The following is a 54,026-nucleotide window of genomic DNA, read 5'->3' as shown; positions in this document are numbered from 1 at the left end:
CAACCATTGTAATTGCATTTTGCACATATGTATGTATGTCCTCTGTAAATATATTAAAGGAACACTGAAGGTTGTTTAAGGTTGTCCATTTGACCTTATTTCATGACCCTGTGAATTATTATTAATTTTTAAAAATTATGTGACTATATGAATCAGTAATACAGTATATATTAGTAAATATAGTAATAGATGTACATACAAGTGGAACAAACTCGGTAACAGTACAGGAGGTACAGAGTTTCATCTACTAGTCACCTTTTCTATGTAGCCTAGCCTTCATTTGAAAAAAAGCGTTGCTAGGAAGTTCTCACTGAATGTTAATTTGAAACTGCTAAACAGGATTGTGGTAATTCCACTCTGGCACTGAGTGCAGGTTTCCTGCATTCACATGCAGGTTGTTTATCAGTTCAGAAAGCCTTTTCTAGACAGGACATTATAAGCACAGTACTCTTAGTCAGTGCCAACAAAGAAACTCCCCATGGTTAATTCTATTTTCTGCCTTTCTGGTTTTGAGTTTCTAGATGGAACAAGTTCCAGATTGACACCTATTAGTGTCTTAACAGGGGCAATGTGAGCACCAGAACTTCAGCTGCAAACAAATGCATACAAGGATCTGTGTTACTGAATGTCTCTTTGTCAAGATACAGTGATAGTTTGATGACATCAAACATCCCCAGTGAAACAGCAGTTCCTTAGTATTTTACAAGAAGTTTACTGGACAGATGTGAAGTTAGCACAGGAAATTTTCCCTAAGACAAAAACTAATTGAGGTTAGTCTTTACAGTGGTTACAATAGAAATTTAAAAACTGTTTGGATTAGGGTGACTGTATGCACTTAAGGAATTTTTTTTGATTCATACATTATTTACCTTATGTATTTGGGAGATGGTGTTGATGAAGTCTTTCACTTGGATAAACTTTGTGGAGAACTTAAGAGTGACCATATAAAGAAATGTATGTCTCTGTTCTGGGGCGAGCAGAGAACTGGCAAATGCAGATTGTCTTCATGGCTTCTTTCAACTTTCTCCAGAACATTTGACCATAATAATTTACTTTATTAAATGGAAATAGCCAAAGCACAGAAACATAATGCTGTTTATTGCTCTGTCATCTCTGTCTCTGAGAGGTGATGATGAATTTTGTAGCTGGTTAAAGAAAATGGTTTGTTTTCTGGAGTGCTATGCAGTAGTGTTGAAAGTGATCACAGAACATAAATGTTTGGAGACCTAATCCCAGCCTCACTGAATTTGTTGGAAGCTATTTGGAAGAATTTACAAAGCTGAGTTTTCTCACACAGGCTTTCATAAATAAGGTAAATTATCCCAATTCATTTTTTTCCTCATTTTCCTGTCTTGTTGTCTATAGTGCACATATACTTTCTTTTAAAAAAAAAAATATATATATACTGGAGTACTCTGCAGTATTTTACTTTATAACATTAGTATTTTCAAGTATAGTTTGCCATATATTATTAGCCAGCTTTTCATATCATGATGCCTCCAGGAACATATAAATGTATTCTTGGTTGTTGTCATAATACTGTGTTTTGAAGAAAACGATTTAGGCTTCACATTTTGGCCCAAGAAGCTGAGTCCGTACTGTTTCTGTTTTATGGCATGCTGTCAGCATGGATAGCTGCCAGAGCCTGTTAAAGCAACTTTTCAGTACCTTCTTTCCAGGCACATAAAAACCACTGCCCACCCTGGCAAAATAGTTTCCTCTGTCAAAGCCACCAAGACTCAATCTGTAGCCTTCAATATAAGAGTACTGTCCTAGCAAATTAGAACAGCAGCTTATAGGAGACAATAAAGAAAAAGAGATTCTAAACAGTATATGATACTCTGTATGTGCTGTTTCCACTCTAATATTGCTTTATGAAAAGCTGTACAAAGTCTCTTAAGATTGAAACTGCAAAATTACTTTTTGTGTCCAGCTATACATTCATAGCTTTCTATTTCTTCCTTTTTATCTAATATCCCATAGAGCTCTTAACTGTGATCACAGAGAGAAACTGGAAGCATATTCTAAGTGGTAAGAAACTATTTCTTATAGATTATTCTTTTTGTAATAATATGTGCACCAGTATTACAGTTAAGATGACATCACATCTGATTTACTGAACAGTATACTGAAGTACTCTACTGTTCCATCGCCTCATGGTACAGCTATACCTCCATTCATCCCTAAGTTTTTAACTATTTCACCTTTTGTACTGAGAAGTCATCTTCCTTTTTTGTTGAGAAGTCACTTTCTTTATCATGTAATGAAGTATTTAGTAATTTTTTTTTTCCTACACTAAGGGTGACTGGAAAAAAGCCTTCTTTTCTGTTTGGAATATGCTGTTTCTGTGGGGAAGGAATGGCTTTTTCATAAGTACCTGTTGTGATAGAATATTACTCCTTGTCAGCGTCTGTCAAGTGTATTATTACATCAGTCTAAAAGTAATTTTAAATGGATACTGATAGTGATGGTTCCAGTGTTGATACCCAAAAGGATTTGAAATTAGCTGTCATCATGTAGATGTCCCTTTGAAAATTTTCTAGGTTTTTTTTTATATAACCAGATTATGAGATTTTGAAAATCACCTGCTCCAAATATGTAGTAGATTTTTCATGTCTGTTTTTAATACAATTGTAGTCAGTTAATGAAAAACACATTCAGAATATATGTGAAGACTTTATCCTCTTTTACTCTTCCCTGCACTCTACCCTAAGAGAGAGGAGGTGAGGAATGTATAAGAAATAGTTCCATGGAGACCTAAGACTGAATTTCTCACCTCCTTTCCTGAAGCAGTACACACTCCTTTGTTTAAGGACTATACTGAAAATTCAGATCTCTCACGGTTAAATTGTCATTTCATGCTTTAGAAACCCCAAAAGTAGGGTCACTCTGATTATGTTCCTAAGCCCATTTTAACACAGTTCCTCTCTTTAAAACATTTAAAAATGCTTTTCATGTCAAAATCATCAAATGTAACCCACATACAAGGTGAAATGCTGCTTGTGGAAGTCAGTAAAGTTCACCCAAAGGACTTAACTTAGATGCCTCTTAATGGATGAAAGCATGAAGAGAGACAAAGGTTTTCATCTGTCTCTTTTTTACTTCATGTTTTCCTGTATTTGTAAGTATACCCAGGGTACTTAATGTTTTTGCAATTATACCTAACAGTTGGAGGTGTACTTGACTGAAGTGACCCAAATCTTATATAAGTAATTCTGACAATTATCTTGCACTTTGAAAATAAGGCCTGAACTATAATTATTTAGGGGAGGGATATTGCAAGAAATGCTCTGTTAGAATAAGGCAGATCTTTGGCATGGTTTTGATGTCCATGCTGAGCACTATGTCTTCTAAGATACTAGTGTAGGTACGCCTATTAATATGTATGAAGGATATAAATGTTTAACGGAAGACAGACAAGGTAAGTACACTTTTTGCAGTAATCAAGCATTTGCTTTCAGCGAGTCCTTTACCTAGCAGGAGTCCACTTCAGCAGTACAGTAAAAGTGTTATTTAGGTGCCTCTATAGTTTTGAGGATGCCCCTGACTCTACAAAGACTCCAAAGGGATCAGCTGATATGCTGCATCTATAAAAACAATTTAAGTAGCTCTAAGTAAGTCTTCGTGCCAATTATGTTAATAAAGCTGCAAAGGGACTGCAGATTTAGAAGTCCTCTAAAGTCCAGTGCTGGCCTAGCAATTCAGAAGCTCCTTAACAAGACATTAAATCAGGCTCTTTAATATCTCTAATTGGTGCTTTTGAGTATACAAGAATACATGAACCACGCTGTGTTCTAAAAGCAGTAGAACATCTCACTAACCAGTAATACCTAGTGAAAATAGACTTCTGAGACTGGACATCTCCTGTACTAAATAATGATGTTGAGAATTTTCATTTCGCTGCTGCTTCTCAGTACAGTGTTGCTGTGGAACAGTGCTTGGCTGCAGCTGTGCTGGAAATAGATCAGTTCTGCCCTCCATGACTGTGAGGTCCCAATTCTAGGCATTGCTAAATATCCCACCCATGAGCTAAGGGGCGAAAGCTAGGAGTAGCCAGAGGAAGTTATCCTGCTGAGAGAAGGGGAGTTTTGGGACCCTGATTCCTCCCAGGAGCTATCAAGACTCTTCTCACAGAATGTGACTTTTACAAACTAATGACCCATTATTTAAACTTGGGTACTAAAGCTTAGAAATCCTAGAGGTTAAATTAAAGATATTTGAACTTAGAATAACAATTTTCTCTCACAAAAGTACAGCTCTAATGGACATTAGTTCTTTTAAAACCATGAAGACCTGCTCCTTGGCTGCAGTAAATAAACTCATAGGTTTCACCAAAATGCATGAGGCTTTTTGGCAGCTACGGAGTTACTATTCATTTAGCATTTAATTTAAAGAAAATCTGTAAGGTTGCTACTTTCTAGCTAAAGCTTTTATCCCAGTCTCACTTTCAGCTGCTACATGAGTGTGGATTCTGTAGTGGTAATGTATGTATACATTAGGGTGACTCAGGCATACACCATCTCCCATCTCTTTTGCCTTCTATGGAAAAGGGGGTAAGACAGACACTCATCTCAGTGAGTTCCAGCCTTATCTTGTCTCTGATTACTCCTGCTCTAAGCTTTTGCCTGAAGTTCTGAAGAGCTTCTCTGCTTTTTTTTTCAGATAATCTACATTCTTTTACAATTTTATATTACCTGTGGCTATTAGTTTTATAGAACAGGTTTACAGAGTGTCATCCTTATGATTTCTAGAAGAACTCCAAGACAGTATGATGGGAGACCTGGCTTGTGTTTTAAAGAAATAATTATGCAATATCTTGTAATTTTTCCTTAACATTCATCCTCACTACTGGAAAAAGAAAAAAGGCCACCCACTGAGAGAAGAGAGTGCAAATCTAATGAGTCCACTAGAGGAAGTCTCTAAACAGAATCCAGATCATGGAATATCCAAGGAGATTTGCCCCATATGGCATGTCATTTATGTATGTTGACTTTACATATTATTCCCTCTGGGAATAAAAAATTTCCTGTAGTCCTGCTTTTTTCTATTTCATCAAAGCCTTTAATTCAGTCATCTCTAGCTGGCCAAAGGGAGCATACTTTTTCTGTGACTCATTTGGTGGTCTTATTTTGTTTAGGGGAAGCCAAAAGGTCTGTATTTTGTAAGGATATTTCCACAGACATTAATTTCTTGGTGTAAATGAGTTTTTATTATCATAACTGATAACTGTCACTCCTCTAAATTGTAGGATACAAGTCTGAATTCATCAGAATATGCAGAAGAATTAAAATTGGCACAGAAATGTACTTCAGGTACAAATGTTGCAACCATATTAGCTTTTCACTTGAATTATTAACTTGCATACAATCACACCTATGTATGTGCACATAAACAAACACCCACCATTTCATCCTCAAGATCACTCCTCTTGCCTAACTAATACAGTCAAAACTGATCTTATACCTAATAAGAAATTTTGGGGAATGGGAGAGATTTAAAAGTTTAGTCTGTGCAGAGCTTTAAGTATTTTAGACAAATGCCATTGATATTCTTCGGGCTTGCATTTTCTGAGATTGTTTTTTTTGTGGTCCTAGCAGGAATTTTGTTGATGTTATTTTTAGTTGTGTTATCTACTCAAAAAAAGCAAAGTCATTTAGATCTATTTATTAATCTCTTGGGTTTTTAAAAATAATTTATCGTGGTTACAACCAGATGGGGGAGGAGAAGGAATAAGAGAGAGACATCTTGCCAAAATAACTTTAAAATATTCACAATGGTGTGTAGGCTAATGCTTTTTAACAAAGTTATCAAATACAGTGGTATCTGAGTGCCTTGCATGAACGCTAATTTTTCTTCTGAGAACATTCATTTTAAGGGGTCTTTTCTATATTTCTGCATTTCATGAGAATACTTTGGAGGAGTGAAACATGATGCATAAAGAGGAGGCTTCACTTGTGGAAGAAATAGTATGTATAACTTTTCTCGTGTGTGAATATGTTATAGTTGTTTCTGTGTAGGTATAGAAGAGTCATATGGGGATATCCCACTTACCCACAATTCCATTGATTTGGGCAATGGGTTGTAGTGCAGCAAATGTTTTTAGAACTCTGCACAATAATTTCTTGAACGTTTTAACATCAACATGTCTTTCCTGTAAATTACTCCAAACACCTGTCTCTGTCAGATATTTCAGAAATTATTTTGAAAACTTTGATTATCCTTCCCTTTGACACTGACAAACACTTTAGTTTAATTTTCACATGAAGAATTTCACAAACTGTTTAATAACAATCATACGTATAAATTCATATTAAAAAAATTTCACAAAATACTTTTTTGTAAACTGCTTTTTTATTATGCATTGCCAACAGTTAAATAATATGTTGCTGTTTCATGCAAGCTGGAATAGTGTTAAGAGAGCAAATGTTAGTCCATAAATGTTAAGGGAAAAAGTGCTAAGTCTGAATAAGTTTGTACAGGTTGAAATATGAAACTGGAGAGCTGCTTCAGTTAAAATGACTTTAAATTAGTTACTGAAACAACCACTCGTTTTAATTTCACGGTGTTCCCAAATCTTGTTCCAGCTCTGCCTAGGATGTTTCTTTTTCTCATATGTTAAAATTGACACACTTCTTTTTCTGTCATACAGTATAATGCCTTAGTAGCAGCTCTATGAATACAGTAAAACAGTACTATTGACCAACCAGTTGTGGTTAGTATTCAGTAATGGGTCCATTTAAAACCAAGTACTGCATAATATTAAGAAAAAAAACCAAACAACCAACAACCCCAAAAAAACCCAACCAAACCCCAAATCTTCTAGTATGACCTAACACAACAAATGTACATAATACGTCACGGAGCAATAGCTCAGTTACAATAATAACAATACATAAGAAAAAAACTATGGAAATATATTTTCTTGTTTTGTGCACACCAGGTGCTTCACATCTTAATTTGTTACAAATGATAAACAGTAAAATTGAATTATTATATTTCTGCAGGACAGTCATATAGTGAAATATTATACGCAATGTTCAGGAACATAGAGAGACAAATTGTTTTAATTACAGACTGAAAAAAATCTATTTTATGCATCTTTATTGCCTTAAATAAAAACTAAGTAAATAAAGTCCAAGTAATTGACAGTATATAATACAAATTTTCATATGTAATCTGTAGATATTAAATTTGTTGAGAAGGACTAAAATAACTGGCCTGAAGAAATATCCATTTATGACATACTTTATAATGAGTGACAGATGTAGTTGATCACTTAGCTGTTTTATTCATTTTCATTATAGAATTTATTTCTTTTAATTTGTTCTTCTACAGTGAGCTGTTTGTACTTTACTTTCTTGCCTTGGAATGAAGGAGCAGCTGTATATCTTGAGCTCAGTAAATCTAGGTTTGTGTTTATGTCATTCTTTGACACTTTGATTATTTCACTTTCTTGACATGCATTAATATAATTCAGTTCTGTATCATAATTCCCGTGTTCTTTTGAATATGGGCTGCAGGAATTTTTAGTTATGTCTACTGAGTCTATTAGACCACAGACTAAAACCAGGTTGTCTTTTCTAAGAAAAGGTGTTTTCAGAGTGTCAGATAAAATAGTATTCAAGTTTTTGTCATATTTTGTTTCTTCTTCAATGCATACCAACTCAGTATCAACAGGGAATGTTGCATTAGTTGCCTCCTTTAAAACTAATGTGCTATTAGTACAGGACTTCTGACAAGTGGCATCTTTATTAAATTGAGCAAGACTATTGGAGGTAACAGCACTTTCATCTTCTGAGTTCTGTTCATCCTGTGAAACAGTTACAGTATCGCTAGAATAGCTCTCATGAGATCCATACATCTCAAATACTTCTTCATTTCCAGACCGATTTTCCAACTTTGCAAAGGCATGCTGTGATACAGTGCAAATTGCATGGCTTAATGCTGTCATTGGGTTAGACATAGCTGAGAGAGTTGTTTCCTGACTACAAATGTTTAGATGTGAAAAAGTGGCATAATTGTTATTGTTATTATTATTCAAGCTGAATTTTTTGTGATTCTTTTGTACTGTTACATCATCAATGTTGGTAACCTGTACAACTTCTGAATCATCATTTTCATTAATTTTTTTCTCTCGCTTCTTCCCAACACTATGCACAATCACATTATCACCTTCATTAATATCCTTTCCACTTTCCTCCCTATTATGCGATCCTCCTGTTTTATTCAGCTTATCTTGCACATTCCCAGATTCCTCATCTTTTCCCTTATTACCTGTTTCATTTTTCTTTGCTTTACAGATATTTGCATCTTCTTTTTCAGACAGAGAGCTAAAGGATGAGTGTTGATTTTGTTGTGCATTTGCAGTGTTGTTTTTATTTTGTTCTCTCATACCATGTTTTTCCTGAGGATCGTTTTTATTGCACAGAGGTTTATTTGTATGTGAACTAGAACCTTCTTGAGCAATACCTTCTGGGGGCCACTTTGGCTTATTTATGTTAGCCACTTCTTCAATAGAAAATGTTTTCTTAAGTGTTGCATCATGTGTTGAAGGAGGCCATGTCATCTTTAATTTACCTCTTTCTGTGGATTTTTTCAAATTATTATCCAAAATATCAGGATGAGTACCTTCAGTACCTGAGTACAAGTCTTGATCAATTTCTGTAATTGGTTTAGGATCAACAGGTATACTATTAATGGGATTTGTTTCTTCAGCATGAATATTGCCAGCTGAGCTATGTTGATCTTTAGAATTCCATAATTCTTTATGCTGCTTGTGTCCAAAACCTTCATCGTAATTTCCTTTTGATTTGAAAAGCTGCTTAAAATGGGGTTTACAATATATTTTTCCATGGAGAGATGCATAATTTCCCAATCTGCCAAATGGAAGAAAATTTGTTTTATACTTTTACATATCATAAATCTACTGTGAATTTTACACTTGGTATTTCAGGTACTCTTACATGGCAGTATATATAAAGAAAGGAAGAGCAAAAAGAGAGCAAATTCAATATATTGGCAAATTTTGACCACACACACACACATACAAATAGTATCTAAAACCTTTAATTGCAAATTCCAATACAATTTCAAAGTCAAAAGGAAGGAGAAGAGCCATGATATGTGATTTAAGGAAGGGCTTATTCAGTTGTTGCACAGCATAAGCTTCAAATAGGAATGTTCCACAGCACTTTGGGGTTGTTGGGACCTTTTTCTTCATAGTATTAAAGACTGAATCCTCTATTTTTTCTACAAAATAGGTGGAGAAAATACTGTGCCAATTTTCTTTAGCCTTTGTGAGAATTATAGAAATTTGTGTTTAATTATATTTGGATTCTGCTCTTAAATGAAGTAAATGAAATGTGTGTAACTAACCTCAAAGGTGTTAAAATCAGAACTGTTGGCCTTTGCAGTCTGATAGAGCAATAAATACTGCATTTCATATAAAGGTTACAAGAGTGGTTTCCTAATGCAGAGAACATGATCACTAATTTTATGGATGAAGAAAAGTGAGAGGAAATTTGGTTTGTGTTCAGATGTCTTTAATTCCACCTAAGTTTCTGTGTCTGCTGCTTCTGGTTCATGAGCTCACCTGAAGGTCTGGAACAGTCAGTAGGAAGTAACATGCAGAAGAATTTGGAAAGTACTGGGGTGAAGCAGTTCTTAAGAGAATTTAAAGGACTTGTTCCACATCACAGCACAGATATCAGTATCAGAGAGGAAAAGGGGAACCCAGGGTACCTCCCTGTCAACCCAACATCCTACAGGCTGAATAATTTCACCGTCTGTATTTATATTCAAATGCAGAATTCTGTGAGTGAACATGCAATTACTTCTTACCTTAATTGACTGCCACAGTGATGACATCGGAAACATGATTTATGAAAATTCTGCTTGTCGGCAACTAGGCATTCCATTGGGTAAACTCTCTGTTGACAGAGTCTGCACGTTTCATGTTCCTGAATCTGCAGTTTCTAGAACCACATATTAAAAAGTTACAAGTTAATTTAAGCCACATATTATGATTTATTTTTAACTGTATCAGTCCATATGTTTTGTTAAAACTGTAGTTTTCTTTTCCATTAACTGGTATGTCAGCTGTCAATTTTAGGGCTTCATTTTTGTTCAACTAACAGTAATACTTTGAAAGTGAAAAACTATTCACCTTTCCCTTTTCAGAAATCTATAAATTTGAAAGGACTGTTCATTTCGCTACACCAGGTACAATATTTTCCATTTACCTGTAATAACTATTTATTTTGTGAAATGAGATAGGATAATAAAAGGTTTCTAGTATAAGCGGAATTGAGTGTAACATATGTATAATCTTTCAATCTGCAGTGTGATTTAAAGATCAATAAATAGCGGTAGATGTTTGAAATTCTGATGAAGTTTTGCTTCATCAATAATACCAAAAGCACATCAGGGATTTCCACTTCTGTGGTGACCTGCAGAATGTACGCTTGATATGGTCCAGATATGCTATGGACACAATTATTTGTGATTTTTAAAATTTTCATTTTCAGACCTGATATTTCAGTTAATTTTTAAGACTTACATTAGCTAACTATATCAAGTCCTTTATTTTATGAAGTATAATTAGTTATAAAGGGAACTAGTTCTCTGTAAAGTATGAATAGAAGGTTTAGTTCATACCAGTAAGGGGCAGAAAGAGACAATGGACAATCTGTTGGGCTTGGAATAATGCGTGCTGCTCTTCTGTCTTGATTTCGGAATTGAACTATGGCTATGAAAACCATACTAGCAGACAAACACAAATAGGGTTGACCAAATAAATGCTTGTATAAATATATCTCCATTGACAATAGTAATGCCCCTTGACATCAGCAGAAGATTTGGCCCCTTTCAGCATTCTGTCTGTTTCTGGTTTGCCTGCTGGTATTGGTTTTTTAGGAATCACAGATCAAGACAGAAAGTGATTAGATTTTATAACTACAGCATTAGTTGTCATATATCTCTAGTGCCTACAATGAGAGCTGTGAAAAATGCTGAAAATTGAATATCTTCAAAATCATGTAGAACTTGCAAAAAGTATAAACCATCAGTGAAAAAAAACCAACAAAAACAAAGAACTGTTGGTCATGAAATAGAAAGCCTCAAATGTAGCCTCAACTTAGTTTCCAAACGGCCTGACAAAGTGAGGCTGGGCAGGTGTGGAGTGCCTCCCTCCTCACTAGGCATGGACTGCTCAGCTGGTGGTGTGACCCAAACATAAGGACTTAGCTTAGTATTCTTTGGTACACAAGTATTCTGAATGTAAAGAGGAAGGAGAGGAAAGGCACAAGCTTTGTGATACAGAAAGAGATAAAATAATTGGGAGGGGAAAACATGGTGACATGTCTCCTGGAAAACTGTCTCGCTGGGTGGTTATACTCCATTTAGCTGGACAGTTGATAGTGTTGTGCCTCAGAAAGCAAGAGTCAAGAGAAAGGAAAAACAAAGAGGGACTTTAAGGGAAGTTTATCCCAAAGCAACTTCCAGGACTGAATAGACGAGCCAACATTCATCTTCATGAAAATGAATCATGTATTGGGTGTCAGTGGCAAGGTTTTGGTAGTCGGGGGACTGCAGGGGCAGCTTCTGTGGGGGGACTGCAGGGGAAGAAGCCCTGTGCTGGACACAGCCAGTGCCAGCCAGCTCGAGCAGCCCCTCAGCCACACTGGTGCCTCCGGGAAAGCGTATGCAGGAAGGGGCAAAATGCTGCACATGCAGCAAGACTGAGGGAAAAAAGTGTGAGAAACAACTCTGCAAACACCAAGGTCAGAGAAGGAGGAGGAGGCGCTGCAGCAGATTCCCCCGCAGCCTGTTGAGGAGAGCAGGGGAGCAGGCATTTCCCTGCAGCCCGTGGAGAGCCCACGCTGGAGCAGGGGAGAAGTACGAGGGGGAAGGAGCGTCAGAGAGGAACCGGTGTGGACTGACCCCAGCCCCACTTTCCTTAGCCCTTCTGTGCTGCTGGGGCTGGGGAGAGGAGGTAGAAGAGTCAGGAGTGAAGGAGTAGAGTGTGGCAAAAAGGGGGCAGGAGGGGAGGTCTTTTAGTGTTTGTCTGTGTTTCTCACCATCTAAATCTATTTTAATTGGCAATAAATTAAACTAGTTTTCCCCAAGTCAAGTCTATTTTGCCTGTGAAAGTAATCGGTAAGTGATCTCCCTGTTTTTATTTTGTCGCATGAGCTTTTTCATCCTATTTTCTCTCCCTGTCTTGTTGAGGAGGGGGAATGAGTGAGAGTGGGAGTCTGGCAGGTCAATCCACCACATGTGAACAGTCCTACAAAATCAGTGGGGAAAAGACTGGTCTAGTGGTTGAGATCAGTATTTATCAGATAGAAGAGATCCCAAATGAAATCCAGAGGCTTGACAATATAGAGAATTCAGTATTCTACTGGTACCGGGTATTTCTACACACTTTTAACATGCTTAAGTATACTGAGTTTGTCTAGGTTTCTGTTAGTTTTCTTCATAGCAGCTCATGGTGCTATGTTTTGGATTTGTGGCAAAAGTGTTGATAACATACCAGTGGTCTAGCTATTTCTAACAGTGCTTGCAGTGTCAAGGCCTTTTCTTCCTCCCACTCTGACCCCCCTCCTCACCCCAAGCAAGCAGGTTGGTGATGCACAAGGTTGAGAGAGGACACAACCAAGACATCTGACCTCAACTGACCAGAGGGATATTCCATACCATAGGACATTGTGTTCAGCAACAGAAGTTGAGAGAAAGGAGGAGGAAGAGGGGACTTTCAGAGCTATGGCATTTGTCTTTCTAAGTAACTGTTGTGCATGTTAAAGCCTTGCTTTCCAGGAAGTGGCTAAACATCTGCCTGCCGATGGGAAGCAGTGAATCAGTTCCTTACTTTGCTTTGCTGCCCCCCCAGCTTTGCTTCACCTATTAAACTGTTTCTACCTCTGCCCACAGGTTGTCTTGCTTTTTGCTCTTCTGATTCTTTCACCCATCCCCCTGTGGGGAAGTGAGCAAGTGAACAAGCAACTGGGTGTGGACTTAGTTGCCAGCCAAGGCCAACCATTAATTATTTTGCTGGACCACCACCAGACTGTGACTCATGTTACAGGATCACAGGCTACTCATGTTTAATTCTGCTCCTAGCATGAACGGAGGTAGCATCCTTCTCAGTGCACAGGTTGGTGAACTCAAAGCAGAGTTTTCTGTTTAGGAGTTAGGGAGGTACAGAAGCATTTAGCTTTGTTCTGCCATTTTCAGTGTTCAAGCATCAGCATTCTGGTTTTTTGTGGCCTAAAGCTATGGTAACATCTCATTTTTCTATAGGATCCCATCCATATTCAGTGCCCAAAATAGATGCACAAAAGAACGTTGATGTTCATCATGCAATAGCATATGGGATATTTTCTAAGTTTCAGATGCATAACTTTGCAATCTAAACACTATTTTAATATACTTTTTAAGTAACATATGCACCATGAGGAAGAAGTCATGTTTTATTTTCAATGTTTACTTCATATTCATATCTAAATATTCATATATATGTTCACATACTTCATATATTTTAAAAGTTTACTTCAATCTGAAATAAGTAACAGGCTCAGCTTTTTGAGGGACACTCCTTAGTAATGTGAAACCTGGACTCTGACATCAGGTAAATAGGTTTGCTGCCTCAATTCACACTAGGGCTGTATCAGCTGGTAAAATCACCTAGCCGGAAGTACCAGAAAATTTTTTTAAATTGCATATTAATTTGTAAACTGTTTCAGTAATTTTACTCAAACAGGAAACCCACCAAAACATAGTTCACTTTGTCTTAAGTCACATCTTGTGCTTTAGTAAACTAAAACCAGATGTGCACAGAACGTGACCATTTTTTTTTCTCTACATTTATTTTATACCAGCAACATTTTACCTCAGTTAAGAGGATATTGCATTGATTTTAAGCATGAGATGTCAGGTGAATTCTGTGCATATTTTCTATCATGTTAATATTTCTCAAACACAACAGTAATGCTATTTTAATTTTAATGTCTATTTTTAGTATCTTTTTAATTTTTATTTTGCTCTATATTTTTCTTCAGAATAGCTCTTGTCGCATTAATCCTCATAATGGTGGAAGAGATAGTAGCTAGAGGCTTTCACAACAGTTCATGTGTCTTCAGCTTCTCAGCCTTCTGGTCTTCATAGACATCTATTTGAATTCCTATCTGTGTTTTTATACTACTTGTATATTATTGCCATCAAATTTGGAACTGGAAAGTATGCTTTGCTGTGGTGTTACAGGGCCTGCTGCATCTTGTGTGGGACCTTGATCTTGCTTTGATTTCTGTGATTGTGTTTCAGCTGAACTTAATTCTTCTGAATCCTCTGTGTGCCAAGGCTGTGTTTCAACTGTTTTGTCTTGCGCACAGCACTGCTCATGCTTTCCTCCACTGAGAGTCCATGTACAATTTTCCACCAGGTTTCAAATGTTCAGTGTACTACTCTGAAATGCCTCTTTTCAGTGTCTTCTCTGTGGACAGCTTCATTCTCCAGTCCTTGACCAAAGTTGTCTCTGGTAGCAGACAGGGGTTGAGGTTCAAAATATTTTATGCTTCTCTTCACATTTCCTTTAAGCTCTTTCAGTGCAGAGTTCAGCTGCAACAAATTAAGGACATCCACTGGGCTGATCTGCACAAGTTTATCCAGGTTCTGTGCTTCCATCATTGCCTCAGAGTCTTTACAGCACCACTAGAAACTTCTTGGATGTGAGTTTCATCTGATCTTCATTCCTCATTGTGATAATTTTTATTCATAGAGCCCAGTGTCTGCATTTCAAACATCCATGTGACAACATGAACATCTCATCTAACTAATGCAGGAGCCTTGACCACAGTTCCTGCAGAGCCTGGACTGTGTGCACACAGTGCATCAGGAGGCTGGTTCTGAAACATACAGGCTGTGCATTTAACATTTCCACCTGAAATGGTTTCCTGGTCTGCAATGCTTCTAGCTTTGTCTGGGTCTGGAGGGTCGTCTTTAATTGGAATGAAAGGCTGGTTCTCAAAGACCTATACTATAGAGAGGACCTCTCTTCTCTGGTTTTCACGCCACTCTAAGCATTGTTTTACTGGTCCTGTGAGCATTGAAATGATGAAGGTAAAGCCATATCTAGCCTGCTGCACATCTGACATCATATTCCATGTTTCACATTCACCAGATAAAATATTAGAAGTTTCATTCAGGTATTGTTTCTCTAAGCAATATCTTAATTGTGGGTGGAGATGTTTGTATATACATCTTAGTTCACATAAATTGCTTTGCTTTGAGTACAGATCTGTGGAGACTCTGGGTTTTGCTGGAGAGCTGGACGATTTAGTGGGCTAGGAAATTGCTGTCATTTCCAATGGAGCTTTTGCATAAGTAGGGGAAAACTTTTCTGTGCTTCCATATTCATGGGATCTGGAGAAAATCATTGCAGAAGTAGCCATTCTGTCCTGTTTTTTCTTTGGTGTAGAAGTTTCCTGTAGTCTGCTTGCTGAAGAGTAGCAGCAGAAGATGAACTAACTGTTGAAGGCAATATAATTCCCTGGTATGTATTTTTCATCTTTAGGGAATAAAAGTAATTGTGGGTTTTTTGTTGGTTTTTTTTTTTTTTTTTTTTATAGTACCATATAAAACAATTTTTCTGTTCTTCACAAAAGCTAGTTTTGCAAGGATCCAAGCAATAGGATTATAATAAGATCTGGAAAGACAAAATCCATCAGCTCTTGCTCAGAATGCATAAAACCAATCTTTTGAACTAAGAGCTGTTTGCACCATAGAATGTATGTGAAAAGAAATGTGGAATTCACACAAAATGCAAAATGATGTTTGAGCAGTCTTGGAGTTTTTGCTGAAACAAATGAAAACTTTGCATTATAAGCATAATGTAAAGTTACGCTGTGGCTTATGCTCATTTTAATTTCTTCTGAAAGTGTCAATTACTGTGCTTCTGAGAATGTGTGTTGACAGAAATTATACATACTTACAGATTCAAACCAAGGAAAGAGGAGACTATTCAGCTTCAGAGGACAGGAATGCAGTTTTTATAGTTTGTCACATAGTCTAAGTACTTGTTGAGCCTTCTAACATACTTCATATTATGTTGCATGCACTTGATTCCTAAAATCCATATATTCCCTCGACTTTCATAGGTTACATTTTGAATCACAATTAGTCAAAATAAAAATTCAGACTGCATGATGGACCAGTGTCAACTTCACCACTTCTAATTTGCATAAAGATCCCTCTTACTAAAAGCACAAACCTTTACTTCTTTTGCAGGTGTTGCAGTCACTCTGTCAGAGTGAACAGCCTTCTCTTGAGCTGTCCTTTCAATCTGCTCTTTTAAAATCTGTGTTACAGTCTTTGGGAGCTCTTCATTCTGAGCTGCATTGATTGCTGCAATGGGAAGAAGAATAAAAAAGATAATTTTTCCTCCACTCTGCATATCATGAAATTGACTTTCTCAGTGAATTATAAAACATTGTCACATTATAAAAATTGTATTTAGCCTTGCAGAAGTCTAAACAGATACTTGATCTTGATCAGAAATTCATAGAGAGAATGACTGAATAGTTGTTGAGGGATATGTTATCAACTACTGTTTTGCCATACCTGAGTGGTGTGGCAGGGCTAAGGGTTGGCTGGGGTCTGTATGAGGATATAATGTGTGAATTCTAATACCACCACCACCAGCAGCAATGTCTTAACACTGTGGTTGTATTCTGTGGGGGTGTTCAGTTCAGCTGTAAAGTGAACCTTTATGATCCGTGATTTTGTATATACATGGGCAACTGTTTGCCTGTGTTTTCAGACAATTCTTCAAGTCTCCAGTTCTTTCAAGCAACTGAGCGCATATGTAAAACCACCTCCTTGTGCAAAAGCCATCTCTCTGTACCAAATTCTAAACTTGTTTCTTAAATCCCATTGAAGTCAATGAACGTGCTTTTCTGAGAGTTCGTGGCAATGTGCATTTTCATGTTTGTATGCTGAGTGGTATATTTGTGTAAGTAAAGACATTTGCCATTGCTCATTTGTGAGCCTTTATTCTCATGCCACTTCTTACCTGTTTCATCAGTGTGCTGAGTGAATGTGGAAGACACTTTTATCTCATGAGTAACTTGCTCACGATGGGAAACCTGTGCACAAAACCTTCACTTTACTACAGCATTTAGTGCGATATGTAAGAATTTTCCATACTTCTGAAAACATTTAAAATGCTACATCAAAGAAAAATATAATGGAAACCTAATTAATTACCATGTTAAAACAACAATAAATTAAAACCACTTAATAAAACACCTTTAAAAAATTATTATGCACTGCCTAATGAGGGAAGCTATCAGCAGAACATCAGATCTTGCTGTACCAAGTGGTAGAAGAGGAAGAAACGAAGCAGATATGTATCAGCATCAGTATAATTGTCCAATGACATGATTATTAATTGATCTAGTTACCTCTTGTGTTTGAGAGGCTTCCATCTCACTTTCTTTGGAGGTCATTTCATTGCACTTAGCTTCCCTGGTGCTGCTTGATACCGTGTGCCGCCGGCTACTTGACATTTCCTAAAGACAATTAAAAATAATCAGGCATTAACAGCTAATAATAAATTGGATTTATCTTTTTTTCTTTTTTTGCCTATGAAGGGCTTCCACATATAAATTCTAATGTAAGTGCTGTAACTGGAATAGTCATTTTACAGAAGAGTACCATTGTTATTATGACTGATATTTGTTGCCATAGAAATTGAAACAGGCTTTTTTATAACACAGAAGATGTCAAGTTGTTTGTAACAGACCACAGCCAGACTTTGACCAGCAGATACGGAAAGCTGCATGAATATGTACAATGTATAATTAGACTGGAAGCATGGACAGAGTTAACTAGGAAGACTGGTTCTGGCTTTATATGCTGTGCCATCAACTTGTTACCAATCAGTGGGCATGAGGCTAATGCAACTTTTTAAAAGGAAGTATAATAATATGTGTATATAAGAGATGCTGACTTCCTGCATGTGCTTTATACAGCTCTTCTGATGCAAAAATCATACTGAATTGCAGTTGTGAAAAATATGACCCATAGGCTAACCAGAAGATTCTCAAAAATATACAGGCTAGCATTGTACCTTCGGGTCTGACAACTGCAGTGTAATAAACTGAGCATATCATTTAGAGTTTAAACCACTGTCCGAGATGTCTGTGTAAACTAATTTCTGAGGTTATCTATGTTTAGTTTGACTCCAGATTCTGGCAGTGATTTGTTTTCTTATTTAAAGCCTGTCACAGAACTGGTGTTACATCACATTCCCTGTGTCCATGGTGTACTTTGAGATTTAGTGATTAGAAGAAAAAAATCCAAATGATTGATATTATTAAGACAGGAGTTCTGCGCTTCCTCTCTCATGCACACTAGCATGCACACAGAGACATCTAACAAATAACTTCACTCATGTCAAATTAAATTTTCTTCTTCCTTTGCAAGAAGGGAGCTTGCCTATTAGTTTCTACTGATAATAAGCTTTCAGATGAAAGGAACTTCTGGTCCCTCCAGTAAGAGCTTCCCAAGCACTCAATGTAATGTGAATGTGAATGGAGGCAGCACTGTGTTTCTGAGATTGCTGCTATAGCTCTGGTGCAACAGAGAGCTGTAAACTTACTGTGTCTCAAATCCTGGCACCTTCCTGAAATCCAGCTAATTGTGGGGTAAGAAATTAGCTTTCTCCCTTAGTCATCCCATGACAAAGCATATCTTTATGGGATTTATTCCACCTTTAAACTAAGGAATGCTTACACTGCTTGCATCGCCACTAGCATTCCTGCTGAATCAATACAGGGGAGCATCTACTGCCTGGCCCATAATTTCTACCGTACATAGGAAGCAAGGGCTCTTAGGTTCTATGGCAGAGAAACAACATGCATCACCTTCATTGGCTTCAGGAATTCCCTTTCGCCTCTGTGCTGCCAAATCATCTGTTTCAACTATAACATGAATTTAAATCATATGAACAAAATGTAAAACAGAATAAATTTTCTGATTACTGGCCCAGTAAGTGATTTAATGCGTTACCGGTATCAGAATTAATCCTATCTCCTCAAAGTTTGAACTGATGAGGTTAGGCTTGAGGAGAGCAAATCAGAGCATAGTTTATACTCACGAGTTCTGTATATGTAACAGTTGTGAGGGAGACACACAACATGAGAAGACACAGAGCTAACCCTGTACCAAGTTGAAAAGAGGCAGTTCAAAGCAAACGAAGTGTAAATTTTTCCATCTATTCTCTGTTTAATGGCTATGTGTAGGTGTATGTATAATATGCCTTTTCATTTTATATGGATATGCTTTTCAATATATTTATGCATGTATATGCTTTTTTCATTTAAGATATGCTTTTCTGTTCAAATGTGCATGTTTTAGATATGTAAGTCAAGCTCTCATTACTGCAGAAACTCATTCATGAGACACAAAATATGTTCATGATAGTCATTATGTGTCCTTTGAACGGTATGGGGTATTAAAATGGAGTATAATTAGGCTTAATGTAGTCAGGAAGCAAATCTAATCTGAATGTCACTACTGCTTTATTGCAGTAACTTTGGTACAGCTTATGAAGTTAGTTGCCATATTGCAAAAGATTATAATTGTTTAATGCGACAGCTATGGCTGTCTAAAATGCAGCCTAAACATTATGGGACAGATTTTGACAATATAATTACATGGCCTTGCTCTGGGCACGCAGGGAGGAAGAGGGACTTGGAGGTTCTCATATTTTGTGTGTCTGTCAAGATAGCTAATTTAAATTCCAGTGACAGAGGGTAAAATGCTGCTTGTTTATTATTCCAAACAAGTGGAGAGCAGGAAGACCCATGGTTTCATCCCTCCTCTGTAACAACCAGCTGTTGGATATAGAATAGAATATCCTGTAGATAGGATTAATTTAGTCTACCCTGTTAGAGTCTGTGGCATGTTTTGTAGACCCTATAGATTTTGGAGAATATTCTGTTGAATTATTTGATGTTCTGCATGGGATAAAGTTGCTCTTATCTTATTAAGCAGGATAGGTCCTGCCTCCAGTGCAGGACTGTGGCTGAAGATCATGATCTAGATTTAATACTGTTTAAGAGTTATGCTTGTGGGAGCTTGATCCCTTTATTCGTTTCTGTGGAATACACAATTCCTGCCATACTGTGTGTTAATAAATCAAGCAAGGTTGTTTAATCAACCAGATCTCATATCATGGTGTCAGGAGGAAACATCTCCCTTGCAGCTGTGCAGGGGAGGAGGACAGACAAAAACCCCAAAGTCATTTTTGGTGGCAGGAGTGGAAAGACAACTATCACAGCTGCTTTTCCCATGTTCCAAGGATCACCTTTCAATTACTTTTTGTTTATTCAGTGCCATATCATGAGCGAGCTTCAGAAAACACTGTCAGCTGGATGATTGTTAGCATACTTCTAGCTCATGAACAGTTCCTTACAGTCATTTTATTTTTAATTCAGACTTCCATCACCCTCCATTTTCATCCGTTTGTTTCAAGTCACCTTTTATAGGGGCTGCTGGATTTCCCATGCATATCTGTATGGTACATACTACAGAGGGCTATAGTGTCCTGTTGTGGTCTGAATAAAAAGTCATTCTAACCTAAAACATTTTAAAAAATAAAGCTGTAAATCCGAGAATAAGTCTGTATACGTTTTGTTAGAGGAGTGTATTTTTATGTGGGCATTCAGATTCTGTTACTGAAGAGAACTGTAATTGCTACATGTGTTTTATATGTTAGTGGCCCATACATCAGTTTTAGTGCCTCTGTGCTGAAATAATTTAGATAGAATTCTTATTGCAAAATGTGCCAAGATTTGAATTTTCTGTAATTGTTCTGTGTATTTTAGACCAAGGTTTGCTTTTTTTGTGTTGACATTTTTGAAGTTTCCTTCTGTTCTGACAACAGACAAAACATACTTTCCCTTTCAAAAATAAAATTGCTTTGAGGCTCAGAATATGTATGCTATTTTATATGTGTACATAATACAAGTATACAATTCTACCTGTGTATGTATTTATTGTTGAAGGGGATCAAATGGCCCAAAAGCTTGTCCAAGCACAAGAAAGCCTTTTACTTGCTCACATTTGAAGCACGTTGCTTTTAGCTGAACTGTACGTTATGGTCATTATATAAGCTCTGTATGAAGTTGGCTAATACAATATCGTTTATGTATTGGCAGATTTAGAACTTACTGTTCTAAATGATCATCAGTATGTACAAACTTGGAGTTCCCTTTAGGCAACAGTGGAAGTACATAATGAGTTTTAGTTACAAAATTAGTAACAGTAGAATGACTGACTGATGGTTTACTTTGTGTGGATCTTAATTCCTTAAAGCTACGTTTTTTTACCTATTTCTTATCATGGTATCATCTGCTCATGAGTACTGTGAGAGTCTTGAAGAAATTTCTTACAAGAACTCCACTTACCTGCACTTCATCTCTATGATTTGTCAGCCTGGCTTAGTTGTATGTATATACTTAGGGTGTTTTGGGCAGCATCTGGAAGATTTTCATAAAAAGCTAAAGTTTTCACCATTCACTAACATTGTACTGTTATTCAGTCTTATTGTGTGCAATCAGTAGAAAACTGGCAATTGCTACACTAGCAATCTTAGAAAATTTGACTGGAATGACCCTCAGTGAAGGAGGTGCAGCTATACCTGTGTCATTCCTGACACATGATACTACAGGGTTGAGTGAGTATCAGATACTTTCAATATATTCCACTCATCTTTCCTATGTAGGAGGTTCAGCTCACTTGCCAGAAATGACTTGTTTCTGACACTGGATAGTGAGACTTTAAGCATCTAGCTAGCTGAGCTGGTGTGGCAAACCACTCAAGGCCAACATCTGCAGAACAGTAACTCTGCAGCTCATGACCTCTTCTCAGCTTGGTGGCTGATGATGAAAGGTGCTCATGATGCCTGTGGTCAATTAAAGACCAGGTCTCTAAACAAACTGGTTGAGTTTGTGAGCACATAGCAATTCTATAATCAATTTTCATTGCTGCTCACCATTCTGGACAAGAGTTTAGTGCATCTACTGGTAAGGGGGCACCTTTCACAAGGAACCAATCTCCCTTACATTAAAGAGCTCTATGAGTAATGGCTGCTGCCTGATAAAAACAGAAAGATAAATAGTTATTATTTGCATATTTGATGTCAATATTTTGAATGAAAAGCCATGCACTCCTTATGCAATAATTTAATATGTAGTAAAATGTTCAGCTATTCAGATTACTGATTAAAAAATTAATTGCTTCCATATTTTAGCTTGGATGAATAGTTTGAATTTATCCAGATCTGGAGATCTGTCTTGAAACTAAATGATTTCTCTGTTTTGCCCCAGGATTGATCCAGTGACCTTGAATAATCTTTCAGCTACCTAAGTGTATAATCCCATTTTCCATGAGAGTGCAGTTATGTTACACAGAAATGGGATTTTATGGTCTTGCAGTAAGTTATTTAACCTAAATTTAAAGATTGTTCCATATAGTCTGAGTGATTTTATTTCCTGTAAATGTGACTATTTCTGCTGACGATTTGAGAGAGCCTCCGCAACTAGCCGCAGAGGACAAATACATGGATAAGTATGCTTAGAGGTCACATCCTTGTTGAAGACATGGAACCATTGTAGTGGCTTAGTGGAGAACTAGACGTCACTGTTAGGCCAGGGAAAATGCACCTTCGTATCATAGAAATGAAATTACTTGGTTCTGAGTAAGAGAAAAAGTCACATAATTTCTGTACACAGTTCTGCATTTCTTCATCTGGGTAAATGGCAGTTAGGTTGGATCACATAATCAGAAAAGTATGTGCATAACACTTCCTATTACCAGGGATTATGCTCCAGTATGATTATTTCCAAATACGGGATTTTTCTGCTTAGTTAAGAATGCTTTAACACATCTGCAGCAAACTGTGTCTTCTCCCCTACATACTGCAGTTTTTCTTGTTGTTTGTGCAAATTGTGGTTATTGGTATTAATGTGTAAGAAATGAGAGATGACTGATAGATACCATGTTATTTATTTAACATGAAAATGAACCTATGGCAGAATGTTGATGTGTCCTATTCGACAAAGTTGGAGAGCAATATTGCTTAAAAATCTCTCCAAGAAGTGCAAAACAGTAAAGCAATTTACTGTGCCATTACTGTTTTTCAGAGTGCACAGGACAGATTGTGCAATGTGTTTTATTATAGAGGATTTCACATAGTCCAAAATCATTATCTCCTACAACAATTTTTCATGGTATATGCTAATAAAGTAATAAAATGTAAAGACTTTTTATCTAAAAATAACACTTAGCTGCTGCTTTGTTCTACTTTTATGTAGCATCTGAGTTCTTCTGTGCAATTTTTGATCTGTTTAGGGGAGTTTATTAGATTCAAGTCAATGGAAGCAGGAAATCTCTTTTGAAAGAGTTGGTTTAACGTCACATCAAGTGCAGTAAATGCAAAATATCACCATGATACTTGATAATGAATTACAGTCTTACAGACAAGGTTCAGCATAAAATACTGATATGGTAGTAATACGCTTTACTCATCTATTTGCTGGAAGTCTAGTATTGCCCATATTGAGTGTTCATCTGCATAAAAACATATATGATTCCTGGAGTATATCTCAAAGAGAAAATTCTGTGAGTATGAACATTAGGGAAAAGTTGTCTTAGTCATAATGAAAACTCTTCAGTAAAGCAAACAGTCATACTTTTTCCTCAAGCTATCAGGGCATACATCTTTTGTTAGTACTAAAAATGCTATTGTTACCTGTACAGATTTGTGCCGATGCTGGTACTGAGCAAAGGTCTTTCGTGAAGAGGTCATCTTCACTTTCTCAAATTGTTTCCTCACTGCTGCCAGGCCACCAGGCACAGTACAGAACTTGGTTTTCTCTGAAGTCTAGAGTGATAAAATAAGGCCAGTTGTTTTCCATTTGCACTAAGAACGTACTTCTGTGAGTTGATTCTTTTAAAAGTCATTAATAACACTATGCTATAATGCTTATAAATTTCACATGGAAAATTTGGAAATATTTGGTTATGTCTGTAGCCTCTTATAGGCAACCTCCACTGACGTAATCTGTAAACCCTACTTAACAGTACACATGAATTAACGTTAGCATTCACAATAGACACAGTAATAATACGGTTGCTTTTCAGATGTTGTCATCAAAATATAAAACATATACATACTGTTAACATTAACTGTTGAATCTCGTTGGCCCATATTAGAACTTTAACTTGTCAACCAAAAATTAGGACCTGCAAATTATGAAGTTATTTTGGAATTTTGCAATCTAGAATTTATTTAACAGTAGCTGCTAAATGTTCCCGTGTGAAATAGATTCTGCTGATGTAGCTGCCTATTCATCTCTGCCTAAACTAGTGTCTGAGGACTCAGTGATGTCCTCTGTAGTTTTGGGGATCAGCCATGTAATACTCTGTCTTTGCAGGAATGACTCAGAGAATCATAAATGCTATTTTTGGCAAGTTCACAGACCACTGCACAAGAGCCATACATTGTGATGTGGAGAACTAAGGCCAATGTATATTTGAAAAATATGCGTGTTTGGCCTGAATCTTTAGCACCAAAAGGGGTAGGTTCCATCTACTTGATTGTCAGTAGCAATCATTTTCCAGAACAATCCTTCTCTGCTCTTCCCTCTTCTACTTGTCTGTTTTGAGTTCTGTTGCAGAGTTGCCACCTGGCCCTCTCTGTATTGTTTCAATAGCATTGTTGAAAAACATGCAGAGAGCATCAGGCAGGCCTTTGTGAGATGTTCTTTCTTCACTAACAGTGCTAAAGATCACAAAAGGGCCCTTACCGTCAGGCTCCCTGTTCTAGTTCTGTCCCATATGTGTTACCTCTTAGATGATACTAGAATGAAGGTTTCAGCATTTGAGCTTATTAATCAGTATGCAGAAAATAAACCACCACTAATTAGAAATAGCCTTGTAATGAAGGTTACTAAGTAAACTTAGGTTTAGTGCTGACACCTGATGAGTAAGTAAGCAGATCATAAAAAACAAATTTTTTTTTTCCTTGTGATGAAGGTGGCACAATTCTGTATGATCATGATGTGTGAATGTGAAAAGTAATTATTTTTGTGAATGAGCATTTCAGGCACACCTTGCCAGCCATTTGGAGATATTTAGAGGGGGTAAGTGCAGTTACGGGTCCTCTAAGGAAACTTATTAATTCCCCTTAACAGAACCAGATACACAGTTCCTTTTTCAAGCAACCATTCATTTCAGCAAGAAATTGCAAGGAGTTCCAGAGTGTAAATGAAGTAGTTCCTATGTGCTCAACACATTTAGGTAGGGTCAGGCTTCAAGCAATTTTCTTTTTGAGAGAGAGTACTAACTTCAGCAATGTTTCCAATTGCACAAGTAGGGAATTGGAACCTTCTCAGCCAGGTGAACTGCAGGAATCTGCTCCAAATACACACAAGCAATGAGGAAATAAGGAAGTCAGCCAGTGGGAATTTGGTGGTTGGAAAACACCAAAGTGTTCCACACTCATCACATCGAGTGTGGCTGGTGGCTATTTTCACTATGTGGCTTCTGGGCTATGCAAGCACCCAGAAGGTCCCTTCAGCTGCTGCAGACCACTTGTCCCAAGACCAAAGTGGATGTAACACTGGGAATTCCTCTACAGCTCTTCTTGCATATGGACAAAGATGCTGTCTGGTGAGAACTGATTTGTAGTCTTTTTGCCAGATGTGCTTTCTGATTACTCTGGCCTAGTTTACAGTTAGGAAAAGGTGTTCTTCCCATGTGCTGAAAGTTTAGTGTAAACAAAGACCACTGTCATTCTAACATTGTAGCAAACCAGCACAATGTCTCCATTTCCTGGTACAAGGGTGTTTAGCTACAACTTCTAGGTAGGATTTTAAGATACGGTAAAATACACTTTTTACCCCTTAGTATTTCTGCAGAACTGAGGCAGATTTTCCTGATTTTCCTGGCTGAGATCTGAAGACTGGATACTCAGATTCTCCTGACTGATAATTAAATGTGTGATGAAGTGGTCTTGCTCTATTTTAATAGATTACAAGTTCTGTTAGCCAAATACTTTATGAGCTACTTGGTATTAATATTAAACTTTGCTGTAAAACACCTAATCCCTAAGACATGTAGAGAGATTAATAAAACAAAACTAATTTTTTTCCAAATACTTTTCATATAATGCCCATTTCTTAATAATTTTGTTATAAAACAATACTTTCGAAAGTCTCATAGAGCTTCTATTTTAAAGTGTGGCAATTTAAAATTCTTTATTTTGAACAGCAAAAAAACCTTCATGTGCTTCTGAATATGATTTTATTATTTGATAATATTTTTAATAATGTGGAAACCACTGGGTTTTGTCATTATGAACTGAAAGAATAACTGTGTTGGTAATCTGTCTCAGGCCTGTGGTCCTAATAAATGTAGTTCATGCAACAGTGGAATAAAAAACAGTCCTTCCAATGAATTAAAGGGAATTGTCCAAATGACCAAAGGGATATAGCATGAAAAATCTTATTCAGTAGAGACAGAGTAAGTAGATTTAGTAATTTAGGTTTCAGATTTTGATCCCCATAGTGGTCCATCAGTCAGCTTGTATAAATAAGTAGGATATGTCACTATGCAAAGCAAACACAGAGGTAAGAAGTTAAGGAACCACTGTTGTCTTACATGAACAAAGGAGTTGATACTCTCTCTGTTGGACACAGCAGCTTTGTACATTGCCATTCTTTCTTTCAAAGAGACAGTCTCCTGGACATCCAGCAGTGTGTTATCAGCCCTGGGAAAGGTCTCTTTAAGTAGTCCTCTTACAAGTTTGCGAGAACCCACTGTAAGACAAACAGACATCATATTTTCTAAGAAGGAAACAGGTACCTTTTTTTCCAGATCTTGAAAGAAAACAGTAGTAGAAAGGAGCAGTATTATCAACTTCTTAGCAACTGTATCTTATTTTCAATTTAGAACTTACTGAGCATGGAAAAATTTAATTCAGTTAAGGTTTTGGAGCTGGGGGAAATTTCTTGGGGAGATAACAAAAAACTTTGTTAAAAAAACCCCATACAATTTTAACAGCAAGCACGGTGTATTTTTATTGATGGTGTTACACTTGCATTATTTTTTACTGTAAAAAGTCATTGTCAAGTACTACAAACAACCTATTATAATTACATATATTATGTTCTAATTAGCTTTATACACTACAGTATTCATTTGCTTAACAGATAGTCCGTTCTGAGTTAATTGTAGATTTCAGTTGTTTACTGATATTGCATTAGAGTATGTTTTATTTGGTTTAGTACTACTAAAACCTCATTGAAAATTGTCTAAATTACTAACTTCATTTTAACCTTATTTCAGGGTGTGAAGGCTATAGGCTTATCTATAAGCATCTGCAATTCCGCCATAGTGAATGTGGAGACAACAGTTCAGAGCACTGAAAGAACAGCACTGAGTTACTAGCACTAGGATTTTTTTTGTCGCTGCTTTCTACATTCATATGACTATATTAGAAGAATTCCATATACCCAGAAAATTGCCTTAAATTTAGTGTAAGGATATTTTTCCTTCTTGTTTCAAACACAGGGAAAAAAAGTATGTTGTGAGCACCTCTCTTGTCTGTGATCAGAGGAAGAAGAGATCTCATATAATCCCACAGGCTGGAAGTTCCTCTTGTCCTGCCAGGGTTTTTCAATAGTGCATGGAAATTTGGGTTGAATGACACTGGACCTCTATACACGGGATATTCCCTTCCTTTTTGAGAGGGGAGGGAATTTTAAGACTTCAGGAGGATATATTTTTAGTAAATCCACCAGAATCTAATTTTTTAATCCCTGTGCTTGTGCTGCAGATATCAGAGCATCATCATCTTCCCTAAATCCATTTATATTTCTCCTTGTCCTTGTGTAATAGGACAGAATTAATTTGTTGCAACCTGCACTGCTTTTTTTTTAAACAATTGTATTTTCTGAAATTACAGAAACAGGCTGTAGCTGAACCGAATTATCTCAAAAAAAAACATCAAAACCCACCCTGCCACCCCACCTCCAGCATCATATATCTTGGAATTTCTTAAAGTTGTGGAAATTACTGACTTAAAAAAGGAGAGAAGGGGGCAGGAAGAAACAGTGTAGATATGTCCTTCTGTTCTAGCCAGTAGCTACCCAAACTAAAATCTTAAAAGCCATTTCCAAACAGGAGAGGAAGGTCAAAGAGGAAGCTGCAGATGTGTGTTTTCTGCAAGCCATTGCTGTGTACTTGTGTTCTTACATATTCTGGCACTGCCGACACCATCTTCCTCATTCCGCACATGCTTTGTCACTTCAATAAAGCACAGGGCTGGGTTTTCTTTTTAAGTAACAGATTTATGTTTACTGTGTACAATTCTTTATACTTTTTAATCTTGCTGATGATTTGCAAACTTATTAAATTAAGCAAATCAACTCAGTTACCATAATTTTTATAAGAAATGAATAACTTTTCTTTGTATAGTGTCAGCTAACTCATAATGTATAAAACACCAAGGACATACTAGAGTGCATTTACCTTTTCTACCGTTCAGTGCAAACCAACACCATTTACAGAACTGGTCTTCTCTTTAGAAAGAAAAAAATCTTCAAAATCCTCTCCTAAGAAATTTTTGTTGTTGATTTTTAAGACAAATTTCCCAGTCTCCTGAAATACACTACCCAGTGGAGACCAGCTCCACTGAACCCCTTCCTGGAGTAAGTAGAGGGGCACAACAGGTGGAACTTCGTGGCTGTTTTTAGGGCGTGAGGCCTGCATAGCATTTGCCAGAGTCAACTCCTTCCTCTGGAAGCCTAACTGTAATACATATTGTTATACATATATGCATTACAAAATATGTGCCTGATCAGTCACATTTCTTCTTACCTAAATTGGTTCACTTTTGATTATATTGTATTGTTTTTCTAAGGCAGTGAATCAGAACACAAAAGATACAGATAAAAAAATTCCCACTTTTCTTTTGACATACCCACTCTTTCCCTTTAACATTATGAAATGCAGCAACAAAAGAGACTTTCCAAAAACCTATCTGTTCACCTGGCATGGGACAGAGTGTCAGGGAAGGGGTATCCCACCAAACAGGGAAAAATTCAAAGGCACATCCAGCCTTTCCGCCTGTTCACTGTGAAACTCTTTAGCTGGCATAGGTGTTAAGGTCCAGATATAGCAAGCAAATACAACAAGCAACATTAATCTTCAGTAAAAATCAGACATAGATACAATCATGCATAGAAGAGTGGTCCTAATGTAAACATACTCAATTTTTTAGTATTTTTACCTGACCCTACTCAAAACTTACATGAGGGTAATTTTCTTTTTTATTACATTTATCCCATGCAGTACATTTGTATATTACATGTAATCATGATAATCAAAAGAATTGCTACAATTCAAGAAAGATTAATAGTAACAGTAAGCATAAACAAAAGTCAGCTGGAAGGAAAAAAAAGTTTTCAGAGAAAGTAGAAATCGGAGGAGAGAGAAGATTACTGTTCTTCAAGTAAGAAGTCTGCACATAAAACAAAATCTAGCCAAAACAATGAAAAGATTGAAAGTATGCTTTGGCAACACAGAGCAATAATCCACTGTAGCCAAACAGCGTCAGTTCATTTTTAAAGAAAGATTGAATTATGTAACAGACTACTACCAACATGATATTTATAAGCCACTGCTTTAATTCTCAAGAATGTTTAGGAGTTTAAAAACTTTCTTGGTATTGTTCTGATAGAACAAGGGATTCTTGGATTCTACTTAATGTGAATAGTTTCATTAAGCACAATGGGAATACTCATGTGCTTAAAGTTAGACATGTGATTTAATTCCTTGCTGATTCAGAGCCAATAAATTTAATGGACTGTTTTAAAAAACATTTTTAATAGATAGATATTATTAACCACCTGGGGAGTGAAGGTAATAGAAACTATTCTCTTGTTAGCTTTTAAAACAGGAAATGCCTCTCTTCAGTTGCTAGTTGTTTTATAACATAATGTGAAAATCTTCGTGGTGGTATAAGACATTATATGATCTAAGCTTTGGCTCATTCATTTTGCTCATTTTGCTCTAAGCTTTTGCTCATTCAGGAGAACTTAAAGGTGTAGTATCTTCTGATTCTTTCAGGGATAAAAGTGTGCCTGTGATGAAGCAGTTATAAGAAGAGCCTTTTGTTTACCAAGGTGAGGTATGCCAACAAAAAGCTCTTTGCCTTTATCATATGGAACTCATACAATAGTATCTATTTCAGATAATTTAATTATTTTATTAATGGTAAGTTACATCAATTCTATAAAGTAAATGGAGCTTGACAAATCTTCTGTGCATAATAGGACCGATGAATTCTGGTTTTCTGCTCTTTTTTCCAATTATGTGACTACATTAGCTACCCCTTATGGGCTTCTCCAGGTTTTCACAATAGGTTGAACAGCAGTATGAGCATTGCCTTCATTGTTTTCCAATGGAGACAATAGAACTTGTTGGTACTCAGTCATAGAGCTTGCTGTAACTGCTGCTCAATATCTCTTCTAGGAAAATAAAATTTTGGCAAAAAGTTCCATAGCACTTTAGTGGTTTGAGGGTATTGTTGCTGAAAAATTGAAGCAAGTTGACTTACATTGTCACTGGTTATAGAAAACTCAGATCTCATGGTGATGGAAGAAATAATCTATGGACCAGGATTATCATATATTGTTCAGGACCTGAATATTTATTCAAGTGCAGAGTTGCAGATTTCAGTGCTTAACTTCAGTTATTAGAAGTTTAAGAGTTTCCACCAGTGCTTTCAAACACTCAAATTAGTCTATAGGGAATTTACTTCTCATAAGACTGTCTGAATGCAAAATTGGATATTATGGCTCTCGCAGGAGCACAGAAAAACATTATCGCCTATGGGTCTGTCACATTTTTAGGAAAAGCTTAATTTGTAAGAGGCATGAATTGTTGGCTGTGCATTTTTACATAGTTCATATTCTTTGTTATTCCTGGTGGACCAAAAAATGCTTCTGAAATGTACGGAGGATTCCATTCTCTTGTTAGAGAGAAAAAAGAAAAACTGAACTAGGAGGGTCTAAAAGGAGGGGAAAAAAAAAAAAAAAAAAAAAAAAGAAAGGTCCTTACAACCATATTATAAAAAAAGATACCTGAAAAACTTGAGAAGATGTAGAGAAGAGCCACGAAAAAATATTCCAACATGGAGAACCCCAGCTGTATCTAGCTGATGGAAGAGAAGGTTATGGGATGATATGGTCATAATGTATAATCATCCTTCCAAGAAGAAATTAGCAGGTGTTAAAGACCTCTTTAATTTGGTAGGAAAAAGAGGGAAAAAGATAACCAATGGCTGAAAGCTAAACCTGGTAAAAGATCGGGTGTTTAGTTTGAACAATGAGCATAATAGCATTATTAGCTTGAAAAGGTCTTGTGCACTGAAATTTCCTGTTGTCTTTGACCTGCTAGAGTCTGGAATTACTAAACATGCAGACTAAAGATTTTCTGATCAAAAAAAAAGAGTGGAGTCAGTAATTGGTTGATACTGTGTAAAAGGCTTATTAATTTTATCAGCAGAGCAGACAAGTCTTTCTGTGCTATTTATTTGGGTAATCTGTTGTTTTACATAAAGTCAGGTCCTAGACACTCAGAAGTCAATAGGCGATCTGTCAGAAAATTTTATCATCCATGTTCTTTCTCTGTTAAACCAAAACACAGATACATGTACTCTTTGATACCATCAAGCAGTGGTCTCCAAAGTGAGACATGCGCACCCCAGGGGTTGTGCAAGACAGTCCATTGGGGTGCAGAAGAAAATATTTTTTGTAAATAAACAGTTTTTAAGAGGATTTTAAAAAATTTATTTCATCCATTGTCCTTCTCTAATATCGATTGGTGTGTATGTTGCCCAATGTATCTAATGTGCTAGTAGATTAGTACATGTATAAAATTTGTAAATAAATACATACACAAACATTGGGAATGCATGCTCAAAAATGTTTTAATGATAGGACTACACCATCAAAAAGGTTTGGAGACCACTGCCTTAGAGTAAAACAAGACATTAGATCAAGGTGGTAATGCTAACCTTCAGAGCTGTTGCTGTGGCCATTTTCTGATGACATCTTTTCAAAGATTGCTCTCCCTCTTTTCACACTAGACTCCTTCACAGAAATGACAGAATGGCTCCCAGGCTGACTCTTCGATATTGATGAAAGTAAACTTCTCTCACTTTCTGTTTCCTATTAGAAGACATCAAGAGGATGTGTGTTAAAAGCTACTGGTAGGAAACAGATGTCAGTATTGGGAGGATGAGACCATATGAAGAGGCAGCAGATTAGAAGGGGGTGCTATTTTGGGGGATGTGTTCTCCAGAATGCCATAGAATAAGTTTCTGTAGCGCTGCAGGCTGCAGATTCATGTGTGCTGTCCAGTTTATCATTCAACAGAGGGTGATTCTTGGAAGTTCTTTTTCACCATTTCTTGCAGTGGTTTCTTCCACAAGAGAAGAGTGGTGGTGGTGGTAAGGATCACAATAAAAGACACCAATTTCTTATTTAAACACTATTTGTACACAGAAAAGTTGAGAGAGGAAATTTTATTTATTTCATTTATTGGTATGTAAGGATATGTAAAAACACCAAATGATGGCTTGAAGACCAGATGTACATGGACATTTGTGTTTCAGAAATTTGATTTTTCAATTCTGCTATGACCTATCAACTGAATTTGGCTTATCACTGTAGTGGGTCAGTGTTCCATACAGGCAGTTTACACAAGAGCATTAGTATCTCATTATCACACTGTGGCCTCAGCCCTTCAAGGCAAAATAAGTAAATTATTGCTCAGCAAGACTTTTATATGTAAAGACAGTGATTTGGGGTGCTTCTTCTTTCTTCCATGCAATACGCTACTTGGTATGAAGTTGAACACAAAGGCTGTAAAATCTCAACTACAGCTGTTCTATTAGTTAAATAACTGAAACAGCTGGAGTAGAAAAATATGCTTTTTTTTTTTTTGCAAGGGAATAACATGAAAGGTCTGCTGCATGTCCGCTGCCACTGTCCCTGTAAAAGAGGTGGCAATATCCAAAGAGAGTTGTTCTGGTGACTGTATAAATCTCTCCAGTAAGATTTTGCAGAATGTATTTGCTAGAGCCATTAATTGCTTAAATGGCATACATTCTTAAAATGTACTGCCTTCATTAGACTACTTCCTTTTTATTGTTTGCAGACAGATTTAATATTGTATACCAATTTAATGCTACTCTTGTATATGATCCCACTGAACTAACTCCTAACTGCTTTTAGATTTAGACATTATGCATGGTGTGTAAGAAGCAGCAAAATTTGACCCCTGAAGTGATTATCATAGACTGGAGAGTATTTTCCAATATCTATTTAAAAAAAGAAAAATAAAATATTTTTTAATGCAATGCAATTTTAATGAATCCTCAAATAGAGCTCTTACAAAGAAAATAATAGAAAATAAATTACAAAAGCCATTTTCACAGTAACATATAATCAATTAATACATTCACCTTGAATTCTATGAAACTAACAGTGAACAAGCATTGGAAATATACTTGTAAAATGAATGTACCATTATCAATTAAGGACAATTGTGCTTCACCCATCTTTAATAAATTTACACTTTTCTTATATCTGCTGATAGCTTTTATCTTAAATATGTGTCGCACTTCATTTCTTGACCTGTAGTCATTCTTTGCAAGACTATTCCTTCCAGTACATGTATAATAGGTTATGTGTTACGGAAACTCATCATTTTATAACAATCTGTCTACTTCTGTGAGTTACAGTGGCTTTTGCTTGAGATCAGTTGAAAGATTTTTGCATGATGTGTCAGCATTGAAACAAATGACTGATTAGACCATAGACACTAAAGATGTTTTATTACCATGAGTATTGTAAACCCCTTTTTTCACAAAAAATGCCTGTGGTATCACCAATCATCAGTTATCTTGTCACAACAGTCTCTCCCCCCGCCCCTCCCCCAAAAGAGCACTGCTGCTACTGCTTATATGGAGTTGAACTTGAAAGGTAATCTTGAATGCAGTGGCTAATTTTAGCAGTTAGACCAGGAGGTACAGTCAACGCACTGGAAAACCTAAACATGGCTAGATTTAAGGGTGTTATAGGGGATTTTAACCAATACTGTGGAGTTTGTTGCCTTTTATTTATCAGGTTTACAGAAGATACTTGGTTTTAAAGTAATTTGAATTATTCTCTAATTGCTTTTACTGTTAGCAGCATATTTTCCTTGGCTATTACGGAAAATATTTTTTGAGGGTAATAGCAAGAGATAGATTTGTGGGGTGAAGGAGGTAGCTGTCTTTCTGCTCCATAACACTTCCTTCTACCCTTCCTCACTAGTCTGTTGGACACTTTCAGGTTGTACATCCCACTCAGAAATGACACGGTGTCACAGTGCCAGTAAGATAAGCCTGTGACCAGGCTGGGTTACAATGCAGGCATGACAGTGCAGGTGGGCAGTTGCAGCACAGGTAGGGTAGAGACCTTGGCCAGAACATAGGTATGCTGAGAGGAATGAGATACTTATGTGCCAAGGGTATCAGGAGGCAGCATGTGGCTGAAATGGATCGTGTATTTTGTGTGGGAAGGGCTATGGCTTCAAAGTGCTATTCATTTTGTACCCTCTTTTGGAGATGGTTATCAGTTACAATTACAGCCCAGTATTAGTTATGATATTTTGGTTTAAAACAGATGAAGAGCTGACCATTAAGTCTGAAAGCTGGTATGGACAATCTGTGATGCAGAAATGGCTATGCAGAGGAGAAATGAAGGACGTGGGAGGGAGAGGAGAAATTAAAAACGTGGAGCTGTGCATGTTGTTAGATCAGCCTGAATATGTCTGTCTCCTACTTCTCCAGTTCTGCTATCAGCCGGTAGCTGACATAAATGAGAACAGCCTCAAGATCATATTGCCACAGCATTGTGTGTACTATCACTATTCAACACCTGACAATCACCTTAATGATTTTCTAACTTCTGCAGTGTTAGAACAAAATAGAAAAAATATACTGTTTTCAACTACCATTGGCGTCTTTGAAAACAAACTCCAGGGTTTTTTAAAATTCCTGTTACATTTTTCTGTAGTTACCAGTAACAGCTTAAAAACTTCAGAATTTACTGCTTCTTATTCTTATTCTTGCAAGCTAGGAACCAATATAAATTTGATTTGCATTTTTCTTAACTCTATTACTTTTATTAACTTGTAGCATATTTCTATAATGTTTTTTCAAATTTTCATCTTTGCATTAGCAATTCCATTATGTATAAAATTTATATCAGTTAGTATTTTGAATATTTATTTTAACAGGAATTTTTAAAAAATTTAATGTATCATTCCTGACCATCTTAAATCTCAGTTACAGGAATATTGGCCCTACTTAAGAGATTTCCATGTAAATTCTTTTATGGACAGATTTCTGAGATGTTGGCCACTATGGCAGAAGGTATTTTCATTCACCTTATTTTCCTGTGTTCAGAAAAGCATATGTGTCAAAACTGGCAATCTGGGATAATACTTACAAATTGCTTAGACATAAAATATTACCATTTTTCTTTAGCGTTTTATTTTTCCACCGGCAAACTTGCATAAATCTCAGGTTTTGTTTTGTAGTAAGCATTATTCCCATTTTTCAAGACTGCAGTGGGTTTTTTATTTGGTATTTTTGTAATTTGGAGATTTCAGTAAAGAGTGTGAATTACCAATTCTAGGAATACTCTCTTCAGTTTTATGCCGTGGTATTAATTTGTCATCCTAGTCCTGTGAAGCATTTTGTTATAGGTGACTGAATGTAATTTACTGTAGCTTCATATTAAGTAGTTTGAGACTGTGTTTATTGTTCCAAATCTCCTTGCTAATTTGTCTTTTGATTTCTGTGTACTGCTGCCTGTAATAACGTACCCAGAAAAGAATAACTATATTTTCTTCTATAATTACACAGATATTTTGGGGGTCTGCTAATATAATTTTCCATAAAATATACTTACACTGTAGTGGATCAATAACTTTAAATACATTAATTCTCTTTTAGTTGTTTCTAATTAAATTATTTTCATAGCTAGTTTTAGCTTTTACCACATTGTTTCACAGTAATCCATATTCTTAAAATCCCTGATATGTTGAATCCCCATGTAGGTGAATGGTCCATTTAATGGTCTCTGTGAGGATGGTACTGTTCTGATATACAGTAATGAAGGTCTGGGACAGAGGAGCTGCACGCTTAGCACTGTGCAGAACTTTTTGCTCTGAACAAACTGGTTCTATGACCACATGCATTCTCTTCTATTCCTCCCTTTTATCACATTGCCCCTCACATGACAGTCTCCACCTGCCCTAGCCCCATTTTGCAAACCGCATCCCTATCTTAGTGGGGCTTCTGAAGGATGATTTTCTTGCACTATTGCTCCAGCTGAAGTGCTAGAGCACAGATTTATTCTCAGAAAATGATTATTTCCTACTGTGAAAAAGTTGTTGGAAGGTATTACAATTACCATAAATTCCTTTTAATCGGGATAAATTGAATCTGCATACTGTTTTATTGGGGCATCTACCCAGATAACCTAATGACAGTGAATGGCAAAGACATCTGCTTAATGATAGAATTAACATAAATGCCACTTATTGAAAAAGCACAGAGGTAGTGCCAAGAGATGCTTAATTAGAGGCTAATATATGCAACTCTTGCAAAAGTTGCCAAATGAAAACTAAAAGAAAAATAAGTATTTATTTTCCTCTTTCTGATTAATGCACCGTTCAAATCATGTCAAGCTTTTGTAACTATATGTGTGTTCTTGGTGGGAGCCGTTATTCAGTTGGGACATAGACTGTTGTGTGGAGGACCCTGTTTAACAGAATTTATTCCATTTTTTGTTGGACATAATTTGTGGAAATCTGTCTATATTTAAGTAACTTTCTATCATGTAATTACTTCAGTTTTACGTACTGGCTCTGATCTTATATTCTATTTTTGAACAGGCTGCTCAGTAAAAGGTGACACAAGAAGCTATTTTTATGTTCTGATCTCATACTCTAGACATGATGAAAAGAATAAAGCACTGGAGTGCCAAATTTCAAGGAATATACAGTCATTACATTTAGAAATGCCAACGATAAAGATTCCAATTTCAGTGGCCTACTGAGTGACTGTGCTTCATTTAGACAGTGGATTTTCCACTTGCTATCCAGTCCTGCACTAATCTAAAAGTCAGTAAGCCAGAACACATAAAGTTTTAAATAGAGGAAAACTATTTACCAAATTACTACTACCTTTTCTGCATACATTGAACTACCTTGGATTGGAAGAGGAATTTGCAATCAGTATATTAAATAGATTGCCAAAAGCTGCTATTAATGTTCAAAGTATTTAATATTTTTTAAAAGGACATCTTTAAGCATATTCAAAAAATGCACTCATCCCCATTCCATTATGTCTTAAGTACTTCTGTTACATGTTCTACCTAAAGGAAAGCTAGTTATCACCTAACTTCATTTTATTTATGGTCTCCACTAAAAGAATGTGTGTGTAAGAAATACAAAAAGGGGTAGAAGGAATAGGCCCAAAGAGAAAGGATAAAACCATAAGTTGAAAGGAAAATTCATAAATGGATGTTGAGGTAGGAAATGAGTGAGGCAGTCGGATAAGTGTTTAGAAATTAAATATTTGCTTTAAAAATAGTCACATAAAATCTTGACTCATCAATGAATTTTATTGTGATTGTAACTTTAAATATCTGGTGGTTGCTATTCAAATAATTGTTCTCAATAGCAATTCAAGTTATAGTTCACATCTAAGCACTTTGCTGGACTGGCTCCTAACATTGACTATTGCCTACAAAAAGCTGGTATCTCAAATTCCGATTCAAAACAAGAGACTACTTCACTGGAGAGTACACAGGAATGATTTGAGGTTAATTCTAGAGCTGAACGAGCTGATAATAACTCCTGTGAATCACTCAGTCTCAGTGAAATATAAAAAAAAAAAAAAAAAAAAAAAAGATAAAGCAACATAGTCCTGGCCTGCCTCTAAAAAGCCTTTGGAAATGCCAGCATGAGACAAGTCTGTTTCTGATATATTTCTCATTTGTAATTAAAAATATGATGGAAATCCATTCTGGTACAATTTAGAGGCAGGGAGTGCCTGGAATCATGTCTACCATCTGCTGGAATGCTGATGGCATTATTAAGATTGATGACAAACCCCCTAAAGTGACTATTACAGAGGAGTGCTAATAACACCTGCTGCATAAACTCCATGAAGCCAGTAAGTAAACTGTTAAGACAAAGCCACGATTCTCGGTTGATTCTCTGCAATGCACCACTTCACTAAGACAGAATTTCTCAAGAGGCTTTAAAAAAACCCCTATGGCTGCCTGGAAGCTGCACATTGATTTTGTCCCCAGACCAGCTTGAGAGATGCTTATCCTTTTCAGCTGTTACAGATAGTTTTAAAATAAGACAGTATTTTCATTTGGAGGAAGGCTACAAAATAACTCTGCTGTATACACGGAACAGAGACCCTGAAAAGAGCTGGTTGTCAACCAGGGGGAAAAGATCTATTTGCAGAATTGCCATCTGTTCTGGCTTTGGCTCAGGTAGAGTTAATTTTCTTCATAGTAGCTAGTATGGGGCTATGTTTTGAATCTGTGCTGGAAGCAGTGTTGATAATTCAGGGATGTTTTCCCTACTGCTGAGCAGTGCTTGCATAGAGTGAAGGCCTTTTCTACTCCTCATATTGATCCACCGGGGAGCAGGCTGGGGGTGCACAGAAAGTTGGGAGAAGACACAGCCAGGACAGCTGACCCCAGCTGTCCAAAGGATATCCCATACCATATGATGTCATGCTCAGCATGTAAAGCTGGGGGAAGAAGAAGGAAGGGGGAGATGTTCAGAGTAATATCTCTTGCCTTCCCAAGTAACTGTCACATGTGATGAAGCCCTGCTTTCCTGGAGATGGCTGAACACCTGCCTGCCAGCGGGAAGTGGGGAATGAATTCCTTGTTTTGCTGTGCTTGGTCAGGGCTTTTGCTTTACCTCTTAAAGTGTCTTTGTCTCAATAAGTTTTCTCACTTTTACCCTTCTGATTCTCTCCTCCATCCCACTGGGGTTGAGTGAGCGAGCAGCTGTGCGGTGCTTAGGTGCAGACTGAGATTAAACCATGACACCATCTCAGAATGGGGCTCTACACTAAGAAAAAACATTGAGGGGCTAAATTCTGCCTTGAAAAGCTTATGGATTTCACTCTTAATTACCAAAACTCCCTCTGATTTGCCATTTATCAGCATAGCAAAATTGATACAGTGTCCTTGGATTTACTACTTAAAAAGCAATGGCCTAATTCTTTGAGCTGAAAAGGAAAATTCTTTTAATTGTTAACAGCGTTTGGCATACATTAAATTATTTGAGCTGTTCAGACTCTATCCCATGGAAGGAATATCAGTTATATGCAGATCATGGTTATTATGCTGATTTGAAATGTTATAGCAATTTCCACAGTATGATATTGAATATTTGTGCTGAATCAGTAACTGGACAGTGGATTAAATAGACAACTATAGGACATACAGTAGCTACAGAAACTTCCCTTACTAAACCAATACTGTGCAATGATCCATCATCTCTACTGGCATTTTTGGAGGACAAAATAGTTGTGTGTTTTAGAAACACATAAGGAAACCGAGGCCACAGTTAAGTAATTTGACAGTGATAAATCATGTTTTAATGAGCTTTTTTCAAGCATGTAATACTACAGTGATTGAGTAACAGCGTTCAATGTAGGCCAGCTACAATATCTGTAAAAAAATAAATCAAGATAAAATTTATGAAAACTGTAAAGTAAAAAACTTGGTAGAAATAAATCTTACTACAGCTTTTTAAAGCAAATTGAAATTGAAAATCACATACATCTCAAACAGAAATTATACTAGTTGGTACTAGAAGTCTATATCAATCACTGGCAATACATTACCATCAAAACATGCAAAATAAGAAGTCCAGATCTGAGACAGCTGTGTTTAATATGGATTAGAAAGAACAGCAAGAAAAGGCCAGAGAGGGTACAGGCAGCATAACTTTGTAACCAGCATTAACAGGCTACAATTTTCAGGCTTGGTTCAAATCATGGAAACTATTTTCTAAACTAGTGTGATTAGTAACAAAGAATGATGTCAGAGTTCTTTTTCCAAAATCATGAGCTGTGGCAGCATAAAATGCAATCTCACCACATAGGAGGCACAAATTAATGAAACATAGCAAAAATTAAACACAGTAGCTTTCCTATTCTATCTCTTCTTGCTTTTTTCACTTTATTTATATACATATATCAAACATTTCAATCAAACATGATAACTTGTCCTTTTTTATTTAAATAATAATTCTAAAGTAATTGGAAAAAAGTTTTACCACATTTAAAAAAAACCCCACTTTTTTTGTAAATAATCCTATTGTTTTAGTACACTTAAGTTTTATTTAAAGCTTCCATAATAAACTTAGTACACCCTTTTCATTGCAGTTGTGAATGGAACAGTGCTGTATGCTAAATTCCCATGTCAGCTCTAAGTTTATACTTTGGTTCTTTATTATATATATATATATATATTTTTTTTCCCCTCTTACAATGCATATTTAGGGAATGTAATTTTATAACTTGCATTTTCACCCTTGTGGTGGAAATTTAAGTACTGTTATTTTATCAGTGCTACTGTTAATTGCAGGTATTGGACTGGAAAAAAAAAGATATTTATTTGGGTTTTTATGAGAGCATGAGTGGGCTTGAGTTTTTTGTTTATTTCTTGTAAATTCACTGACAATATACCTTTTTCTTTGCACACTCTCCTTGTGAAATTTACTTAGATTCAGAGGCATATCAGTTTAGACTTCTTAATGTTCTTAAAATATCTCAGTGTGTGCCTCTGCCTATAAGCAAAACAAAATAATGATTTTGAAAGCTGTGTTTTCTAACACGATCATTTTGTGTCTGCTATTACTGCAGAGATTTACATTCTTTCTGTTGTTATTTTCCACAGTCATTTGCTACTTCATGATTTCTGTAATTATTTTAAATAGCTGGAGATTATTAGAAGTATGTTGCGGTGTGCAACAAAACAAAAATAACAAAGCAGAAACCAAAGCACTAGCAGAGTGGGGAAACAAGTGACTTACAAAATGACTAATATTTCTAGTTCTTAGTAGGCACTCTATCTTAGCTTCACATTCTCACATACACCAACCTTCTCCCTTAACCCTCCATTTTGCTTCCTTCCAAAATTTTGCCAGGCTTCTAAGATCTGATAATTTTTCAGTAATACTGAGCATGCTAGTTCCCAGAGTCCACTGATACCACTTGTAGAAAAGCAGGACAGAAGCAGAATTTTCCTTCAGTTGTTTGAGCAACTGAGACAGATCCCTCTGTTATATTCAAGAGCAAAAAGAAAAATGCACAGGCTTAGTCTTACTAAACACAATCTCTCCCTTAGTAAGAGGTCCAACATTTAGTCTTAAGGTGAGACATTTAGTCTTAAATGTGTTTATTTCCATCAAGCATATACTAATTTTTAAAACTTAAACACATGGTGTACTCTCTGATACTGCTTCCAAGACTGCAGTAAGAAATATGTGTTCAAGTCCCCATAACTTTTCATTTATTCAGTAATAATACAGGGCACATCAAGTGAACCTTCTAAGTTGTTTGCTCTGCACATCACCAGAGAGATACATGCTGGGAACTTTGGGTGAAGTCTACACTCCTGAATTTAAAATGCCTTATCAATTTTTTCTCACTGAGATAAATTAAGAATTACCCCTCTGTTTTTTTCTGTTTGTTTTTTTAACACAATGCTTATATGGGCTCAACTAATTATCTTAAACAAAGGCTTTTTTGTCTAATATTCATTGTGTATTTTTAAATTACTTTTTTCCCCACAGTATTACTATCTTTAAAAGCTAATAAGATTATGTATTATTGACATTCCATATTTTTAAGAAATAGCATTTTCTTTGGTCGGGTATTGATGTTTGGAAATGAGAGAAAATGAAACAGATATTCTACAATGGAAGATTAAAAATGAGTGTATAAAGAGAGTATTATGTAGGAGATGTAGCTACAGAGAAGTCAAGATGAGCTATAAATTATGGTAAATGATGAGACAGTAGGCATAACTAGGGAGATTCTCAAAACTAGTACTGCTAGACCATTTTCATACCCATGATATTTATTATCTGTGACACAATTTCATATAAACAGCATCAGAGAAAGACAGTTCATAGCTTGAACATGCCTGGGTATACCAAGTTCACGAACTGACTAATCCCAAGTAACATCTACTATTCAAATGTTATTACTCAAGTCTTGCAGTTGAATCAAACATACCATCACACCGTGACACAAGTAAGACAAAAGAAACAAGGTGTAAGTATGGCAGTGGTATTTTCTTTTAATTTTTCTTTGCCATTTGCTAAATGCCTAGAGATTGCTCAGCTTTAAGATAACATGCCATGTTACTTTAAATCTAGGCAGCAAACATCTAAAAGAGGATGCCATCTTTATAGAACATTTTGAAAGAGACAACAGAGTAAACAGAAGACCTGACAAAAGAGAGACGACACAGAGCTAAAGCAGCACAAACAGAAGCACACGCGAGATCTTGCTTGTGAAAAGGATCCCTGAAGGATCTCTTCTATTGAGACAGTTAATGTAGTAAAGTGTATTTAGCAGGTAATTTCTACCTTCTGTACTATAATGGCCCATGCTGGCATCTACCCACCTATCTGTGCCTTTGACATACAAAGACGGAAAGTATTCTATGCTGTGCTTCTCTTTGAAAACCCAGAAATTACTTTGCTTTCATGAACATTCAGAACAATAGCATGAAATTCCTGGGTATGGTTATTTTGGACCCATTTACTTCAACCTCAAGACAACTTCAGAAAACATGGTGAGTCCCTTTCTCTTTCTACTGGATACTGTCAGAGTATAACAGAATTGTTATCAGTTTGTTCTCACAAACTTTATACAGGTCGGAGAAAAGATAACAGGAATAGACATACTGGGGATTTTATTTTACATATTTAATAGACTATTGAAATAGCCAGTAATTGTGAGTATGTTTTGGTGCAAGTGCTCATTTGTTTGTTCACTTGAAATAGTTCATTTGACATACAACATATTGTACTATGCAACAGCAAGTAACGTCTCTTTCATTCCAGTTTAATTTATGAATTTTCTCTCCCCTGCATGCCAACATCTGTGGATTTCTCAGACTTTATGTCACAAGCTTATTTCCTTCCTAATCAACTTAACCCAGATGTTATGTTTCCTTCCAAGTGCTGTTTCCCAAGGCATGCTAGTAATGGACGTGTTTACTTCCCATCTTTCCACATCACTTTCATGTTTCAGGAACTGATTAAGATACCACAGGCTGGTAAATTGTTCCAAATACCAGCAGACAGAATGACAGTGAGAATGTTTTAAGATTTGTTACTTTCTGCCACAAGTGACAAATACTTAAGAAGCATTACTTATCTTAAGAAGTATTGTCTATGAAATATTGCAAACTAAAATTAAACTAAATGTGGAGATGAAGTTAAAGAACATGTTATAAAAGAAACATACTTTTCCAAAAGTAATTTTCTGGCCACTGACCGTGGAAACGATCTGTGCCTTTCCAAGTGCTTTATGGTCAGTTTCCCACAGAGGTTATCAAGCTCTGATGTCGCTGGCTAATAGGTTGGAAACCATACAACAAAAATAGACTTGGGTAAGGTGAGGTATGTACTGGCTTATGTGTCTGGAAAGAGGTAATTTTCTGGATGACCCAGAAAGCACAGTTCTTCACCCTCAGGAGCAAACTGTACAAAACTCAGTGGACATCACATACAACTTCTCTCTAAGTTAAAAGGTTTTAACTTTATTGATCTCCACGGATTTTAAAATGCTAAAGATTTACTACAACATTCAATTTCTGGGTCATTTTTAAGCGATCATATCTCTAAAGAAGAACCCTTTCATGACTTTTTTTTTTTTTGTGTGTGTGTGTATGTGTGTACACCTTTCCTAAGAAGCCCCAAGGGTCATTTTCCTGATTTCTCCATTCTCTTGGCGTGTTTGCTTCATAGCACAGTCAGATTAAAGATAGCATCCGCATATGGAAGGCGGAGCTTCTCTGTTTTTCTCTGCCTTCTGGAGACTAGAGCCAAAGACTAATTGATCTGCTATAGTCCTCAATTTACAGAAGGTCATTTCTGTAAAATCAGGTCCCCCAAAATATTAAAAATATTAAAAATATCAAATCTCTTGACTGTTCAGAATAAAATTAACAGCTTAAAAAAATGTAGTCAGGTTCTTTCAAAATCTAATTTCTTCTTGTAACCACGAGAGTTTACACTGCACTGTGAAAAGTAAAAAGCAAACAAACAAAACCCCACACTCCCATAAATCCTCCCAAAAAACAAGGAGGGAGGGAGAGCAAACTGAGACAACATTGTATTTCTTTCCATACACCCTCGTGTTGTTTCATTGGTGCCATTTGCAGTGCTCCTTATAGAAACACAGACATGTCTATTCTACTACTACAAATAGTCATATCACGGTATTAGCACTTTGAAAGAAACACCCAACTTGATGCTCTCAGTTCTTTTAGCTTTCCTGAATTGAACGAGATTCTTATCTGTTTATTCCATTTCCAAATTACAGGTTCAGCTGTAGAACTTCTGTTAGCACAAAATACAACAATAGTTCTCTAACTTCACTAGTCTTTACTGAAAGAACTAAAGGCAAAACAATGTCATATGTGCAGTGATACAGGTGCAAGTCCTGAAAATATCTTAAAAACTGCCAGAATCCCTGTATTACTAAAAAGGTTTTTTTGGCTATGCACCTCTTCTCTCTCTAGACTTTTACAATACCTGTTAAACTGCTGTGTACATATGCAACTTTGTAGGCATATTTGTTTGTCCTGGTTTCAGCTGGGATAGAGCTTTTTTTTTTTTTTTTCCCTCCCTTCTTAGTAGCTAGAACAGTACTTTGTTTTGGATTCATTATGGCATTTGATATGAGAAGAATGTTGATAATACATTGATGGTTTTAGTTGTTGCTAAGAGATCAAGGACTTTTCAACATCCCATGTCCTGCCCATGTGCAGGTGTACAAGAATCTGGGAGGGCACAGAGCCAAAGCAATGGACCAAAATTGGACAATTAAATCTTCCATATCACGTAATGTCATGCTTAGTGTATAGATGAGGGTTGATAACTCTTGCTTCTGTGATTGTGATTTCAGGATTCTGTCTTCTCTGGGAGTGCTAGCCGGGAGTGGGCTGGGCATTGGTCAGTGAGTGGTGAGCAATCACACTGTGCATTACTCGTTTGTATTTCTATTATTACTATTATTATTATTATTATAATTATTATTTTAATTTTATTTCAATTACTAAATTGTTTTTATCTCAACCTACAAGTGTCCTTACTCTTACCCCTCCAAATCTCTCCCCTGATTCCCCAGAGTGGGGAAGGGTGAGTGAGTGGCTGCATGGTGCCTGGCTGCCAGCCAGGTTTAAACCACAACACTGATACTATGGGATGATGAAGTATGACTATATTCAACAGCATAAAAAGAAAATTTCGACTTTGTGTTTTTTTTTTTTTAATGTTTCCCTGTTCCAGAAAGAGCTCTCAGATTTTTAGACTGCCTTCCTAGTAAAGTCAGTTATCCTAGGAAGTAGCATTTGATGCACTGTCAAAATCATTTTTTCTATTAGCTAACTGTACTCCACAAAAGACTCAACTCATCATAACAGATGAAAAGTGCCTCTTTAAATTAAAACTAGAACAGCCAAAAAACACAGGCAAGAAGTCTTTCTAAGAGCAGAGCAGAAAGAATGTAGAGGATAGAGCCAGACAATAATCAGACAAAAATGAGACCCACACCTGAAATCATTGCATTTTGTTGAGGACAAGTGATTCTAAAAATAAGCCACCCTCATCTTCAGCACATGATGCATGATGAATCTTTGTAGATTCTGAATAAGCAGTAAGCAACAAGAACATTGCAAAGCAAAAAACGTATCTAATAAATTTCAGCACAAAGGAGACTGCCTTCAGAAAGTTTAGTTGAGGGCATATGACTATAGTCCATCCCATCTTGTTCCTTATGAAAATGCAGCCTGCTCAGCAGTACTCTTTATATGTAAATAAGATTACACCCAATTTTAATTTCTTACAAGAGACTGGTGACACACAAATTTCAATTTTCCAACTGATCTGTCCTACTTTTTTTCTAGCAAGCTTTCTTGTTGCCGTAGCTGAAACAGTAGCATCTCACACTGAGAGGAAAAGTGGATGATTCTAACCTTTTAAGGTGAGATCCTATTACAAATTGTTTACTCTGCTATACAAGCCTCCAAATAAAGCCTGAAAGATAGTAAAGCTGAATTGAAGGCAAAAGAATAAAAGAGCTCTTGAAGGTCTGTTAAGGGAATAAACTAGAACTTGTTAATTGGAAAACTATGCCTAAGCATAGTTACTTAATAATTAGGCAACTAGTGAAACTAGTGGCACAGGCCACTTGAGAAACGAGTTAACAGGTGCATGGTGGAGGGGAAGGTCTGAAATGTGGGTTTGTCACAAGCATGAATCATTTATGTTGATTTCAACTCCAGTTTTGTGTAACACCTTGAGGAGGTCAGTGCATTCTCCAGAAAATACTAGGTGTATATACAATGAAAGTATAACGGTGTAATTAACACAGAAATAGTTCAGAGCTGAAGAAGTGCACGTGATACACTGGGATGGAATCTGAATCACTGCCAATTCACCGATTAAACAGGAAGGAATAGCAATACTTCATAGAAGACCTTTATATATATATATATATGTGTATACGTATATATATACACTATACTGCAATAGGTCATGGGACTGTTCGTGAACAAATTTGCTTTGAAAAGCTCCATTCCCACCACTGGAACAGCTGCTTTCCCAGGCATAAAGCACTGTAGAGATCAGTGAGAACTCTGTCAACATGTCCAGTTTCTAGAAAGGCAAATTTTTAATACATTTTCCAAACTGTGAAAAGCTATTCCAGTTCAGAGGTGAGTAAAATAAGAATCAAAGTGGGAGGAGGATTGTTTCTTCAGATAATTTGTGATGTACCTGTAAAAAGCTGATATATTTACTGAGAAAGTAAAAGTATGGAAAAAAGCTTTCCTTTGAGGAAGAAAAAAGAATGTGAATATTTACCAAAACATGTTCTTCATGATCTACAATTCAAGTCCCATTAGAAAAAGGTTGATGAAAACAAAGCAGAGGAAAGCACTGTCTCACAAAAAGAATGAGCTAAGGAAGTGATGAAGCCAAAATCCAAAAGGCTGACCATATGGCACTCCCTTCCATAGCAAGCTTTTCAGCAAGGGTAATAATTTGGCCATCCCATGCACTCCTCACTATTTGCTTCCATTCATCCCTTACAAAATAAATGATGCCAGTGCACAGGGTACCAAACTGACCTACAGTTTTTGTGGTTTCCATTCTTTTCTCGATTACATGGCTTTGCTAAATTAATATAAATGTTTCCGAGAGTGTTAAGGGAAAAAAGATGATCCTTGTTTAAACAATTTTAATGAAGGTCTAACCTTTTGCATTAAACATCTGTTCCCTTCATTTACTTTCTGGCAGCAATTCATGTGTTTTCTGTAAAGGACACAGTTTAATGAACATATAGAAGATTATTTAGATGAATGGTTTTAATGAGTTCTTTGAATAGGTTTCTCTAAAAAGTAAGCCTGGAATTACTTCCTCAGTTGGGATACTTTAAGATATTTTAAGACAAAGCATACGTGATCACTTTTCTGTGAACACAGGCCTTAGTTGCTTTAACATTCCAATGTCTCTGAGTGCTAATAAACTAAAGTAGTGGCTTCATGGGAGTGATAAGTCAGTAGAGTAAATCAATGTTTTAATATATTATTGCTTCCTAAGAAATAGTTTTTTCCTATAGTAAATGGGAAAACACTTTTCATTTTATCAGAATGGGACATCAGTTTATTTCTAAATAATGGAAAGACATGGACAGGCCTGATACTATAGGCTTTCATTAAAAGGCTCCAGCAACAGACTTAATATTTAACTTATTAATACTCCTAAGAAGGAAATACATCTAAGTTCCACTTGGATAAACTCAGGCAAAAGTAATTTGACTTCACCAAGTGCTTTAGTTTCAAAATTATTAAACTTAGACCCTGACTGTATTTACTCTTTTTTGTATTCTCTTACTGCAATATGAAGTGTTAATTCCATTCAAATAATTACGATTGGGTATAGTTCATCATGTAGCCACCAGGAAGAAAAGTATGCCAAAAGTCTAAATATGTTTGCAGCTGCCTATAATAATGTCTTCCACTTTTGAACTAGCAGAGAGTTCTTTATATTATTCATCTAATTGTTTAGGAGTTACTTCATGGCTTAACATTATTTAATTGCCCTGATTATTCTTTATTGATTTTCTACATATAGAAATAACAGCACTGTAATGGAAATGCAACCTGAATGTGAGGTTTTAGAATTTGTAATCAGTGGTATTTTGCCTTCTTAGAATAAAATCTGGTTTTCATATGGAATAATGTAATAAGATGGGCCCTGGTCTTGAAAGCCTGATTAGTCAGACTTTAAGCAGGGTTACAACAGTTGTCCGTCTTTTTTCTAAGCATAAGGTTAATAAGCATGTTCATTTATGCATATGGTAACTGTAATATAGTTAGCTGGCACTAAGCCTTAGAAGACATTTTGTTTAAATTTTAAAAATTCCATTGTGATTTCGATGGCTTTGACTTAGTTTTACGTATAGCCATTTCTAACTGTTCTAACTTTCTCTATCTGGATGAAACCACTACAAAAATGCAAGGAAATTGCATCAGCTCATTCCCCGTCCTTCAATCCTCCTACCCATGGAAATGTACTAAAGCTGAAAGAGATTGAATCTTAAGCAATCAGTTTGCTAAAACCTTTGCACAGCCTTGCATTATATTGTGATATAAGTATCTTGTGTCACTGATTACTTGATAGAACTATAGTCAAAATGTATCTTTTAAAGGCATACTAAATTGCTAATGTTTTTCATTACAAGTATCTTATGGTGTAATATTTAACTATTAAAATACTTAACATTCATTAATATTAATAAATGCCTTTGTCAGCTCTAAAATCTAGGGTCCTTATCATTAACCCCATACATACAGATCAAATGCTTAATATGCACCTTTAAATACCTTCAGTATATTATTTTAAAATATGATACAAAGTCCAGCCTTTACATATGCAAACCTGAGATTGCTGTGGATCACATTTATCTCAGATGATTTTTTTTTCATGCTTATTCACTGTTACCAGTGGAGGAATCAGTAATTTCTACATAGGTTTTGTGCTATTAGACATAGATGTTGATGCCACTGTTAGCACCAGCATCAGTCTGGCTCCAACTTTCCATATTACTGAAATAATCTGTCCTTTCACAGAACTCCTGTACCTATGAAGTTCACACTTTTTTAAAAGTCTTGCCAGTCCTGCTTTTGGTCTGTGTTGCCAAGATTTGTAAGTGTGTGCCCTGAGTTTAAGTATTCATACTTCTTCAGCATCAGAAACCCTTGGTATGAATGCCTACATTTTTTTTGTAGACTCCCTTTCAAATTTTTCTTTATATGTAAATATGTTTAAGTAATGCTTACATTGTGAAAGTCTTCTATGATGTGGGTTCCATTTGTCTACATTTTATATTGATGGTATCTTGGAAACCTCAAGATTTTTTACAATGCTGGGGAAATAAATCCTCAAAGGCAATATAAATCTTACTTCCTAAGACAGCTACCTGAATAGAATAACAGAACTCAAGCTTTTCAACTTGAATTCTGAAAAAAGTGGCTGTTTCTCGTGCTTTTCCACCCATTGTCGCTTCCCAGTTTATAAGCACCATCTGCTTCTCAATGTTCTTTGCAAGATACTGATCTTAACAGTTGCAATTCCTGCAAGAATTTCAATGACTTAGCAAGAGGGCATGCCCTGTAGAGAGTATAACTCTTATTTCACTTCTGGCTGGCCAGAGAAAAAAATTAATTTTAACTAGAGCACTACTCAAATACATTTAATATGCAGCACTCTTGGCAAACAAATTATAAAGAAGAAGAAAGTAACATCTCCTTGACTCTTTTCCCCCCACTTCCTACTCTTTACTGAGCCTTTGATTCCCTTTTGTATCAGAAATGATAATTTTTCACTTGGAGGAACACGTAGCAAAAAGACATATACTTTGAAAAAATTTTTATAAAGTGTATCAGTGAAATAGTAATAGTAATGGTCAGATTCTAAGCTGCATGTGAATTCAAAGCATTTGCAGGTGGAGCAGTAGCAAATTTTGCAAAGAAACCCTAACAAAGTACTATTTAATTGGTGTAACAATTCTCAGATTGGGAGTAAGGAGTTATTTTACTTTCTCGGTAATTATTGTTTAAATAAAGGTCTGCAATCCTGTCAAGTGAAGAATGCTGTTTAAGTCCAAAAAATTATTTTCTCACTCAGTAAGGATCTCTTTGTATCAATAAGATTAAAAAAGAACCAAGAATGATCATGTCTACTATACTGAATGTAGTGCTTAATAGGAAAAGAAAGTTTATTTTGCTATTTTTAAAAAATGACTAAGTTAGATCAACCAAAAAGCTCTCCACCTTAAAATCATTAGAGTATGCCACTTAAGCAGCAGTCTATGACTATTTTATATGGTCTTTAAAGTGCTCAATAAGCCCATAAAGTTTTAACCTTTATTTTATTGGTACTTGCTACTTTTTGTGTTATGTGTCTAAAGCCAATGAAAAGATTTTTCATGAATCACATGAATTTTTATTTTACTGTTCACATAAAAAAGCTTTCTAATATCTTTTAATAGCCGAATTTTGTGTATGAATTATATCACAGTCAGCACACATTATTCTGAACTCTACTTTCTGGACCAGAAAACCATGTTTAAATCACTTTGGGCATTAAAATTAAATGGGTAAATGACTGACTACATGTTCTGGCAGGGTTATCCTGCAGCAGTTAGAAGGTTAGAAGGTAACTAACTGTTAGAAGAACACAGAGTTGTGACATCAAATTTTAGTATATCTTTGATTGAGAAGTGGGGTAAAAATGATTCAGAGGGTAGTTTTTTATTTATTTACTTAGGGTTTTTTTAACCTGATAACTGAACAAGTAAGGAATTATGATGTGGATGGTTTAAAATATTCCATCAGCAACCAAAACCTGTAGGAACAATTTAGTTTTCATGCAGAAGAGGTAAAACATGGCAAAAGACTTTTTAGTCATAAAAACTAGTGAAGTTGCCCTAATTAAGATTACAAATAACCTTTTCAGTATGCTATACTTCTCTGAAGCTTTTTTTTAAACTTCAAAAAAGCCGAGCTTCTCCCGTGATAGTTCAAAGAAATTACAGACATTTCTCAGACAAAAATTGGATGACAAATAAAGGTAGCAATTTGTCCAGGCCTGTCATGTTATGCCAGTAAAAGCCAATGGGTGAAGTGACATCAGGTTTCTCAGTTGAAAGGGAGACAGTGCTGTTCTACAAAAAAGAAGCAGTTGCTTCAGAAAGTTTTAGAACATTTGTAAATAGTTTAATTTGGGAAATCTTCTGTCAGGCCATAATATCTTGTTTATCTTCCCTCCCTAAAAAGGTTAGCTAAGCACAATTATACACTAACTTACCTGACAGGTTGGCAGATAACACCAGTCAGAAACCATTAAAATGACCCAGACGAATAACATTATGGAATAAAGAAAGCTATGGAACTTAGTATTAACACACTGATATAAATTGTCTCCAGGACATCCACAGGACCTGTGGCTGGCACAGCCCATCCCCCGTGGGTTACAAAAGAGGGGCGGTGTGAGGTTGGAGAAACAGCCCTGGGCCCATCTCCATTCCCTTGAGGCATCCATCCAGCCCAGGCACTTACCTTCTTGCCACCCAGGGCCTCAAAGTGGCTCCGCAGCTCCTCCACAGTGATGGGGAAGTGCTCAATCTGCTGAGGATCACCTAGGGTCTCCTTGCACACATCTGCCCTCCTGCCATCTGCCGGCACTGTCTCCGTGGTGCTGCTGCAGCTGATCTTACCCGGCACCAGGGACCCAGGGGCTGATGAACACTGGAGTGTTGGGCCAGGTCTTGTAGCATTGGTGGACTCCCATTTCTGCTTGAGGAGCTCCACGGAGCCCTTCTGCAAGTTTGCCAGCTCCAGTGTGCCCTGCCAATGCAACAGGAACCTGGGGTCAGGGACAGGTGGCACTGTGCGGTGGCTCAAGAGCCCTGGTGTGTCATGAGACAGGCTGGGGCACAGGCTGGCAGCTGGGACAGAAACCATTTCTCAATGGAAAGTGCGATCCAGTAAGACCAGATCCAGTAAGAGTCAGTAAAAGGGTTCAGTGTGTTCATACAGCAAGAATATGTTAATTAAAGGGTGAATTAAGGGTGCTGTTCAGATATTTTATTGTTGAGCTTGCCAGCAGAACTGCTGTCTATCATGAATGGAAAAGCAGCAAGCACACAATTAGGGAGAATTTCAAACAAAGTGGGGCTAATGAATGAGTGCCTGGTAATCAGTGTGTGCTGCACTGAAAGGTGTTGTGACAGGTGACTGCTAGTTTCTTTTAGATTTGATACAGCTGTAAGACACAGCATTTTAATGCAGCCAGGAGACAAAAGGTCTACAGCATTAGCTGTGAAAGTACTTGGATGGTCTGGAAACACATCCCAATACAGTGATCCTAATTGTACCATAACTCTTCTGTCAGGTAAATTAGTAAGTCTTGATATTGAGTCTTCCTGATCAGCTGACTGTGTTTTCACAAAGGTTTATTCCATCTTTCTTACAGTACACTTGGGAAGGAAAATTGCTATTCTATCATTTTGCACCAGTTGCTGAAATCTGTTATCCATTTCCTGAAATCAGCTCCCAAAAGGTTTGATTTTGAGGTCTTCTGCCCTGTAGCAAATGCTCAAATGTAATTTTTCATCTCTCCTTCAAAATGAGTTTGTGTAGAAAGAACATGCATTTAAAACAATAAAGAGAAAGAAATGTTAACAGGAACTGAGACCCAACTACTAGCTAAGATCTCAATTTGCTAGCCCCTCCCTTCTTGGCAAGAGTTTGTTATAGTCTAACTGTCCTTTAACATGCTTACACCTGATTGAGTTTAAATCTGCATTGCTGGGAGTTGGGCATGGTGGGTTTTTTGAGTCAATTTTTAACTAGAATTAGCATGGTCTGTAATATTTTTTCTTAAAAGGAAAAAACCACAGAAGGCACAATAAGTATTTGATGTGCTCCACAACACCCTTCCTTCCTCTACCACATGTACTTGTTGTTCTAAGCTGTCTGATTCCATCAAATATCCTAAATGGGTCTGACCTTTATTCCAAAATGAAGAACAGCTGTTAAATTCACCAGTCACAAGAATCTTCAGCCTAACTCATAGCTGTATGTTAGAAATATTCCTGATTTACACTGCATCTAAGGATTGACTTTTGACTGTGAAGCGTGTTTTTCCTAATTCAGGTGAGTGTGCTTATGCAATATCCATATTCTCCTATATTTTGCTTCATTGCTAGTGGGCCCTTCTGTTGGTTTCAGTGGTTTTCAGAGGGTATTATGCCGTCATTCAAAAATAGTCTGGAGTCCACCTCCTTTTCCCTTGCAGCTCTCAAAATAGATGTAACTAAGAATGGTAGCTTCTTTTATCCTCAACAAGTGTGGAACCTATGGCTGCTGGATGACAGGTAAAACAAATACATTTACTTTGTTCACATGGGTGAATTGGCTTTTTTGAAGTGAAATTATGTGGACATTCAATGGTTTATAAAGTTGGTCATTTGCTGCACCCACCTG

The 54,026-nt window shown here is 36.5% G+C and overlaps 1 protein-coding gene across 1 annotated transcript; it reads right to left on the bottom strand.

Moving 5' to 3' along the window:
- Positions 1-7,285: 7,285 nt before the first annotated feature.
- Positions 7,286-52,502, bottom strand: XIRP2 (xin actin binding repeat containing 2). The gene is made up of 9 exons (XM_074910970.1): positions 52,098-52,502; positions 32,147-32,300; positions 26,725-26,882; positions 23,813-23,944; positions 17,457-17,564; positions 17,066-17,138; positions 16,265-16,398; positions 9,841-9,974; positions 7,286-8,876 (listed from the first exon to the last, which is right to left on the bottom strand). Exons 1-9 carry the CDS (start codon positions 52,500-52,502, stop codon positions 7,286-7,288), a joined length of 2,889 nt encoding a protein of 962 aa, XP_074767071.1.
- Between the last annotated feature and the right edge of the window lie 1,524 nt (positions 52,503-54,026).

This window comes from Athene noctua, chromosome 7 (genome assembly GCF_965140245.1).
Source record: "Athene noctua chromosome 7, bAthNoc1.hap1.1, whole genome shotgun sequence".
NCBI classification, from domain to species: Eukaryota; Metazoa; Chordata; class Aves; order Strigiformes; family Strigidae; genus Athene; species Athene noctua.
The sequence above is the reverse complement of the archived record's forward strand: the minus strand, read 5'-3'. Positions and strand labels throughout refer to the sequence as shown.

What these genes read in the sequence shown, in the direction of transcription:
- XIRP2 (XM_074910970.1), bottom strand. Translation starts at nt 52,502, where the DNA reads ATGGTTTCTGTCCCAGCTGCCAGCCTGTGCCCCAGCCTGTCTCATGAC. An exon ending in AAGCCTCTCAAACACAAGAG is followed by an intron (nt 17,139 to 17,456) that starts GTAACTAGATCA and finishes TTTTGTGCACAG; the next exon opens with GTTTCCCATCGTGAGCAAGT. An exon ending in TCAGCACACTGATGAAACAG is followed by an intron (nt 16,399 to 17,065) that starts GTAAGAAGTGGC and finishes TTCCCATTGCAG; the next exon opens with CAATCAATGCAGCTCAGAAT.